This window comes from Lepidothrix coronata, unplaced genomic scaffold (assembly GCF_001604755.1).
Source record: "Lepidothrix coronata isolate B3197 unplaced genomic scaffold, Lepidothrix_coronata-1.0 Scaffold33, whole genome shotgun sequence".
Lineage (NCBI taxonomy): Eukaryota > Metazoa > Chordata > Aves > Passeriformes > Pipridae > Lepidothrix > Lepidothrix coronata.
The window spans coordinates 153,643-225,731 of NW_016690213.1; the positions used below are offsets into that span (position 1 = coordinate 153,643).

The window sequence follows — 72,089 nt, forward strand, 5'->3', positions numbered from 1 at the left end:
TATCCTGTTGCAATTGCTCCATATGGAAAACACATTTTCCTCACTAGTAAAGTACCCTTCTTTGATTATTTTACAAAGGAAAAAAGTTTACACATGCAGATGACTGTAATATTCCCATATGTAATTGTGTGGAACATGTTACATGAAATAACATGTTTAAGTTTTATATCACTGGATTTTCCTGTCCTGTTTTGCTTCAGTATTTTGATGCTTCCTGTTTCATTTGTTCTGTAATTCTGTTCATAACAGTTTAGCACAAAACAGTGATCTGGATCTCACCACCTCATTGTACGTACACATTTTGTAGAGAAATGAGACATCAGTTATATGCCCTCCCTGCCCCCTGCTCCCTCCTGTTAGGGCTGAATGGCAGAGCTATTCTATGCTATTGAAAGCCTTTAAAAAAAATCTATGCATGCTATTTTTTAATATTCTAATGTATTATTCATATCAGTACATAAGCTTATGCTTGTCAGTTTTATCTTCTGTATAGAACTGATTACTTTTGACAGTATTTTTGCACTGTTTCTTTTCTTTCTTTCTCTTTTTATAATAAAAAGTTCTATTCAGCATTAATTGACTGCAATAATTTTTTACCCCTTTCACTGCCTTTGTGTAAATAGTTTCTTATATGTTTTTCCAAATATGAGAATGTCTTCAGTCACTGAGGTTTTTTGGTAAGGCTGTTCTTCATATTCACAGTAAACAATAAACCATTTTTTTTCAAGGAAAACTATGCTTGTGTTCTTTTTCTGTCCCAGCTTAAGGTTTTGTATTTGCACCTACCGTACTTGAGTTGGTTTCCCATGTTAAACTGATAGGCACAGCCAGAGCCACAGTGAGCTTTGAATAACCTTCTGTAAAAAGTAATCCAGGTTTCATAGGGGCTCATGCTCAGCTCATCAGATTCTTTGGTGTTGAAGCATAGTCTGGGCTCTGGATAGACTTTCCGAAGTAAAGGTGCTATTTCCCTGGACAAGGGTTTACTTGGCAAGATAAAGTTAGGATAAAAATAGTCAGCTAGTGCCCTCTTCCTAGGTTTGGCTGTAGTTAAATGGTCTTGGCTTTCTTGAATTTTAAGATCTGGTGCAGTTTTATGTACTCCAGCAACAACTGCTGGCTGGAGAGCAATGAAAACCTTCAGCAAAATGAGCTGACAAACCCTTGTTCTAGCAGTTTTATTTTCAGAGCAGTGCTTACAAGAAAGAAAATACAGTAAAGTTCTCAAGGGTGATGTGTTCTCTTTCTCATCATACTTTATAAGCCGTGAAAGCAGCAAGGAATGGGCAGGTACTTTTACTGGGCACCATATTTAAATGTTGGTGCTGCAAGTGCACAGCCACGCTCTTTTTTTTTTTCCCTCCATCCTTAAAAGCAATCTCCTACCACTGATCTAAATAGAGGAAAAAAAAACCCAACACCCTCTTGTTTTATATATGGGTAGATAAAGCTAAGTCGTGGACTTTTTCCTCGGAAAATGTTCTTGCTCCTCTTTTAAAAGTAATTGCTAACATATTAACAGAATAGTTGTAATACACTGGAGGTGAAGGTATGGCTGTAAGGAAATATGAGCAATAAATTCACTTCAACTTGTGAAGGGGACTAAAAAGCCAGAAATTGCATAGTTCATGTCTTGTGCAAGCCTTTGAGCTCCGAGATAGGTGCCAGCATTCTCTGTACAAGATGTGCTGAGCTCTAGGTCCTTACTGTGATGAATCCCCATCTGCAGAATAACTGGCTGAGGGAACAGTGGTGGCTTTCCTGTAAAATGCGCAGAATTCATCACCCACTTCCCCTTTCTCTCAGCTAAGCCACTGCAAACAAAAATGATTCATGAAAAAAGGAAATGGATGCCAAACCACGACAGAAAAAAGTACAGCTTTTGCTAATTTGTCAGATTAAACAAAACCATTTAGGCAAAAGTAGATGTCACAAAACTATTGCACCCATTTAAGTGTATAAGTGGAATCAAGAGGGGTCAAGACTACTTTATTGACTTTACACAAATAAGATCCACATTGAAATCCCTAAAGAAAAAAATGGCCACTTTTGCACATGATCTGTCAGAAGGCATAACCTTCAAGAAACCATGGATGCTTCCTTAAAAGAAAAAAAAAAAGGGAATTGTAGATGGGTGGAAGCTAGGAAGCTAGGCCTAAGTGTGTTTGTCATTCCAATTATAGGACAGAACTGTGTTCACTCTACCGCTTTTCAAAGCGCTCCTGAAGGTTTCCATAACAAGGCTTTTTAAATAAAGGTTTGAAGGATTGCATAGATTCAAAGGCTCAGTGGTCCTCTAATTCCTTTTTGATCTCTGAAATGTATGGATGATCTTTCCCATGTGCTACTTCCATGATAGCAATTGCCTATGAAAAGAAAAAAAAAATATTCACACAATTGATTCATATATAACACCAGGCTATAAATATTCTCTTTAGAGGTTTGAAGCAGTCTGACACCTCTAGCTACTTTTTGTCCCCTTGTACTCATAAACCCAGTAGGAAATAAAATGAAATTCAAAACTAAGTAATAAAGGTTTTACATTCAGAGAATACATCTTTGATCTTAAAGGAGCCCAAAGCAACTTTCAAAATGATATTCCTGACAAAACTACTTTGAATGCAACCAGCTCCAGGACAGAAAACTGCAAGTGCGGTGGGTAATATTCTGGCAGAGGACTTAGCCAGTCCTCAGAGTGAGCTGTGTTCCTACCAATTTATCCTTCGGCTGTCACACGTGCAGGCCTGCTGCAGAAGTTACATTAAGGCATTTCAGACTTGATTCTGTAAACCCTCCACTGGTTCCAGGGGCTACTAATGCTTTAGGAAGGAAGCAATGTCTTAGGCAAAAAGTGAAATCCTGTCAGGTTCAGACAGACACTGCTCGACTCCCTGCCATTTCATCTACAGCCTGCTCCAGTCCTAAGAGTGAACACTGCAGGCAGCCAAACCCCTGACTTGCACTTTTCCTGCCATTACTCACATTCATGGCAGTGTGTGTGCAGGGGCAAGGTTTCCACTTGAGAAAAGGACAGCAGCACCCCCAAGCAGATGTGATAAAAGGCAGCAGTAGACAGAACTAGAAGCAAGTTCAGTGTAAGTCTGAAAATACTTAAAGACAGAACAAGGAATAGCCCTCTGAGCATTTAGTCATTTTCTCCTTGGGAAACTTTTATGCAATTATGCTCTTGTATTTGTTAAGTCAATACAGCAAAGGCTTTTGGTTCCACCTCAGCAGCAGCAAGAAATAACTCCACTCCTCCTCCTGCCCGAAAGAAGAAAGGAGGGCCTTCTGGATGAGCTGCTCACAAACTGACAGAGAACAATGGGTTTGTTTTTCCACTAAATCCCAAACATAAGGGGCTGGGATAACTTTGGGCAGTTCCTGTAGACAGCTTTTGGAAGTGAGTCATTAGAAAATGTTTGTGTTAGGAAACTAACTCTGCCAACAAATCTACCTAACAGTTCCCTACCCCCCATCCCGTGCTCTTACTGGCACAGTTCCCATTTCTATTCCAAGGTTTAACACCACAGGGAAGGAAAACCTATGTTAATTTCAAACCAGGTAACAGTTAAATTTTAGAGCATATATTCTTGTAGCATCTTGCCACCATGGCTGGATGCCTCTGTTATTGCTGGCTAAAAACTTGCCAGCATCTAAAAAGATGAAAAAATAAATACATTGTGACATTCCACGAGCCATTATATGCTACAGTAGTCACTGATGCTTAAGAAACTAAAATAAACTTCTGTCCAACAACAGGAGGGGGGAAAATGTCAAGAAACATAGTACAGTCTAATAAAAAAATAAAAGAATAAAAAGCTAAGGAATAAGGAACAGACTAATAAAAAGGGGTGAAGAAAAATGTAAAACCAAATGCTGTATTTGCCAATTTCAGCATTACCAGATGCATTGAATTCCCTTCAGCTATGCAAAAATCAATTAGTTCCAGAACAAATAACCACCAAAAGCATGCCTAGTTTAAGTTGGATATAGAAATCACAGACTTCAATGAAACACTATGTGCCTTTTATAAGAGCCAAGCATTTTTTCTGTCCTTACACAGCAAATGAGGAGAAGCTATAGTTCTGCTTCATTTACACTAGTGCAGCTCTAGCTCAGTGAACAACTTGGAGCAAATATTTAAGCATAATTCTCACTCCAGCTGCTGCAGTATCAGCCCACTGCGAAAAGGTAAAACTCCCTGTCTGCTAGAGCAGACCTATACTACATCTCTAGAAAAATCAAATCTGAGCCAAAAATCCAGTAACCAAATATATTAACAAATGGTGCATTTCCCACCAAGCCAGGCTTACTGACAGAGAAGCACAGAGTGTTTCAATGACCCCATGTCTGAACCAGTATTAATGAAAAAAACAGGAAATAAATACCCTCTTCAGGGCTTTAACTCCAGCCGTTCTGTTATTCAACGCCATATACAGTCTCCCTAATTTCAGCCACATGGAGGCAACGTTCAGCGAGTAGGAGGGATAATGTTTACTGCAGGAGAGAAAGAAAACCAGCTTTATCAAACTTGGCAGTTTCATTGCATTTTCCCAGCCCGTCTCCCTCTCAGGGGGCAAGAAGCTGCCTCTCGTTGCCCCTGCCCATTCACTGCTCATCCCCTCTGCCATGACTGCCAAGAGTCAGTGCCAATTGTGTCTAGGATGGGGACGCCTGTCAATTGGGAATTGAACTGAAACTACCATATGCCTCTGAACAGCTGTCAGATGGCAATGACTTTCTGCCACTAGTTTTAATCTAGCCAGCTACAGAAAGAGACTGCATTGTTATGAGTTTTTGGAGCCACCCTGCACTCGCAGAAGTAGCTCTGTGAATTGTACAATAGTAGGTGGAATGGAAAGCGAGGGGCCCTCCGCAGTGTGTACGGCACACATGCCACTCTGTACTCGCACACACTGAGCTAGCAGAGTCCAGTTCAGCAGAGCTGACCTGGAATGCCAGGCTCAGAGCCAGAGGAGCTGGGCAAGTCCCAGGGAAGATAAATAGTACTGAGCCCCCAGACGGAGAATGTTGGCTCCTTCTTTGTATCACTGCTCTCTGCCAAGTGATCTGTGACTTTACGTTGGCATCTGCTCCAAAGGGAGAGCTTTTCTTGTGCTCCCCCCAGCTGGCAAGAAAGTCATGTCTCAAGACGAGAATCTGTTTGGGAGATTCATGGCAGGATCAGACACAGTGCATAACTGGCTGGCTCTAATGAAAGAGATCACTACAGTAAAAACACAGACAATTTTATCAGAAAGAGTATTAATTTTTTCTGCAGAGGCAGTGTGTGCTGCCTTGCCCTACACAGGGCTTCAGCCTGTGCATTCTCCCACGCCCCCAGCTCTAGGGCAGCAGAGATCAGGGACATTGGGGCACTCCCCGGAGCACAGGAGCTGAGCTCGGCTTCAGCTCCCTCTGCCGCTCGGCCCCAGCCCTGGGACAGGGCTCTGCTCTCCTGTGGCCGTGCTCACTGTGCTACTGCAGAGAGAAAGGACTGGGACACTGCGGGAGGCTGACGACAACACAGGCTTTGCCTCCATGACCTTATACAAAATACTGACTGCAGATCCAATTTGAAGCTCTGCTTTAGTAAAAGATTAGGATATTTAAGAAAATCAGGATTTTTCTAGCTAAGAGGAACTACCACAGCACCCAAGGTGGCACAAAATCACTTTAAGAACTCAAAGCAAGGATTTCAAAGTCAGTCCTTCTACACTGAAGACCACATTTTAATAGTAACTAAAGACTGTCCTAGCATTTTAATGTTCCCTTTTTAGTAGTGATATCATAGGCAGCATGTTTATACAACACATACTGAGAGAAGTGATCTCTGCCCAAACTTGTCTTAATTCTTCAGACTACTGAATTAAAGCACTAAAAAAAAAAAAACAAAACAAAACAAAACTTTCTCATATTTACCTGTATGGTCTGATAATTTTTTGCCCGTAACGCAGTGCACCTTCCCAGTCCTGCACGTAGAGACAGACACCCATGGCCTGGTACATCATATGTAACATATAAACATTACTGTCTTCAAACACTGCACCCATCTTGTCCAGGCTGAGCTCACAGATCTCCAGTAATTCACCGGGGGGTAGGAAGAAGTCAAGGAACCCAATAAATAGATGGCCTCTCATTATATAACTACCTGGTAATGCCTTCAGACACAAAGAGGACAGAGGTAAGCTTAATTTCTACTGGTCAGTGTATTTCTCCTGCAAGTACTTCTGAAGTCCAGCAGGTGAGATTTTTATGTCACATACCAAGCCAGAGGAGTCAGGGTGAGACAAAGGATATATTTGTAGTGTTTGGCTCGCCTGAATTCCTCAATCACGTTCCTGGCATATTTGATCATGTCTTGTACCGTCTCTGCCGATGGAGGATCATTCAGCTTGCAGATTTCCAGTTTCTCTTTATCCTGAAGGAAACACAATGGACCTTACAAAGGCAAGTTCCAAGCCCTAAAAATAAAGGTGCACCTGCTACACAAAATTACTCTAATAAAAAGACACAGATGGGAACTTAAGCCCTTCAAAGAATATAAAAACAAAAGTAGAATGTGCACCTGCAATTTTTCTCTAAAGCCTTGGCTAGGAATCCTAGAATCCTCTGGCCTTCCAGTTCATCTGCCGTTCTCTACTTCCCTGAAGTCCCTTTCTTTTGAAAGATCGAAGAGCTTTTTGATTTTGTGATGAAAGCAGGTTTACATAAGAAATTTCACTGCTTCTGAGAGATTAGGGATTAAAACAAATTAAATTTTAAGGCTATAAAAGCTCAAATACCTTAGGTCTACCATCTAGCTCTGTAGAAAATAACATGATCTTAAATGCAGAAAAGGATCCTTCATATCTGCAGAAAAAAAACACATTTCCACATATTTTGTTATTTCTGCTGGACAGCTCCACTTACTCTTATCTTTCTATCTACCTTACTGCTTCATGAAGAATCAGCTGCAATCTAGAGACAATCTTTTGCTGTTTAAGCTTCACACTGTTGCTCGATTTCCTTTTCTTTTATTATTTCATCTGCCAGCCAAGAGGGCTACAGGGGACTCTTTCCAGAGCTGAAGGAGACTGAGGGACAGGTGACTCGAAGAGTAGCACATTGTTGAAAATCACAGATGAAATCTTGGCTTCGTTAAACTCAGTGGCAAAACTATCAAGGTAACTCTGGGGAAAAACACAACTAACATGGTATCAACAGAATGACCTGAAGCAACAACATTAGGTACTATTTTGGAAAAAAAAATTACAAAGGATGACACCATTTAGGAAAATGAGATGGTTGTCTGGTCAGCTTGGGAACCAGCTCTTAAAAGGACACCTTGTGAAAATGGGAGGTAAAATGATGTAGAACTTAAGGATCAGATTCTGCCAGCCACACTAATCTTGTCTGGAATGACAGATGGTCCACACAAAGCTCTGATCTTGTAGGGCCTCCAGGGAAGGAGGTCCAAATGGTTGCAGAGGCCTCTTCTTCCCAAGTGCTTTTCTTCAAAATACCTAACACCTTGTTTTAAGGAACACTGTCTGGATGTCTGCCATTGTCCTTTGAGGGGCACAAGCTTATGTCTAATGAACATAATTCTGCCCTGCGCATTCACAAGGGACTGTGACCCAGGACCACCCTGTCCGTGAGCAGACTGATATGATGGCATTCCAGGAAAGGCCATTTCTCAGATTCTGCTGGGTCTCCAAACCATCCAGCAATGTCATACAGTGTTCACCTGGAATTGACTGAAATGCCCCAGCCAGGAACTGCAGCAGTATTCTACCCCAGAACAGGACCCCAGAAGCTCCCCAGGCAAGATTTACTTGCTGAGAGTTGGTAGAAAGCGTACACTTAAAAAAAAAAAAAAAAAGAGTTCTGAGCTAAATTCTTTTGGTCAGGTGACCTAGACACAGTGTAATTATCTACTTTTAACAATGCTTTCATCTTTGCTTTGTAGTTCAACTTTAGATAGGCCTCTACCAGAAAACTTCCTGATGTGTCATGATGACAGTGGAAAGAGTGAGTATCAGAAAGCCTTCCAGAGAGAAAAACAAACCCATCACCCCCATCCCCCTATTATTCCACTTTCCAAAATGTAATTAAACCAGATAGGAAATTACATCTAAGGACACGGGTAGGTGCCTTGACAGTCAAAAGCATATTTCACGCCAATTGTATTACCTTTTCTTTTGTAATGCACTCCCTGCAATCACAATTAAAGAAATACGAATCTCTTAACCGGTCATTTCTGTCTTCTGTGGGATACAGCAGGTCAATATAGCTGCTAAAAATCTACACAGTAAAAAACAAAGCAGTTAGTGAGAAGTAGTGTCACTAAACATATTTATTACTACTAGTTCTGGTGTCTGTAGTATGAGTGCTACATATTCATGCAACTTGTGGACCCCTGCAGCCGCATCACCTGCTTGCTCCCTCACATTCCAAGCCTCTTGGCAGCATTGGGAGTTGTCATTTGTGAATGCAGTCTGACAGAGAAGTGTTCCTTTCCTGTTAGTTATGGAATTTCCCTCAAATATTACCCTGGCTTATACCCAGGACAGCAAGATTCAGGTGTGGATAAGGAAACTATCACAGCATAAATCTCAGGCTCCTGTCAGACTACAAAGATACATCTACTTTTCAGAAGTAAAATAATGATTTCAGGTATCCAGCCTAGGATAAATTACAGTGGCCTGGTTTTTTGGAGGCTGGAATCTCAATTTTTTCTTTCTGAAAATCTACAAAAAATGGGGCAACAGCAGTCACTAGTAGCTTTAGAAACTTAGGACAAGACCTTTAGATCTCTGAAAAGAAAAGAGGCCCAGTGCTCCAGTTCAAGGAGAATGAATATCAGATTTACTTCAGCAGCAATATTTTAAAGCAAAGAAAACCTGCTTTTGAACATTTTAAAGGCCCTTCATATACACTATTCTTAAGTTTTCCTCTATTTCAATGGTCTTCAGAAAAGAACCCCTGCAACTAGCTTTAATGCTCTGCCTTTAAAACGAGATCTCCCCCAAGAAACACATCCTATGCACAGTACAGTTGATCATTCTGCAGACAAGGAACAGCTTTAGCTCCATTTCCTCATTTATAGTATTTGAAATGCTTTGTTCAGTCTTTATGCTTAAGGTTTCTCTCTTTAAAAATAAAATTACATGTAATTTCATATAGTACACCTTCTTCTTAAGTGAAAGTGTGAGTGTGTCATCTCACACTTTCTCCCACATTCCTATCCTCCCTTCCATATTTTCAAAGCATGTCAAATGCAGGAACCGCATTTACAGAAAAAAAACTTTAAAATGTTGCACTGCAATGGCTACACGGCGCCTGAAGATGGAGACACAGGCTGTGAGACTGCACAGCACCCATGCACAACCACGAGCTCACGTTTGGAAAATTCTGAAGTGTCAGAAAAGCGAATGTGCAAAAGCCATGAGGTCCTGGAGAGCTGATGCAGCTTCTAAGACAGAACTCAACCCGAAGAACACGCCAAGAAAAGAGAATACTCCACATCTCTACCTCTCACCATACGCCCTCCCCGGATACGCTCTGTGCATCCACGGTAAAATTCTTAAACCAGAATCAGTTCTTGTCCATTACCACAATGCATTTGCAGTGGCTGCCAATATCACAGACAAATAATTGTTAGTAAATGGCATCAAAAGAAGTTGCTCACCTGAGTAATTTCACCCTTGGCCACAGCAACTAAACTCACTTTGTTCACAATGGTGAACAGCTATAATTCAAAAAAATAACCTCCCTCCCCTTCTTCTAGGCTGCTACCACACAGTTCAGAAATGAGAAGTTTTCAAAAATCAAATCTGAGGTTATTTTGACCAGCATTAACTTTGTCCACTAAATTAACACTTACAAATGAGCCATTGAAACTCTATGCAAACTCCATCCCCACAGAGAATGTTCTGTATCTTCATTCTCTCAAGGTATTTGAACATCCTCCTTGTGTCTGTTTAACATCATTTTTCTTTTTCTTAAAGCAAAATGCTGCTCTGCTGCTTTAGACTCCCTGCCAAGTTCGTTATTTGACTGAAAAAGTTTCAAGGTACATCCAGAGCCTTACTCCATTTCACAGAATTTTAACCATCACTGTTCAGTTTCACTCTGCCTAAAAACACGCTTTTGCTCATCTGTGACTTCCCAGCAAATGCCACTGAAGTGATATGACCAAATCCCATGTTTTGTGGATGCTCTGTCCAAACAGAAGTCAGAGGACTTATCTGTACCCATTTACCTTGTTTATTCTGGCTTCAATTTCAATACATTACTATTATACTGGGAACTATTATAGCAGTAATAATTTGCTTTGATCTTGGAATTTCAAAGCACCAGCCAAACATCAGTAAACTCAGCCTCATTTTACAGATGGGTAAACTGAGAGAGAGGCTGGCAGATACACAGTGACTGCTGCAGGTGCCCTTCCCTTGTTTTAGCACAAAATTGGATACTGCCTCCAACAATGACTACAGTCCTCCAGAGCCACCCTAACTTTTCCAAAGCACCATCTTACACTCCTCTGAGAAACAAGGAGATCCTTACTCCCTATTATTAAATTGTCATCTAATTGAAATGAACCCTGAAAAACAGAATGGATTCTACTTTTAGAATGCATGAGTACAGAGTACATTCAAACACTGTGCATTTACCTCCTCTCCAGGCTCAATCTCTTTAACAGCTCTGACTTCAGCCAAGGTTCCCTTGTAAGTCACAATCACATTTGGGCAACAGCTATGGTTCATCAATGCAACACTGCAAAAGAGGAAAAGTAAATGTTTTCCCCAACCACCACCACAAGTAAAAGGTAAAAAGTCAAGCACCACTTCACAAAACAAGTAAGTCTGAAAGAGTCAGTCTCTGTAAGCTGTTTTTATTCTGAGGCTTAATATGAAGGTAACCTTGGAAAAATATGTTGTACTGTTATTTATTCTAACGATATGGAGAATGGCTGTGCTAATGAAACATTACAATTTTTAAATCCTATTCTTGCAGTACTAGGCAAGTTATTCTTTTCCCATTCTTACATCGCTATAGGACAGATGACAAGGATGTTCACATAGCTTTACTACCAGCATGACACACAGACTGTTTTCCTCAGAGGAGAAAGAAAAAGAAACACGTTTAACCTAAAAGGAAACAAGCAAATATAGGAAAACAAAAGTTTTTGCTGCATCATGACTTAAGATGGGTGTTAAAATTTTAACTGGCTTCTATGCAAATGTAAACATCTTTCATGTTTGAAGTGGGAGGGAAGAGATCTTGACCTGTTACACAAGCATATGACTTAGACAAAAACCTGGACAGCAAAGAATCCACTTTATTACCAAGCCTGGAGAAAGCCTTATTTCAGATGAAATGTGTAATTTTAGTTCTTTCTCTTCCAATCTAGCAAAATAACAATTGCCTCTTCAGTCTTTTTAGCTCACAGGCATAACTGCTACATACAAAATATCTGACTCTTGTATACTGAGCATTTACAAAGGATGGTGTTGGACATGTTTCAAGAACACCCTGGTTTAATACTCTGCTCTCCCCACAATGACTTTGATCCTGCGAATTTCAAGGCATTAATTTCCAATCTGTAGATCAGGATATGAACTTCAAACAGGCTTGCTTAGAGAAGGAGAATCTGTGAAGCAAGGACTAGCTACTACTCTCTGTGTGCAGCACTTGGCAAAATCACATCCTGCTTTAACTGGGCATCTGTAGGTTTCAGGTTACTTTGACATAGATAAGCTACGAGTAATCTAAGTCCCACCAGGAAGCCAAAGTAAGCACACAGTGCTAATACCTTCATACAGGCTGTGCAAAGATCAGGAGCAGAAAATACCCTCCTTTGCTACAACATTAAGTAGGAAGGACAGACTTAAAAATGGAAGAAATGTTCCTTGGCCTTAAAGAGAGCTGTGCTCCCCTGTCCACAAACCACAGCTAATACTTAACACCTGCAGTATATTTGTAAAGCTAAGAAGCTCATACTTTTTTTTTGCACTGTCGTAGCAAGGAAGCTCAAAGAAGTTATGAAAGGGATTTACTGTTTGTGAGGGAACAAAGGAAGAAGGGATACTATTCAGAAAGCATCAGGTGAAGGATTTATACCCAGCCAAAACAGAAAGCTGGGAATACAGCAAGTCACCTGCAATCCTTTTCATTTGGCTTTGATGTCCCTGTCCAGAACCTGCTAGCCAAGTAAGTCAGTTTCCTGTCAGCCTGAATACAGTTCACAATCTAAGTTACAAAACAAATGACAAGTCAATTTTACCAAAATTACCACATTTTTAAGAAAAACTGCTGCAAATAATTTGCCACATTTTATTGGCCAAATAAAGATATTTAAAACAAGACAAATTGAGTGGTTAATTAATTTCTTTTGGTAGGCATCTACTTCCTTTATTTGTTTTTAAATTAGTTAATTTTATTTTTTAAAATATTAAAATCAACCTACTCAGGAAATATGGCTGATCCCAAATGAGACAGTTCTTCATCTTCAATTGTGAAGCCATTACAGTTAACCTAAGCAAAAAGAGAAAGATGCTGGATCAGCTCCTGGTCAGCTGAGTGCTCCATGCTCCACACTCACACGTCACACTCTCACACGTCAAACACGATTGCAGCAATTTGCTTACAATTTTCTATCCACCTTCCCAGTACTCACAGGGAGCTACCTGAAGTGAAAACAAAGTCCCTATCCAAAAGAATGCACAGGATATTAAAAAATTGACAGTCCAACACTCACACCTGCTCAGGACACAGCATCTAGTGGATTGCTCCTTGGAAGGTCAACCAAGAGAAGCGGAGCTTGAAAAGAGCACTAAAAAGCGTCAGACAAATCAAGACCATTGCAAACATGAAACAAAGCCTCACCCTGACACAGGGCAAAGAGACTTCATCTGGCCTTGACAAGTAAAGGGCCAAAGCAGAACTACATATGCCAGGAGCAGTGTGGGAATAAACGGTGGCAAACTCAGCCGGGTTGGGGCAGTACAGAGCTTTGGTGGAACATGTTGCAGGGACCTGCCACAACGACATCTTTCATCAAAGACTGCACATATCAGCTACAGCTAAAGCACATACTAAAACAACAAAAGCAGTGAGAAAGACTTAAACCTAACAAAGACACAGAATAGGAGGGGACAGAAAAAGGACAGAGTATGAGAGGAAGTACATTCCTAATTTAAACAGACACAGGATCAAAAGAGCTTGTTCACAAAACTCTCTTACAGAAGAGATTCAAGCAGGTTTTAAAACCTTCTTACTTTTATTCTCACACAACTCAAAGGAATCTTACAGGACTTTCAGCTTTGTTTCATGTGGTTTGTATCACTTTAAGTGGTCAAAATGCACCTCAGTCAAGTACTTTTTTCCACTTCCACTTCAAGTCACATACATACCAACATGAAGAAAACCTTCTCCACATTCACCATCATCTGCCTACAAACATCAACATTTTTATGAAAGCACCAGTAAAACACTAAAACAACTGCTATCACATGGTCAAGTTCAGCTGAAGCTACAATGGACATAGGAACAGTCAATCAAGTACAGTGCAAGTATTTGTTCTGGAAGGGTTGATAATCACAATAATCACAGAACCATAGAATGGTTTAGCTCAGAAGAGACCTTACAGAGCATCAAGTTCCAATCCCATTTTTTTCTCCTAATCCCCAGAGGCAGAGACACCTTCCACTAGACCAGGTTGCTCACCATGCAAAGTGATATGTCCCACAAGCTGAAATGTATCTTGGATTGGATTTTAGAAATACACAAATACTTCCCAAAGCCACTCCTCAGGTATGAACTGTTCAGGATGAGTTCACAATTAAGGAAACTACCCTGTTTCTCTGATTCACTCACCAGTATCTTTGCTTGATCTTTATCCTGATATTTTTAGCAATATAGCATCCAAAGGTTCCCTGTCTCTCAAGACCAGCATGCTACTGCACTAGCCAAAACCAAAATGCAATTGCTCAATACAAAAACAATACAAAGGAAAGATAATATCAACAGCAAGTAAGAACATAAGGCTACAAAGGCTGACATGCTGAACAACTTGATGGTTCTGAATCACATGGAAATATTTAAAAATATGCAGTGAGTTATCAACTTCCCTCCACTAAGCCAGAGACAACACACTTCATGAAGGCATCATAACAGAAATGACACAAGAGGAGGGATTAGAAGGGATGAGATATCACTGGTTTCACCAGATCAATGCATGACTAAAAAAGGCAAAGCAAAGGGAATAAAGACACATCAGCAAAATATTGGAGCTCAATGCTGTTCCCAATAGTGGAAAAGTGAACACACAAAGGGAGGCACAAAATGCAAGATCTTCAAGGAAAGGATGAGATGCTGGAACTTGAGACAAGAGAGAAACTGTTTGAAGAGTATGGCAAGATGAGACTGAGGAGGAAGAGCTGTGTTCCACAGGGGCAAAAGAGAGCAGAATGATGCCAACACCTGCGGAAGAGAGCAGTGAAACACAAGGATTTCGGACAAAAAAAACTTTACTACACTCAAAAGGACCAATTACACTGTGTAAGGAAGAACATCAGGCAAAGCCCATTAAACGCAATGAGCAAGGAGTTAGAGATATTCAAGTCCCAAATGACTGCCTTGAGCCACAGGGACAAACATTGCCAAATGCAGGAGGCAAAGAAGACCACATGAGGCCAGAGTAAGTGTTGAAGCTAAACAAAGGAGCAGCAACATAGCCATACTACTGGTTTTAGGTCAAGTTAACTAATTATTAGAAAACTTATTTGTACCTACCAAGTACAAACATGCCTCCCTTTGTTCTAGAAAGATTTATGCCTCAAAAGGTTTTATCCTTTTAAAACACTTCTGAGAAACATCCAGATAACTTCTGGAGACTTTAGTTCAAAAAATTTTAATGTCCACAGTGGTAGATAGTTACCTGATGATCAGGATGAGCTTAGGGTTACACCTAAGGTTGACATACATCTATAGAGAAGACTGGATGGAATATCAGATCTAGGAGTCAGCAGTTCAGAGAAGTCAGTTTAAGTACCATGACCTGGTAAAGCTAGTCCAGGACATGAAGCAAAAATAATGTTATCTTTGAGGATTCTGGCTACATTCTAACAGAAATATTCAGAAGCACCACAAGGAACTGTTTGTACTGATGTCTTTAAAGTATCCCTCTGACAAATAAATTGTAAAGTCTTCAGAAGATAAAAAAACCTTGCCATTTAAAGGAAATTAAAAACAACATAATGGATGATAAGCAGACACTAAACATATTAAAGAACCACTACCCTACAGAATAAGAGTACCTCTGTTTTAAGGAAATAGTAACTGTGCCTCCTTGTTGGTAGATGCCCAGCTCAGCTCTACCAACCAGGGTATTGCCATCTCAGCTTTCATCACAATAGTCAGCATTTGCCCCCACCTCAAAATATTAAACTTTTTACTCAGACACTTAAGTTTAAAACTAGCAGTGAAGACGGAAAAAGAAGAAAATGGATCTTTCAGTATTCCACCGGTGTATTATTCCATGCACTACAATACATTCAATTTAGATGCATATGAAAAGTAGGCGAGAAAAAAAGAAGTGACATATCAGAAGTTACCTGACAAGATATCCTGTCTTTCCTTCATGTCTCCAGATGGGCAAACCACCTGACTACACTTAAAAGCCACACGCCAGATAAAAGTTGTAGGCTGCTCTTTCTACTTCTCTGAAGTTTACTCCCTGTGAAGGTCAAACACAATGATGACCTGACCAGCAAGGATTTCCACAAATCTGAAGCCTGAATGAAGCATTTGCCTCTGCAGGGTCTCAGGCCAGCAGCCTTCCATGTTAGTTCAACAACAGCTTGGCCCACAAAAGCCTAACTTTGATAGGGTTTAATAAAGGCTGTTTCTCTTCTTCTTTAGTGTTTGAAAAGCATCTCACAGAAAGTCTGCAGACAAGAGTTTCTCCCCTCGCTATGGAAATGGGGCACATCCAGCCACTTCTGCTCAACGAAGCTGATCTTCTCCACCAAGCACACTAAGATAACTAAAGAGCTACCATTTCTGTTGCCGTTAACATTCCCCCTTTCACAAAAGCTAAACTCCTACAGCACCATCCACCTAAGCAGGCTATGCTCTAGCCAACTTACTTGTGCAAAGAGAACTACAAGGGCAGCATTGTCAGGGTACTCCAAGTGCTTTGAGTAAAAGTGATGAAGAGCAGCAATGTCGTTCTGAATCAGCTCTCTCTTTTCATTGTCTAGTTTGTCAATGTCTGTGGACAAAGAACACATTCCATTTCAGTAACAGAAAAACTCCCCCATGCACTGCAGCTAGACTTAGGTTAGAACAGGCCCAGACTTAAACACCACACCCCCCCGCCAAGGACAGGCTACTTGGAATTAATGCAAAGAGCCTGTTCTTCCATAAATACTACACTGCTTCTGCCAAAGCCACATGTGCACTACAAGAACATGAAGGATTAAAAAGCATTTTCTAACATCTCTAAATTAGCAGGCCATTGGACATAAATTTCCCTTTCTTGGGAGAAGGGTTATAGTCTTCAAAGTGCATTTGTTAACTCTAGCAAACAGCCCAGCCAGCCCTGGCCCTCTAGAAGCCTATCAACTGTGGGTAGCTATCCCCAGCTGCCTAAAACAACCTTATGAGCTATGTGGTATCTATGGTGGTATCAAGTCATACTTAAGGTCACTTGTCTTAAAGTACACTTATAAAGCAAAACTTTCTCATACAGACCTATTCTTATCAGCACCAACAAGCCCAAACTCCTGCTAAGAGCATGTGCTTTTAAAAGACATGGTCTTTCCTAGCAGAGAGGGTCCAACTATTCGTGGCCACATGTGACAGGGATCTAGCAACAACACTGGGGCTAGTCACAGGGGTTCTCTCTGCAGCAAGAGGAGGATAACACAAGGGTGCCCAGGAATGCAATATACCTGACCTGTTGCAGGCACCTGCTTTAGGAGGTAACAGTGACTGAGAATACCCATAGCTCCATGGGCTGGGGGTTCACCATCAACGAAGGTGTGTTTAACCTGCAGATATCTAAGGCTAATAGGAGACAGCAGGAATATCAGTGGAAATGTCCTTGCATACCTTCCAACTGTATTCCATTATAGGCTTCTTTAGAGATTTACCCTCATACAAAGTTGTGGCCACTGAATCTTTTCCTGCCTGGTCCATACAGAGCAAGCTAAATGATCAGGTATACTCCTGGTCCCCTCTCTCTCTCCTCAAGAGCAAAGTGTTGGGAAGTTTGTTCCTAATCCTCTCTCTCGCAGTGACAGTGTTATAAGCTCTCTCCTGCACTGAGAGCCAGCAACTCAACCATTTCCTCTCTCCAACTCAAAATAATAGTGGAGAGCAAAATGTGTAGGAAGAGTGAAGGATTCACAACAGTGGAAGAAGGAGGAAATTATTTGTAAAGCAGATGTGAATGATAGGTGAGTCACGAAAAACACGGAGGAAAATGAAATGGGATGATTTGATGAGAATAAGAACAAATCAGAAATAAGAAATTTTGAGCTTCCAGCTGACAGCCAGATGCATTTTCCTCTCCTTTGTAGGGTGTTGCAAAGTGTAAGGCAGTTCCTGACCATGGTAAAGGTGTGCTAAGAGATGAGATGAGTCAAAAAGGCAGAAGGAACAGGGATGCTTATTAACAAAACAAAGGCTTCTAGAGGACAAGTGGGACACTGCAACAGAAAAAAAACATTTCAGCCTTTTAGCACCCAAATAATAAGTTACTAAAGACAAGCTGCAATGCAGAAGCATATACTAACCCATATTCTCCTCAGCCTCAATCCTATCAACTTACCTGTAAAAATTATCCTTGCCTTAGACAAAGTTAAATGTTGGCATTTTCCCCCCTTGTTCCCCAATTGTCCCAACGGCAGTGACAGGAGCTTTTGTTCAGGAAGCAAGATTGTAATCTTGCTGCGCTTGGTTACTCTGCTACCTTGAGTGCTAGCAATGACTACATTTATTCAGCATTTTTTAAAAGGCTTTGGAAGCCATCAGCGTGAGAAATGTGAATATATAACCTATTGTCTCTGTGTACCAAGCACCAAGAAAGAGAAACAATAGACCAGTGAAAACTGTGCCCAGGATGGTCACTGGGCCCCTAGTTGGTCAACTCGTAACTCTGCCTTACCAGACATAAACAGCAGTTTTCCAGTTAAAAGCAAGTCGTTGTCTCATCTCCTTCCTTGGATTATTTTAGAGCATTTAGGACATGGAATTTCAACACAATCATATATAACATGTCAGATTTGACTGGCAGTGACAGATACTGAAGCACAGTCCAGAGGGTTCTGCAATTAGCCCCTTAGTCACTGTCACCATCAAGCAACTGTGCTGTCTCTGATTTTATGCCTCCTGGTAACAAATACCAGCTATTTTAATTTTACAACATTACAATTCTCAAAAGACACTAGAGTACCAGAGAAGCAAGATGTATGCATGCTACATAATTAATTCTGTCTAGGTTTTCACCTTTGTTTCACAGCCCCCACAAGCAACCAAGAAAAAAAAAAGAAATAAGAGTACTGCACTTTCAAAAAAATGAGGAACCACAATTCTCTTTGTTTGCTCCTTTCTTACAACAGGGGTGGGATGCTCTGAAAGGTTTCCATGGAGTGGGGCCAGGGGAAACAAATCATTAATACAGTTAAGTCTAAGCTTACCTGCAAGCCTTTTTTACTTACGTGATTCAAACTCTTTTACAGCAAGTAGCTTCTCTGAGTGTGTTCTTTCAGGGTGAGTTCTCTAACAATAAGGGGAGGAAAAAACAGTAAGAAAATGTTTTAATTTGGCAGTTTTGTGTACTCATTCATTCATAAGTTGGGAACTCCTAAGTGTAAGACAAACCCAAATCCACACTGCATGGAATTTATAAAAGTTGATGAACAGCAATGAGTTAAATTGACTGCTCTCAGTAAAGGTATAGAAATATTCTCTCCACCCCAAATTAGGCAGCCAAAGATTAACTCCTATCAAATTTATATACATAAACTGAACAGTATTTTAAATATGTCATTTGCTTTGTTCTAGACACCCAGAAAGCTGCTAACAATAGCAAGCAGGCAGAAGACAGGCTTTGCTTTGAGGAAAGTGAATAAACTGACTGTTGACAGAGTTCAAAAGCAACGCTCCACTGTTGGCCTAAGGCCACTGCTTTGTAATCTTGTCCATTAAATATGGCTTTGCAGGTGGCCCAGCAGCTGAGGTTCAGGGACTGTGGTTTGCATATTTAGCTTTTATATGACATGTAGGGTTCTCCCCCCCGTAAGCGATAAAAGCACAAATTTACTCCAGTGACTTTTTGTCATTAACGTTCGATTTTGTTTGTGGATCATCACTAAACTATGCTTTAATTAAGTCACACACACGTATATTCACACACACATATACACACACAGCAAGTATGCAGGTACCTTCCCAGCAGGCCACCAAAATCCTCCCTATGTACAGTATCCAGATTGCCCTTGTCACATAAGCAGACCTCAATCACACAAATATGCTCCAAAGAGGATTTGTTTTTGCAGAGAGTTTAGACCTCTACAAAGATACACAGCATAACCTTGAAACTCATGAATCCCATTCCCTCCCTGTAAGCACTTGTGTTATCCTCATAGTTAGGGAACAGTGAAATGGAGCGTTCCCAATGCAATCTTCTTTTGTTACTCATAATATTCTTTTTCTTCAAAGACCAAGGGTCTGAGATTTCTCACCTAAACTCTGGCTTTCACCAGTCAACTCAATGATAAATGTTTATACCTGAATACCTCAGAGGTGTTATTGACTCACAAATGTACTGGGAGTTGTATGCTACATAAAACTATGCAACTATAGCTGAAAAATACTACAACAGGCAACTGCTTCATAAACATGTCAGTGCCTGCAGCCAGATAACACTAGAAGCATTCCTCCGAATTTAGCCATATATACCAAGTTTCACTATTCCTTCTTGTCATCCATGTGGCCTTGGTGCCAGCTCACAAATGTAACCCGGAGCTCAAATCTATTGGAACAGAGGCTGAAACACTATCAGTAAACATCTCCAGACTCTGTTCAACAGTACCTTAAGACATAAGTTATAGCTACACACCTTAAGACCTCACTAGCCTTTTGTTAGCTTCCCTCAAAAGTCTCCAGCTGGGCTACGGTGGCCCTGACGCTGCTGCAGTGCTCTGATGGTCAGTTTGTTCAGCTGCTCATGCTCTGTACACAGGAAACTTGAACGTATGTGCTTTGCAGGGACAGTTACTGTCGGTCAATTTTCATTTTCCTGCCTTCTCTGGCACCCAGAGTAGGAGCATACCTCCCAAGTCAAGCCTCTTGCTCACCTGTTTGGCAAGGATCCTCGCCGTTAGTCTCACGGTCTCTGAGGGACTCCAGTTCTGCCCGAAAGTGCACATGGAAGCACACTCAAGCTTGTGCATTGGCCAGTCTTCCTTCTGAAAACATAGAAAAATACAACTAAAAAGAAAAAAAGCCATGGAGATAAAGTGATGAAAAAGGGAATGAAGCAAGTCCTGCCAGATCCTAGAGGTCAAGTCAAATGTGTTTCCTTTAAAAAAAATAAGATGACGCTCACTAAATCTGAACAAAAGCTTAAGTCATATTTAAGGGGTACAGCTATCCTGCTTTTTTCAAACAAATTCACATGGGATGAGCCAAGGTCAGAACATCTTCATTTACTCAATGGAAAAAAAAGAATTAAATGACAAAGAAGCAAACAGACAACAGGATTTATAAATCACCAGTTCTTATTGTTCAGATCAAGCACGTGAGGACAGAGTAGGTCTGAGCTTGATGGCTTTATTGGGTTCATTTCCATTTAATACCTTGGCCCCTCATACTGAGACAACCCTGGTGTAATCAGGAGTAATGCCTCTGAAGTCAATGGATTCACAGTCACTGCAAGAATCGGTGTATATAGGGTCAAACCCAAATCTTCTGAATAAAAATATCAGATTTTTTCCTTAATGTTGAAGAATAAGAGTACAGCTCGACAATGAAGACACACCAATATGGGCAAACACATTTTAGTTAAGAATGTATAGCATAGTCCTAGCTGAACATACAGTAACACTTGGACTGATGGCACAAAGCACCGGCTTTTGGCACTCTACAAGTTTCATCCAAAGCCACAGAATCTTTCAAAGGATAGCACAGAATCACATATTAAGAATCTGCACTGGCACAGGCCATCCTCAGACTGCATCAAATTTCATTTTATTCATTCACTCGAATAGTCAAGCAAAGCACAGTTATTAATTGCTATATCTCATCCCAAACACACATTTATAGCACTGTTAGAACAGACCTATAGTGTTCTGTCTGCACAGAGAGCACCATGTTTTGTTTTCATACCAGACTCAAGTGAAAACTTGAAAACCTTTTTGCAGCTTCCAAAATGCTCTTGAGTTCCCTTACTGTAATTCACCCAGTATCACACACCTTGTGTTGGCCCACTCCCCTAAAATTTTTAAAAATAATTAAAAAAACTTGAATAATATGCCCCACCACAGTGACTGAGTGGCAGGAACAGGAGGAACACAGTTTCCCCCAGCTGCCTAACCACTAAAGGCAAGAGGCATTTGAGACACTGGAGAGACACATTTGAGGCTATCTAAAACATCTACACAGGACCAGTAAATATGATACATGTTTACTGGGAAATGGATTTCCTGTGGAAACTACAGCTGTAGGCTACATAGAACAACCCAAGGCTCTTAAACAGTCAGCAGAATCAGAACCCTCAGTGTCTTCTGCCTTGGCTGGTTAACTTATCACAGGTTTTGCAGATCAAAACAAAAGCTGAGAGCACTAATTTCAGAGTTACTACACCAAAAATTCTTCCACTGAAATCAGCTATTTTAACTCCCCTGGGCATGGACAGCTTTAGGAATTTATTTTATTAGGAAAAGAAAGGTAAGCACCTGCCCCAGCTTTGTGTAGGATTCGAAGCAGTGCAAAGGTATTCAACCCCTCACAATGTCAACTCCATTGTCCTTGACATCTCAGTAAGGTGCTTCCAAAAAAACCTACATACAGGCTGCTTGAAATAAGAAGCATAAGGATGTGGCAATACAGACCAGAACCAAAATAGTATATTACACTCTAATCATGTCATGTGAAATTACACTCTCAACTCTCCTACAGCTGTCACATTATAAAACGTATCCCCAGAGAGACCCATTTCCTATGTATGCCCCAAGACTTTTTTCTGGAAAATTCCTGATAGCCTTTGGTTAGGAATCCACAGGCTAAAGATTAAGAAGAGACAGAGGGAAATCTCATCTTTCACCTCTTCTTTGCACACACATGACACCAACTAACTTTAGGATGATAGTTGGGTGTTCAAAAAGTGAAGGCAGAGAACCTGAAGTTTTGCAGGATTCAAATCCATGCACGTTGGTTAAATAAACAGGAGAAGTTACAAACCAAAAATCAAAATGCAAAATCATGTGCCTGTCTTGAAGCAGTGTTTTTAAAAATCCTTTTGTCCCTTTATTCTTTACACATCGTTAATTAAAATCTTTCCCCAGGCAGAATCATACTGAGTTATATGAACTAGTAGGGAGGTTAAAGGGACAAGATGCGGCCGAATTGTGTGAAATGAGATAAAAGCCTGAAACACCACAAAAAGAGAAAGTACTGATGACTGAGTAATACCTGGGATGGAAACACTATGACAGCAGCTTTCCTTGCAATCACAGCAGGACTGCATTTTGCATTCTTTTCCACATTTTCCTCCACGTAGTTTGAATTATAACAAGTAGCATTGTTCTAGCTGAATCCCTAACGCTATATTAATGGTATTTTCTTCCTATTTTCATTACCTCCACAGTATTTCTCCTTTCATTTAGGAGTGACAACATTTTTGGAAGGGAAGTTCTTTAAAGCTTATGCTTTCCACATCAAAGCATGGAAACACTCTTCTTCACCAAGTTCTTCAAAAAGATTCCACAGTCCAGGACTACTGGATTAATTGCCAGAACACTGTCTTTTATAGCTCAACACAGAAAAAAAACAACAAAACCCAAAATGTAATACTCAAAAAAAAAAAAAAGACTCAAGTCCAAACAAATGTCCTTGCACCTCCTTTCTCACATAGACTTTTCAATACAATATAAAAACTCTGTTGTATTTCACTCAATCGAAAAGAAACAGACACAAATACCAGACAGAAATTATGGGCAAGCCAGTGCAGGGGTTAAGCCCAATTCTTCAAAATCTTAAGCCCCAGTGGTGATCAAAGGGCATCCAATTCTTTAACTGAATTTCAGTGAGGCAACTTCGGTAAAGTTCTCCGATACAGCCCTTCAACAAGCAGTAAAGGTAGAAGTTTCACTCATCTTCACAGCCATCCTTTCCTACTATCATTTATCAAATGCTCGGCCATAGAGAGTATTTGACTTCCATGGGTTAATGTTCAGCAGGTTCACAGGAGACATTTATCAAACAAAAATACATGGAGAAAGTTTTTGGATTAGGGGGACAGACAATTCCCCAAGGCAATCTTAAGCAGGGTCTTGCAGTGTCAGAACACTTTTTTGCAGAATCATTACAGCAAAAATTTCTTATTTTTTTCTACAGCTCACCAAAGAGGAGCATACAATTTCTATAAGGTCCCATTTAAAACACACCTGCTTAATGGTATTCCCAGGTCTCCACCTAAATTTTGAGGCTTTCTAACTGGTTAAAATAACTATTTCCCTTACTCCAGAAATACCAACTACAGCAGCCTTTAACACGACACATTAAGAAAAAGCCATTTGAACATTTTGTTCAAAATATATTTCAAATACTGAAAGTCATGACAAAAACATCTCTTTCTGCACTCTGGCTAGCTGATCTCCATTCTGTCTGGAATAAATAATAGCTATGTGTAATAAAAGCAAGAGGAGTTCCAGTAGCTGGTTCAAGTTCACCAGTTCCACAATTGCAACCACATAACCCTCTTAAAACATTTCTCTTCAGAGTGTTTGAGCAGCTAATTTATGAGGAGAAAAAATGAACACAGGTCTCCTGCTGTTTGCCTAAAATTATTATAATTTAAGAAGTCAAGACCCGAACAGCTGCAGATGGGGGCTGAAAGCCACTATTATAATAACAGGCCTGTGCTCCAAGGAGGCTATAGTGGAGAGCAGAATGGTATGAATCAGCTGGAAATCACAATCCCTTTTAAAAGAACTGGATTAGGGGTTGGGAAAAGAAAGATGGAGAAAACCCAGGACAGATCCAGCCCACAAAACACTGAAGGCAGCAAGGACAGGTAGTGAAGGCAAATTCCATTCTCATGTGTCCTGTATCAGAGACTGAATCCACACCTATGCAAGCATCCAGCTCAATACAGGTCAAACATGCAGTTATCTATCTTAAAAACAAAATAGATCAAAACAGGCAAAAGATACATGTTAGGGAGCTGTGCCAAGCCAGTGTGCATGCAAATGGGTGTGTATAGACAGAGCCTTACACAAATCAGTCACTACATCACTGCAAGACTTAGTCTCCTGGGTTCAGTCTCTCACAAAGCATGACACCACCTTTCCTGGTGACCAGGGCAAATGGATTATACTGCAAAGCAGAACCAGGTCAATCCATCAAACACCTGGCCATACAACAGGAGATGGACTTTTACCACCTGGGGGATCTTCAGCAAGGCAATTTCTCTTTGCATACCTATACCCACCTCATTTTCAAAATCAGAAATGCCACAGAGGCTGCTGTGAGGCTTCATTCATTAAATACTAGGAAAGTATTTTAAGAGCCTCAAAACAAGGATACGATATTGCTCAAAAGAGCGGGAAATACATGTAGTGTCAGTAACTTTATTTTCAATGACCTTGGTATTCCAAAAGAAATAAAACTCACTGAACAGAAACGTTCTAGATGCCTGCAATTATTAAATCTGTAATTCAGAAAAAGACATAAAAAAAAATTTGCTTCCTGCTGCACACTTTGGCACCTTTCTCCTTCTGATCCACCTCTCCCCACAATGAACAAAAATTCCTATGAATTGTGGTATAGCAGGTATTTAAGTAAGAAAAAAGTAAGCCCAAAAGCTTTGGGGTTTTATCCCAGACAGCGTACTTCATGCAGTAAACAGTTGTCAAACTGAATTATATTGAGTAACAAGGTATTAACCAACACAGGAAATCATACCATGTCTTTGTTGGGTATGTCTAATTTTTACCTGAACCAAGCAAAGAAAACATGAATTTAGAGAGGAAACTTAACTTCAAACAAATAAAATTTAAATGAACAATGCCATCACAATTCTCAAGTAAAGCCCTGCCCTTTTATCACTGTTGCATGAAGTCTCACATCCATGGAGGCAAAAGGGACACATTTGCTGTACATTCCAGTGTTACAAGTTCAGTATCAAGGCACAGATAAGCCTTTTTGGCTTTGACAAAGAATTGCTGAACTGCTGAAAAATGCCTTTGAACAAGACAGGGATGAAGATGCAGTGTAGATTGGCTGTGTAGCACGTACAGTCAGTAGAGACCAGCTTTTTAGAGAATATTATGCTTGAAGGTAACTTTGAAAGAATGTCAAGGAATTCAATCTTAGCAATATTCATAAATTTCATCAGACTGACTCAGAATGGCCCAAAAGACAGAAGATAGTGTTATATCAACTAGAGAGTCAACAGCCACATGTATATCACCAGTAAGAATGAAGTGCTAGTACCTGGGTTTGTCATACTATTGTCTAGGCACCAACAAAATCTAAAAAAGGTCTTTATATTTTAAGAATCATACCACACACCAACAGGTAGAGAAGATTTTAATTCAACAACTTATCAGACAGATAGGCTTTTACTGAGCATCATCTTCAACAGATTAAGGATACTCAATTTGAGCAGTTCAGGTTTTTATTCTAGGAACATGTACCTTTAGAGAGGGAGAATTCCAAACACCCAAAAATAAAAAATAACAGTAAAAAATTCAATCTAAAAAAAGGCAATACATGTACAAGACTTTACCCAGAGGAAAAAAGAGAAAATCCCTTCTTGTTTGTAAATATAAAAGTATAAACTTCGTCAAGGCTAGAAGTCAGGACATTGAGGGAGGAACACTTGGAGGTAAAAGCAAAGGACTGTGTATGAGAAGGAATAAGTTCTTCTACTTCCACCATATCTACTTGTTATTTTTCCCAGCACAAATTACTGGGATTTCCTACTTCAGAAAATCTTGCTTACCTGCTTCCTAAACGATGGTGAATTTTATGTGGCAAGAGAAGAAACTCACAGTCAGATAAAAACTGCTAAATAGCCAATAGTATTTCCTTCCCTTGTCTAGTTAAAAGCTTCCTAAAAAATAATGTCCTGTGGAAACATTTTTTAGAAATAAGCATTTTTCATGAATGAATCATGGGTTTTTAGGGTTTTTCTATACCGTCTTTAAAACTCATCCAAATTCCTCTCAAGACGCTTAAGGACGCTCATACAGTAATCTTCCACTCTGAGTATCGTATAAACTACTGCAAATTTTGTAAAAAACTTATTTCCATTAAGCATTTTGAGTCCTACTGGTGCCTCAAACCCAACAGGCTATTTGATTTGCCCACAATTCACTAAGATTCTACGGGAAAGCAGAAATCTGGGGAGGTAATAGAAAGAAAACTAAGGAGAGGCCAGGCTCACTTTAAAACTTGTGCAACAAGAGAATCTTTGAAATAGCAGTGGCCACGTCCAAAGCGCCTGCAAACAGAACAGCACAAACCACAACATCTCAGTCCAGATAACGACAACGAAGAATTCTTTGCATGTACCCACACATGCAACAGCACGCTACCATGTAGGAGAAGGTTTGAATTATTTATAGCTAACACGTGATTGCATGCCAAACCTTTGGTGACTCAAATCCTTCATGAGCATTGTTCCATACACTCTGTGCCCAGCGCCACAGACCTTACATAGCTTACTTTATTCAACTAGCAATCCATTTGAGTTATGCACACATAAACTGGATAATTCTTCCATATCAAGCTGACAGCCCCCAAAGGCTAAAAACTAGTTCTGGTACAAGTTTTTTGGTTTTTTTTGAAAGGTGCTTATTCTAACTTGAAGTAAAAATGGAGTTGAAACTGCATGCAAATGTTTTGGACATCTTCATATCACTTTACTTTAGTGCACGCTTATATTTAAAAAGCAAAGTATACAAAAAGAATAAAAGTTGCCAGAATGAGTAAATTAGGAAGAAAGCATGGTAGGTTTCAAATGGTTATGACTATGATCAGCTGTGGCAGTCCCAGTACTCAAAATATTTGCAAGGATTCTAAAAGAAAAAACCTTAACAAAACTCCCTTAAGATGGCTATTTAGTGATTTGATTTTTCCATTAGACACAGGCTCTTACCAGTTTAGTGAGCTAATGTTAAATTATCTGGTTTGTCCTTAAAGGAAGAAGTAATACAGACATAATTAGTGGGCTGACAGGCAGGTCTAATCAAAGTCTCAGTGGTACCAAGCCCTGAAGCCACTATCTTGAAAGACTCATGCAGACCGTATCCAAATCCTGTAACTGTGCAATGCACAACTCCATGGTCAGCATCTGTAGGATGCTGAAAACAACTGGACTGCTATTAACCATAACTACAATTAGAGACTGTAAATGCCACACAAACAAAAACTGGGAGTTAGCAACCCCTGCCCTCCTTCCCCCCCGCACCCTCTCAAATTGCATTACCGTACCTGGCATTCCACATTGCAGTAAAAGGCCTGTTTACATCTTCCACACTTGGACAATCCTTCTTTCCTTAAAAAGAAAACAGAAGTATTCTGTTCTGAAATAAAATTGTATGCTGGATCACTTTTTGCACATTGTTTTGCATTTCACAATGAATACTGTATCTTCTTCAGGGCACTACAACTACAGATTGAACTACATCTTTGAACAGCAGACACTATTTTTATTTGTTTAGAGTTCCAAAAGCAAGTTTTTCCTAACAACTGTTATTATGCAAAAGCAGCCCTCTGCTGCCCTGATAAATTGCTGGGTTTGTAAACATGTTATTCTATGCTATTTGACAGACAGCATCATTTTTTTTGCCACTATAAGATGCATAATGAGCTAATTTTTCTTGTTTTCCAAACTTTCCAACCCCTCTGTATACTTGCTCACCAATTTTAACCCTTTGCTTTTGCTTTGCCCATTTTATTGCTTCTCTGCCTGGTTACAGAAACCTTTGTTTCATAACTGTCTCCCAACACCAAGAAAACATATTGCATTATTAAATACACTGTTTGATCTCCTGTCACCTCATAGCCCCTTACTGTCCCACTAAAGTCTTCTCTGGTATCTGTGTATTCTGAGCCGACTTAAGGCTCACACCTTCCTTTTTTTATAGCTGTATGTATCCCAATAGAGGGAACTGCTGAAAAGAAGGTCCTTTTCTGCTTCAAGGTTCATGTGCTGTAGCAGATGCCACCAAAAATAGAACGTGTTACCCAACGAATGACATTTTGGTGTGACAGCAATAAGGATCTCTCAGCAGTATTGAAAACTTTAAAATGTCTGTACGCCCTCCCTGGTGTAAGTGGCAAAAAGAAATTGTCTTAAACTCAGTTCATTGGACTAAAACAAGGGTGAGTGTTCTTGTATGACATGATAATATACAACATTTCAGTGGTCACTGGCATCCAGAGCCCATAAAGCACGGCAAATCTGGCATCCCCTGATTGTTCCTGCAAAGCAGAAGGTGCAACATGAGTGAGCCAGGCTAACATCATGACTCCTCTTGCTGACAGTATGTACCTCAAGCACAACCGTGTATTTAAAGTAACAAACACTATCTCATGCAAATACAATGTTACAAACTCATTGTGCCATGTTACTACAATGGTTTTATTACCACATGTCAAAGTTTCTCTGCCCAAGGTTAGCGCTGAGCCCACAACCTTCCTCCTAACATCCTTTGCCATTTCAACAAGCAGAGTTCAGAATCTAGTACATGCTAGTTCAGTGCTAATGCAACAGTCACAGACAGAAAACACATGTCTCAGCACTGGCAGATCACATTACATCACTGAGGCATCATTCCTCTTTATGGCACCTCATCACCCTGGTGTGAAATAAGTTTCAGATTACCCCACTAACTGCTATGCTACCGCCTTCAACATATTCTTTGATTACTGTGCTCCTCCAGAGCTCCAAAGGAAAAGCTAGCAAGGATAACAAGCAGTTTATGTAGGATGATCCTGGAGATGATCTTTAAAATCTATTCCACGAGATAACTCTTATCTTTACAGCATTACTGCACATCAAGGGAGCATGGAAAGTATTCCTTGGTCCTTTGGTAGACAAATCTTCTGAATGTAAAAAACAAAACCAGCAGTTAGCCACAAGAGTAAGAAAAAAAAAAAAAAGAAAACCCAACAACACCTCCACCCAAAACTTAGGGGCTAGGAAAAGCCACAGGTGTGAAGGAGGAGAAGAAAACCACTTCAATTGTACCCTTCAACAAATTAAGGAACTTCACTAGGAACTACATTAGGTGCTCATATGCAAATAGAGGGGTGAATAAAGTGAGTAAGTCATATATGTAGACAATGTAATGAGGAAAGAAAAAGGACATATTGATAAAAATAGCAAAATTACAAAAGTTGCTTTCCTTTACTGATGCAAACACTAACATATGCTCTGAGTTATAACCAGGCAAGCACTGTGATTCTTCAGTGAGCTGCCAGAAGCCATGAAAGTACTACAACTTCTAAAAATGTGGCGCAGTGTGACATGTGACTGACGTGTCACAGTGTCATGTGCATGCCTGATTTTCTAACGGTAACCCTAATCTGCTTTTTTTGTTGTTGTTGTCTTCCTGCAGCAGCTGGCATTGAGAGGCTTGTAGCAAACGCTGGAATACCTGCCGCAGGTCAAACGGCCTCTCCACACAGGCGAGGAGAGCAGCTGCAGAGGCCGCAGAAAGCTCGAAAACTCGAGCACCCCGCAGCCCGCCAGCGCCGGGAATCACGAAGCACGCAGCAGCCGGCAGCGCTCCAGCCCGAATGCTCCCAGTCATGAGACAACGAACCTCTTGTGCTGTCTGCACCCCAGCAAAAGCAGTTTGCCAGAAGACTAAGGGTTTGGACAGAGAAGAGAAAATATACAGACATTGCTGTATATTTCATTACAGTTATACATTCCGTTCGCACCGTGGAAATGCAAAGCTTGAATAAGGCGATTGCAGAGCCCTCCTCTCTTATCAAAAACTCCATTAAGACCATTGAACATTAAGTTATTACTAAACCAGATGGATCGATGAAACTTCCTGTGAGAGGATGGTTACGCACGTGCCTACGTAACCGCCAGCGCACGGGAAAAGCAGAACTTTTTTTTTTCCTTTCTTCCTTTTTTCCCTGAGCTGCTGAGCAGGGAAAACCAGCTCTGAAGCTAAAAGTTTCATCCTGCCACAAGGACCACGAGCCGAGGAGGAGGGAATTTCTGCTACCGAACCGCCAGCAGCTGTGCCGGCCCCGCCACCGCCCGCCGAGCGCTGCCCGGCGCCCCGGCCCTACCTGGCGAAGCAGCCGTCGCAGTGGCCGCCGCGCTCGCTGACGGTCAGCACGGCGGCGTAGGCCGGGCAGCTGAAGAGCAGCTCCCCCACGGCGAAGCGCCGCCGCGCCCGCAGCCCCCGGCCCTTGCCGGGGCTGGCGAACCGCTCCAGGCCGCCCGCCTGCGGCGCCGCCTCCGGGCGCATCCCGGCGGCGAGGAGGGGAAGGGAAGAGGCAGGGGGCGCCGGGGCTCCGAGCGCTGCCCTCCCGCACCGCGTCCGCCGGCACACGGGGGCCCGGGGAGGCCGGCGCGGCGCTGCTGCCGCCCGCGCCCGCCGCGGGAGCGCCTCCTGCGGGCGGCGGGGGACTCGCCGGCGGCTGCGCACCCGGGGAGCCGCGGGGCCGCGCTGGAGCGGGCCGGGGCCGCTTCGGCCCGCTGGGTACCGAAATCCTGCCGGCCCTGCGGCCCCTCGGCCCGCCCGCCGCCCACCGGCATCGGGGAGCGGGCTGCCTGAGCACACCCGCCCTCACCGGCGCGGCGGGAGCATCCCCGAGACCCGGATCTCGAGCAGCGGGCGCCCCGAGAAAGGCGCTCTCCCGCTGACCTGGCAGCCCTCTCTTTGCACACGAGCACCGAATATAGTTCCTAGTAAAGCGAGTCCCATTAATTTGGAGAAGGGTACAGCTGAGATGATTCTCCTATCCTCCTTCACACCAGTGGCTTTTCTTAGCCACTAAGTTTTGGGTTGAGTTGTTGGGGTTTCTTTTAGCTCTTGCGCCTAACCACAAATTTTCTTGTGCCAAAGAAACTGGGTGGTTTTGTTTATCACACTCAGAAGATTTGTCTGCCAAAGGACCAAGGAATACTTTCCATGCTCCCGTGTTGTGCAGTAATGCTGTAAAGATAAGAGTTATCTCGTGGAGTAGATTTTAAAAATCATCTTCAGGACCACCCCACTTAAACACTGCATGTTATCTGTGCAAACTCCTCCTTTGGAGCTCTGGAGGAGCACAGTGATCAAGGAATATACTGAATGCAGTAGCATAGCAGTTGGTAGGGAAATATGAAACTTATTTCACGCTAGGGTGATGGAGTGCCACTAAGAGGAACAGCAAGGCCCCCCAGGGCAGAGCACCTCAGTTGTGAGCAGGTTTGCTGCTCAGGTCACAGGATGTTCATGTGTCACAGCCTGCTGGATAACCAGGGCAGGACTTGGCTCATGCAGGTGTGGTGCCATTCAGGTTTTCCTACCACCTGCCCTGGTTTACAGCACCTACCGTAATGGGGTGACAGCAGAAGGACCCTGTGTGACCTGGTTCTGCAGTGGAGCAAGGAAGCAAGGCCACTGGAGATGGTGGGGTGGACAGGAGATCACAAAGCAGGAAGTGAAGGGGCCTCTGGAGGTGGCAAGCCCAGCCTGCCCCTGCTGCACTTTGGCCAGCTTGAGAGTCAGTGGGCCAATGTTCTTGGCCAGCCAAGCACTGCCCTGCATGGCTTGTAGATGGTTACAGCTACAGAGGTTACAGCTCAGAGGCCGGAAAACCAGCTATCCTGTCCTAGTATTTTAGGATAATATGCTGTAGTTTGAGCCAAAAAAACCCCAAATACATGGAATTAATAAAAAATTGTCATAAGGAATGGACTTCTCTTTTATAACAAATCAGTCAACGAGCAAAAAAACCCCAAAGGTCAAGAAGTTTGAATATGCAACAACTGGCATATTTTGTTGTAAATACAACAAAACCTCCAACAGCAAGAAAATACTGAATTTACACAAAGTAAGAGTTTCTATCTTAGATTTTTTAAGAATAAATCTATTACTGAAATCCAAATACAACAAGGGAAATCAGTAAAGCTGTCTATATTAAGAAAAGTGGTACAGTTTTGTGCCCAAGTATTTTGTATATAATTATCAGTTGTACAATACCCCGATACAGCACTAAAAGAATATTCTTTTTGGAAATGCAAGTGAAGCACTAAAGCAAATGAAAACATTTCTGATGTCACTTGTAGTTCATAAGCGGTGTAGATTGATGTAAACATCCAAAGGTTATAATCTGTGCTGTTAGTATTTGTGTATTTAGTTTTGTGTTAAATTATTTGTACACTAAATCATTGGTAAGCTCCTTTTTGATTAAACACGTCATTTGAAACTTGAGGCTCAATATTTCCACAAGGAAGTAAATCAGTAAAGCGGAAAGAAAACAACTATGTTGAAGAAGCAACCTTGAAATAAGAAATTAGCTTGCAAAAAGGCTTTGAGAATGTTGCTAAAACAAAATGAAATAAAAATTGGTCCAGTAGAACCAGGATAAAAATAACTAGATTTTAATCTTATTAACAGTTCAGTATGTGACAGATATTCATTATGCTAAAGCTATTCTTGTGTTGCTCAGCTGAGAATCTAGTCTTAAATTAAAACAGAATCAGTAGTGTGTAGCTGTTCAATATCAATATTCCATCCCAGTCTGTTTCTCTGGATAATGCCAACAAAGTAGAAGTAGAAACACTAAAACAAGAGTAGAGAAAATAAGCATGCAAAATTCAATTTGCAAAATCGTGTAACTCATTCTGTACTGCCTCGTTGCAGACACGATAAAAGCAGCATCTAATCTACTAACCAAGTACTGCATCTTGTGCATCAGGACTGCCATTTACATCCCAGTTCAGTGTAGACTGTGGATGTCAAGCTCAAAGGTCTGGATTCCTAGTTATAGGCATCTCTATAACTAAGTGTATTTAAAAATAGTGATCGATAATGTATTCACTTTATGAATGAATTAACATTAAGTGGGAAACTGTCATTATGGTCAATCCAGTTTGATTAATTGATAGGTCCATTATAGATAGACAATATATGTATATATATAGAGAGAGACACAGCTCCTAAGCCAATCTACTCTGACTTCTTACACTGCACAAGCTATTGCATTCCTCAAACTAATTCCTGCTCAAAATAGAGCAAAATTTTTAGGAAATAACCAGTCTTGGTTTTAAAATGTTCTTAATAAGTGGTTTAACGGAAAAAAATCTAGTAAACATATATGCTTTATTTCTACCTTTAAAGTCCCAGTTGGCTTTTCAGCTGCTGGATCTTGTTATAACATTATATACTATTTTGAAACATTCTCAGCTTTTTTTCTCTCTACTTTAGTACATTGGTAAAATGAAATGCTTCAGCATTTGCTTCTGAAATCTGAAAACAACATGATATACTCCAGTAGTGAAATCCTGGTGACACTGAAGTAAATGACCAATTCCTATATTCTTTAATGAAATCGGCATTTAATTTGTGTTTCAAATAATGTGTCCAAATAAAAGAAGTCTAACAACTCAATGATCTTAGAGATCTTTTCTAACTTAATGATTCTATGATACGCATTATCAGATCAATTCTAAACAATCACAGACAATCACAGAATAGTCTGAGTTGGAAGGCACTCACAAGGATCCTGAGGTCCAGCTCTTAAGTGAATGGCCCATATGAGGATCAAACCCACAACCTTGGCATTATTAGCATCATGCTCCAACCAACTGAGCTAAGGAGTGTTTTAGTACAATACTTTGTGCTGCATCATAGGCTTCTCTAAGGTCTTGTGGGTTCAGCAACGAGAAGCTTGTGGGGACGTGTCTTTTGGGGGGAACCAGCTGGGATGATGGCAAATGTTATCACACTCCTGTTCCATATTATCACCCTTGTTAAACAGCTGACAATTTGATTATGCCTCAGGTAATGAGGAAAAATTTGAATTTCAGTAGGTCTCTTTTTTAATAAACAGTCATTTAGTTTTAAAAACAATAATAATAATTTACTAAATAGGCTTTATTCCACCCTGAAAAACACTGCTTTCCAAGAGATAATGCATGGATTTATTCACAAGAGTGAAATTCAGCACCGGCCGGCAGTCCCATTCAAACCCTGCAGGAGAAATTCAACCAGCTGCTTGCATAGGTTTTAGCTTACTTTGGATGTTTTCAAGAAATAAAACTGGTTTCTCAAGTTATTAATGAAAACACTTTGGTAACTACTTTGTTAGAGTATTTATCCCGTCCCCATTTCATGTATTTGTACAAAACCTGTAAATAAAACATACTCTTTTGGATCTCCCTATTTCATCTGTGTTTTCATACCACGTTCCTCAGATAATCTGAATTTGGGTTTTTATGAATCAGTTTGAATACCTAAATAAATAATGGTTTATTGCAAAACATAGACTTGTTAATCAAATTATGAAGATTCTCAAGGCTTTAGCCATATGAATATGCATGCAATGACTGAATGAATAGCCAACATCAGGGAGTTTCAAACAACCAGAAAAAGACTGGAGTGCTCTCACTGTTCACAAGATCAGTGGAGGAGTCTGTACCCTATAGAATGTGTTGGGGACCTGGCAGGATTGGGTGATAAAACGATACTTCTCTAAATTATACCTTACCTCTGCAGAGACTTGTACTTCTCATCTCTTCTGCCTTTTTTTAACTTCCGTTATGTCTGTTTTAAATATGAAAGATGATGGCTCATGAAAGGATGTGAAGTAGGGTATAGGTTTAAGAAAGTCACAGAACAAAGTGTCGTGCCTGCTCTTTGAATTTCTTAAAATTAAGGAGTCTTTAGAAGCCGAGCTGTTCACCTTCACTCACAACCTTGGAGCTGCTCTATGGAAAACCATGTGTGTTTGACAGGAAAAGATCCATCTCTGTTAGTCACTTTTAGTTAGGCTTAATCACTTAATCTTCCATAAACGGTACCGCCGAACCGCAGCCTGTACTCTCCAGGAGCGGCTGCATGCCCTGTGCCCAAAGCTGTCTTTTTGTGTTATGTGTCACCGCAGACTTTAGCCAGAAAGGTTCTGAACTTGGAAAGGGAGAGGGGAGTCACTCACTAAGACACAGGGCCCCGAGCAAACTGGAGGGTGAGCTAGGAATAAACAATAAAATCAGCTACAGGCTAGGTACAAGGAGCAATCATAGGCCAGCAGCCTATGGGGAAAGAAAGGACAAAGGAAACGGTATATAACCTTTTCTATATTTAATGCAATTATTTCCAGAGAGATCTGGTTTACTAACCTTGTCTTTTTGATCCCTTTTTTCTGTTTTTTCTTTCTGAAACTATTGGTACCACCAGCTGCTTTCAGCTAACCATTGCAGGTACTGACAAGATACTGATGCATGCTTACACTGTGGTGTAAGTAACGAAAAACTCAGCATAAGCTGGTTTAATAGGCTTTGTGGGCAGATTTCAAGGCTTATCCTAAACTCTGTCTTGCTGTAGCTAAGCAGCTGCTTTTGGTATCTTTGCAATTTATGGGTAGTTTGGGTTCAGATTTGCACCTTTTCAGCAGATGAGTGCAAGTCTATATCATTCTTTGTTAACCAGAGATTAAGTGTGAAGGTAAAAACTCAGCAGGAGCTGGGAAATGCTGCCTTTCAAAGAGCAAAAGTGCAGTTAATCACTTTTAGGAGATAACCTGTGAGGTGGGAGTTCAGGGATGACAGCAAGTTCAGAATTCAGTAGGGGCTGCAAGCATGGTGTGTCACCGGTGCATCTCTTAGGCGGGTGCACTCCCAGCTCCCAGCCCTGCAGGGCCCTGGGCTTGACATTCAAAATCTGTCCTCATGTTATCTTCTACATCTGTGCCACTGATTGTTGATGTGTTGACAGTATTGACATTGCCCAGTACTGAAACACAGACAAAAATACTCTAGAGATGCCAAGACTCTGTTGCTAGGCTGCTCCCAACCAAAAAGGACTGGTGGAAATGGAGAAGCTGGGTGACCCTATAGAGCTGTCTGACTCTTCTCTTTAGAGACATTGTGATAGTGAAAGACCCAGAGATCTAGAAAGAGGTTCCTAATTCTTTTTTTTTTTTTCCTGAAAGGAACAAACTCTTCAATGTCCTCCCCCATCAGGTACCTCCTACAACTTTATCAATACTAACATCCCTACTGCAAGTTTTACAGGGGAGAGTGCAGACTTAGAAGAAGTAGACTCAAGTTTCCACCTACTAAATAGAAGTGATTTGCCTGGGTTAAACATATTTTAATCTACTCATTTGAAGTTTACAAGCATTTTTAGCATGTCATTACAGAAAGCCTGTACACAAATTTCCAAAGACAAAAAGTGACAGCAGCACAAATGTGGTTTCAGAAACATATCATGATGACAGAACTGGATGACTGTGGGGAACAGGCAAGGGCAGCTGTTAGGTGTGAATGTGACACTCAACACTCAGATGCTTGCAGTTCACAATTTGCTTTTATCAGAATCAGCAACCTCAAAACTGCCATTCTGTGTTAACTCCAGCCTGCCCCTGGCAGACCTGCATTAACCTTTGCTTATGGAGCCACGGCAGGACTCAAGCAAATAAAAAAATATTATATGTCAAATTCTCCACTGGTGTAAATCAGCATCTCTCCTTTGAAGGAATGGCACCTGCTCACTCAAGCTGAGGATCTTACCCAGTGCTACTGTAGCATCATTAAGTTGTCACATTCTTCCCCTGCCTCTCCTTTTGTCCTGTAGCTGCAACTTTTCTGCGATGAAGACTAGAGAAGGGTCTTTGATCCTCTGATAACTCCTTGAGGCTCCCTAAGATAATTGGCCAGGACATTTCCTGAGTTATCCAGGGTCATTTTATCTGCCCTTTTACTTGGAGAGGGATTACAGGCAAGAGAAAAGTCTTGGAGCCTTCACAGATGCAGATGACCTACATGAATGTTGCTGTGTGTAGTAGGTCAGGCACCCCTCCTGACATGAGGGACACCCCATTGCCACCAGGCTGTGTTTAACCTATCCTGCTACTGATGTGGAAACAGAAACCCTTCAGGGTGACCTGGGCCCTAAGACTGCCTACTTCTTTTGTCCGAGCACACTGGGGGTGCTGGAAAAGGAAGTGGGTGAGCTGCTTTTCTGCTGATGGAAATATTTACACACTCTAATCTAGCAATCTCTTCATATTCTCTAAAGTTCTCATGGTAAGGCATTTTCTTGAGTTCTAACAATTATTTTTGCAGCTGTTTTTCAAACGTCTGATTTTTTTTCAGCTTCGTGAAACATATGATTGCTGAAACTGTGGCATTTCAGTAGCCACACCAGTGCTGTATAAAGATGTAACATCACATCTATATACATATTGGTTACATTTCTATTTGCATTTGCAAAGATTGCGTTAACAGTACAATCAACAGTAATTTATATATAACTCAGCAACAAAAATGCTCAAGTGCCATGCTTAACACTGACCCTCTTCCAGCTTTGCTAAAAATATCTATATTCGGTGATGACTTGCCAGTGATAACTCATTTTTGAGATTTGTTGCTTAATAAGAGCACTGTTCTGCTGGGGGGTATTTCAATGAGGCTGTACAATATTTTTTTTTAAATCAGAATGCTTTTCAAAATTAAATCAAATGCCATATGAATGTCTCAGTATATCACACTGAAGCAGTTACCTTTTCAGCCAAATTTGTAATCTAATCAGGTTTGTCTGACAAGACCTATTTTCCATAAAACCATGCTGACTGGCATTAATTACTTCCTGTCCTTTCATTCTTTATCAGTCGAATCCCATATTCTATTATTTTGCTCCCCCCTCACCTCCTCTCCAGCTTGATGTTAGGTTAGCTGGCTTATATTTACCAAGGTCATCGTGTTTGTCCTTGGTTAATACTGGCAAAACATCAGTCTTCCAGTCTTCTGGAATTTCTATGGTATTTCAAGATCCATTAAAAATTAACATGTGGAAGGAAGAATCTCCTCCACCAACTGTTTGAGACTCCTCAGGTGCAAGTTATCTGGGCCTGATGAATTACAGGTTTTTATCACAAGTAGATGTTTAACATCCTATTTGGTTACTAATGGATTGAAAAAGGCTTTGGCTGCCTGATATGATACTGCTGTCATCCTACTTTTTCCAAATTGAGGAGAGATGTATTTATTGAGTATGGCTTTCTTCATTATTAATGATTTTAGTGCTTTCGTCTGATTCCTGGCAAATTCCATTGCTGGGATTTCTTCTGTGTATAATGCACTTCACATAGTCCTGTATTTATTTTCCCCCCCTTGCTGGATATACAGATATCTTAAGTTTCAAATTCCTCTTTGTTGTAATTTCCTCTTTTCTTCCTTTTACCACAGATAGTTACTCCTCCTTCTAATTTCTGTCTCCTACAAAATGCAGTAATAGCAGGAAGGAGAGAGAATTATAAATAATATTATTCTTACCTTCTTCCCTTACTGTCCCAGTTTAACTTAATGAATGATTTGGCTGCACCCAGTACTCTAAAAAGCATTGAGTGGGTGGATTCTGGAAACCAAAGAGTCTTCTTTAAGTATACCAGCTTCCACTTACAGGGTGTGATTCCCTATTGACCAAGGAGCTCACCTTTCAGCAGACTAATTCATGTCCACATGGTTGGTGGTTTCTCTGTCAACCACCTTTTCCTTCTGTGACTGCTTTTTCACATGGACAGAAGCAGAGAATACACAGACTTTTGCTGAGAGAAGAGCCACTATCCATTATGAGATGACAAGACCTTCTACTCCTTGAAAGATGAATTCTGGTTCATCAGAGTACAAAATATTTGTAAGAGACTCCACACTGAGAAGCATCACACCAGCAGCAGCTGGAAGGCCTCCAGATGTGTTTATACAGAAATGTAGTGCTGTGCCATTTTTGCATTAAGTGCCAGAGTGCATTTGAAAATTCAGCCAAATTTAGAATATTATTATTGCAATCAATAACTTTGGGAATTCTCATTACTTGCAAGAATTTTTTTGGTCGTCATTTTGCTTGTTTGGGATCTTTCTTGCTTAGCAGATGGGAACAAAAAAAAAAGTAATCAAAGCCTGGGAGTTTTATTTTGAATGAAAGTAGGTTTGTGCCTCTTTTAGGTTGATAGAAAGATAGCTTCCAGGCCAGGTACTACTGTGTGACATTTACAGTTTGCAAAGTAGTTGTTTAAAAAGAAGTTGCACCTCAGCCACATGCTTGGGAGCTAAACTGTGTTTTGAAGCTGTGCCCTTAGCTGCTGGCTGAGTCTACACTGCTACTAGGAGAGGAGCTGAGGTGCAGCCCTGGCCCCAGGGCTAAGGGACTCAGTCCACCTCCCATCCATGCTGCCAGTAGCTAAGGTTCTGTGCAGTAGCCTGCCTGTGTCCCCTTGGCCATCATTTCACGTGGGCTCACCTTTGGGCCTGGGCTTGTAAGCCTTTGGCCCATGGACAGCATTCTATTTGTGGTTTGTTCAATGTATCTGAAATACCATGGCCCCTAAGCTGCAGGCCTTCTGGTGCTAGTTCCACTGAACAGAGCTCTCTGAGATCAGGGATATGAACAAGGGAATACTTGAAGGGCTGAATGTTGTCACAGAGATAGGGAAGGGAGATAACACAATTCAGTCTTGTCCACATTGCCTTTGGGAATGCTTTCTCGAGGAAACCATCTGTCATACTGCCAGGGCGCTGCTTTGGGGGTGCGCTTGGCATGGTCCAGAAAAGAGCCAGAGAATAAGCTATTAGCATGAACTGATCCAGAATTTCAGGTATTCAGCAGTGGAGATTTGCACTGTGAAAGTATTTTAAATGCAGACAACTACAGTTCAGATAAATATTCACTTCTTCCTGCCCATTATCAGTGCTTCCTAGCTTTCAGAGGTAAGAGAATGGTAATGGCAATAATAGTAGTGATAAAACTAAGGGAACTTTTGTCTCCCAAGTGTGATTATCTTTCAGGTTTATATCACTGAGAAGTCTCTCAATGGAATGAGAAAAGAAGCTGCATGGGACTGGTAGTTGTCAGACTCCATACATGCAGTTGTGGCACCTGGACTACAGAGGGTAGGTGAACTTCAGAGCCCAGGCATGTAGAGAGGCTAGTATAGTAGATATGATTGACCAGATAGAAAAGCAAATGATCTTTAAGACAACAATTTTGAAAGTCCCAATATAGAAGAGAAAAAACGAGGCCGTTCAGCAACAGATCTGGATAATACAGCTGAGTTTCGACCTACCCAATGATTTGTGTAAATATTAAATAAAAGTAAAAAAATATTGTTTTGATTTCATAGAATCATAGAATTGTTTGGGTTGGAAGAGACCTTAAAGATCATCTAGTTCCAAACCTCTGCCATTGGCAGGGACACCTTTCACTAGAATGGGTTGGTCAGAGCCCCATTCAACCCAGCCTTGAACACTTATGGGGATGGTACATCAATAACTTCTCTGGACAATGTGTTCCAGTGCCTCACCACCCTCACAGTGAAGAATTTCTTTCTAATATCTAATCTAAACCTGCCCTCTTTCATTGTAAAGCCATTCCCTCTTGTCCTATCTCCACCTGCCCTTGTATTAAGTCCCTCTCCTTCTGTCTTGTAGGTCCTTTTAGGTACCGTAAGGGTTCTGTAAGATCTCCTTGGAGCCTTCTGTTCTCCAGAATGAACAACACGAACTCTCTCAGCCTGTCTTCATAACAGAGGTGCTCCAGCCCTCTGATCATTGGATTCTCCCTTCATTGGACTCATTACTACTGGTCTGTGTCCTTCCTCTGTTGGGGGCCCCATAGCTGGATGCATTGCTCCAGGTGGGAGCAGAGAGCAGAGTAGAGCGGGACAATCACCTTCCTCGAACTGCTGGCCACACTGCTTTTGATGCAGCCCAATATACAGTTGTCTTTCTTGGCTGAAAGTGTGCGTTTTCCATGTTGAGCTTCTCACCCACCAAAATCCCTAAGTCCTTCTCCACAGAGCCGCTCTCAATCCTTTCATCCCTGAGCCTGTATTTGTGCTTGGGATTGCACTGACCCATGTGCAAGACCTTGCTCTTGGCCTCATTGAACTTCAGTGTATTTACATGTTATTAAAATAATAAAAATAAACCCAGGAATTCATGGACAAGTCTATCAAACTTAAGTTGTCCCAGATAATGACTGCATTAACAGAAAGTCAGGATTTCTTCAGACACTGGAAAACTAGGAACAGAAATCAGCTTTTCCAAAGATTATTATGGCATTTTTCCTGCAGTTTTAGAAGAGGGGTAGGGCTTGTCTATACTTCAAGAAATATTTCAAAGTATCAATGGAGAGACAGAGAACAGGAGGTGCATCAGGATTACAGTATTAACAGTTGAAAACTGTGTTCAGCTGGACCAGTAGTGCCAACTTCAGCACAGTCATAATGTGAATGAGACTCTGCTGCTCCATCAATCTGGCAAGCAGTGTTGAAATCACAGCTCATCAATTCCAAACATTTTCAGAGAAAATCCACAGAGACAAAACTTTCTTAAGGAGAGAAAAGAAGGAAAATGAGTCAATGCAAAGCTACTTCTCAAGGGACTTATGTAAAAAATGAAATGTATGCAGAAAGTAGATGAATTGAAACAATCATGAAAGCAGTAAGACGTAATATTGTAGTCTCAGGAATGAAATAAAGATTTGATAATAAAAATAAGTGGATACACAATCCATATAAACACTTTGGGAGTTTGAACTTATTCCTTTTTCAGACATCTGATGATGCTTTGAATGGTATTGAATTGTGATTCATATATTCAGAGATCTTTTTACACCATCAAAGGCACCCTTATGAACAAAATAAGCTCTTGATGAGTCAAAACCAACACAAAATAGTTGCTTAATAAATCAAGTTAGTTATCTCAAGGAGGATTGAGGTAACTTGTGTTTTTTCTGTGAGTCATTTTTAAAGATGTTTTCACTTTACCAAACCTTTCTGGGTCCCCTTCTCTTCAAGCTATAAAAGCTGGCATGGGTAATCCTTTTTTCAAGAATCACAGGTTAAAAATATTTTTCTCAAATTGAAAAGATAAAGCCTTGCTTTATGCTTCCACCTCCTGCCTCTTTAAGATTAAAACATGGTTGCTCTATGAAATTCATAGACGAGAGAAAAATAATAGACCACGTGACCTGCACTGGTTCAATTACTTTACCTTTTAGTCTTCTATACATTTCTCATTATACCCAGCATTTGCCTTCATAGATGTGGAATTACTAATTTTGATAACTAATTCTGTAAACTCAAAAAGTCAGTAAGGAAAGCTATTTCTTAGCATCTCTTTAGTCACTGTAATTTGTATTGCTCATCATAAGGTCATATGGAAATTCCTGTGTTCTTCTCCCCTCTGAACAACATATATGAAGACAATTTCGTGTTTGGAGCCGTGGCCATGACAAACAGGCACTAGGGAATCCTGTGTTGTTATAATATGGTTAACTAGGTGACCTTTAAAAGTGAAAAATTCTATTTACATTACTGTCATTTCTCCAGTCCTTTTTGAAATAATTTGGCCTCTTATTACTAGCTCAAACAATAGTCAACTATCTCTCCATAGCGGATTACCACCTTCAGGTTATAAAGGTATCAGATCATATTAATTTTCTGTTTCAGCTCTCTCCGTCAAGCCCTAGGATGAGGAAGTGACAGATGAAGGGTTGTGCAGAATTCTGCTCTGTGAGCTTCTGTTGAGTTAAATTAGATGTTCCTTTTTAACCTAACTTGCTCTGAGTTTGGGTCAGTTTCGATCAGGCTGTCACAGCCACCTGCCTGACAGCACCATCAACCTACTGCCACTACCACTGGGTCTTGGTAGAGTATAGGCAGCTTGTTCATGTCTCCAGTGCTAAATTCCCACCACAATCTACCCCTCTCTAGGTGGATCCAGAATCTGTTGGGGAGATTGTAGGGTGGGAACACAGAATCAGTATCTCTAATGGAGCTCGCTGGGTGCAGTCATAAGAGGATAAGAGGGTGGGTAAGAGCAAATCATGAAAATTTTGAATGATAGGAGAGGAGAAAAGGAAATACAATCAAAATAACTTAAAAGCCTTTACTAGTCATCCTTGAAGTACCTGCTGTCTTTGTGTTCATTGACAAATATTAAACAGCCCATTTTCATGAAACTGCTCAAATCAACACCTAAGACAACAGCCACTGTATTCCAGAAGCACAGATATGTAAGAATTACATCATGATTGTAGGACTATGATGTCCCAAACGCTTCCTGAGGACTTTTTCATTCATCTGAGGAGCTAAATTAACCCTGGCACAACTTACTTCAATCTTCACAACTTACTACAACCCTTGCCACATAAAGTCCCAAGAGGACATTCACAAATAAAGGTGTAAGTGTTTATAATTTGGGCTTTCCTTCAAAATTGTAGAAAAAAGTATGGAAAGCTCATTTTTTCCCCCTCTTCCACGCTAGTGTTGCTTCATTGGCCTGATCAAGATGAGAATGTAGTTGTAAATTAAATTTGTCCGTTTTGACAATTTGCTTACTACTTCACTTATCTTCCTAACCAAAAGACAGATAATGCTTTTGCCACATGTGGGAGTGTAGTACACCTAAAATCATGGAGTTGTAAGAAGTATACTTTGCAATATATTTTGTTAAAACTGAAAGAGAGGGAAAGGGCCTCTTATAAGATAGGTCTTTTATGAAAAATTCTAGATAACATAATTGGGATAGAAACAAGGGGGTCCTATAGAAATGAAACAGAACATTATAAAATTACTCTAAAACCTATGGAGCATTACATCTTTTATACGAACTTTTTTGAGCCATTGTAAAGAATTTAATAGAAGAGGTATCTGAGCTATAGGATGGTACAAAAAAAAAAGCAAGCTGTAAAAAGCATATGGTTTTGTGTTAAATTCCACAGGAGTTTTCCATAAGGGCTGGGCTGTTTCTGAGGTGTATCCTGTGTGTGTTTCTTCCTTCTCTATTCCTGTGGCGAGCTGAACTTTGGTTTTAGTCGGCAGCACATTCTGAATGTGCGAGTAGCCTTTTGTGGGGAAAAAAAAAAAGACAGTTCTCTGTCTCATTAATCTGCAGATTCATGTGGAAGTCTATGCTGTCTTAAACTTCATTGGCAGGTCACCATCCAGCTGCATGAGCCATTGTGTTTGAGTTCTAAATGGGGATGTACAATAGGCACTGTACCTTCTGGTGTAAAACGTACACAGGAAATCACATACCTCTACCATCCGCAACTGAGGTTTTGTATTATTTCAATGGACTGGGCCCTTTTTTATTGCACCAGGGAGCTAAGAAAGTGTACATAAAGGACTGCATAACAGCATCCTTTCCTGACTTGGTAGAAATGACAGAAACTACTCTTTTTTTTCTTTTTTTTTTTTTTCTGTTGATCATATCCGAGACAGATAGATTATATGTGAACCACAAACACAAGACTAGCTGCATGTTAAAAATACTACTTTTAGAAAGCCAGATAGTTCAGATGTTGAGAATTCTCAATTATTCCTACCACAAAATCAAAAACGGAGTTTGGGAAGATTGCTGCTGAAGCCAATAGAACAGGAATTATAAATTACAAAAGGGTCTAAGTTCCTCCAAATTTAGGAAGGAGAAAAAAGTGTCAAAACAGTAATAAACCACAACCAGGTCAACAGGTCCATCCATATGAGAAAACCAACATTTGACATAAAGGCCTCTGAAACTTCTGAAGAACAGAAGATTGGTAGGAAAGCATTTTTATGAGAAATAAAATGTGCCTTCCTGTCAGGGAGGAAGGGTGTTGCAGGGTGCTTGAGAAATGGAAAAAAAAAATGCCATTAAACCCCAATATGAATAAAGATCAGGTGAGAGAGGATGTCACCCTGTGGCCTTTGGAACTGTATTTCTGCTGCCTCCTGAAATTATGTTTTCCTGAAACAAAGGAACAGTGTTATGGAAAAGTGGGTGCCAGATACTTTAGGAAAATGAGACACAGTGAAGCGGATAAAAGAGACAAAGACAATAGCAATCATATGCAATAAAGTGAAGGCAGCTGAGGTCTGAGACAAAGGTGAATATTCTGAGCCAGCAAGATGACTGAAGCAAGGGAAGGAAGGAGGGAAAGGTGATTCACAATAACATTTGAAAGACATTGGCTTGAATATTTATCAATGTCATAGCAAACTTAGCTTGGCAGACTTGGTGGCTGACTTTGTTCTTTCAGTGATTTCCCACCCTTAAGATGACAAACAGGAATGTAACTCAAAGTACAGCTCTTAATGTGAGTCAAACACAACAGTGCTTAGGCCCACATGCCAGTTACATAGACAGTGTAATGCAGTTTTATAGTTTATTTATAGACATAGCTGAGGTATTTACTTGCATCAATAGCCAACAGTGTGGATTCAGTCTAGGCAGCATGGACTGTTGCATGTTATGGAGGTGTGAAGGCAACAGGACATACAGTCAATTCATCAAGTACCTCACTTGCTACAAATCTATTCAAATTACAGTGTAGGTCCTATGCTCTTGTCAATGACTCTGTTGCATCTTTATTGTAGAAATAACTAAAATAACTGAAGTGATTAATCCAGCTGATTGATGATGGATACAGAAGTACTCAAATAATTAATTTTTTTGGCTGATAGCAAAGATCTAATTTACAGTGCTTTTGCAAGAGTTACTTCTGCACATACAAGAGGAATTCTGAAGTGACAGGTTACTGAAGGGTAAGATGCAAGTACTATTAAGTATCTTAGAGAAGTGCCAAATCAATACATTTTGGAGCTATACTCAATGCCATATCCTAACTTTTTCAAAGTTAAAACTGCAGCCTAACTCTTATCTATAGGTAAGGACAGAAAAAATGTCACACTACAAAAAGACAGAAGAAGGACCGTGTCTACTCTTGGTGGCATTGTCAAAAGTGGGGTTAAGTCCAGATGTCATATGGCTGTAACCAAGAGCAGAATTTGGCTATTTGTTTTGAATCAGTGCTATCAATAGAAGACTGCCAAAAATAACCAACTGGTAAATATTAATTTAAACAGAAAAACTGGAAATCGGTTGCACACTGAGTTGTAACATGGGGCCATTCCATGCTGGCAGTAAGAGGATAATGACATGAACTGCCAAAAATTACCTGGAAAGCATTACTTCTCTGTGACATCCAATAAAGATGATGCACACACCCCTACATTTTTCAGCAATTAAATATTTGAAAATGAAAGTGCTCTCTTTCCCCAATTCCCCAACTGCAGTGGCCAAACTACAGCCCAGCAATGCTGTAATAGAAGTTTTTCGGGGTGGCCCCTCTGCAGAACAGCTGTTTCGCAGCCTGATAGTAGCGTCTCCAACCAGCTGCTTCAGTTTGCTCCTGGCTGTCACTGCTATAGGTTAATGGGAACAGAGGCAAGAGAAGGGCCTAGGCCAGCATAAAGCAGAAATAACAAAATTTTCTGCCAAAAGGGAGTGTGGGATAAGAACTTTAATGGGCAAACAAACAAAGAATCATGCTGAAGCCTGAGGCGCTTCAGTGTGTTGGCAATAGACAAGCAGTCCTGGAACAAGTGCAGCTCAGAGTCTCAATTTGAAATGACTGTGTGGCCTCTGTGCCAAAAAAGTTTGGCTCTGCGTATACATGTGTGCATGTATATCTATATCCCCACACCAAATATGTAGTTGTGATAATCATGTAGTAAATTACAGAGCCATATGATGAACTGCATGTGCCTTTGACCACCTCACCTGCCCCCTGCCAGCTAATCCATCTCTATTTGGATTTACTCTGTCATTCCAAACGGAGCTTTTAATCCTGCAAACACTTACGTGTATGCTTAACTTTAAGCACTTGAACAGTCCAGTTGAAAGCAAGTTTGGCTGGGTGTTATTTCCAGCCTCAGCTCTAGGTGCAACATAGTTCTGCCCTCTACATTCTGTGGAAGCAGTTTGGGCTTGTGATTTCTTTTAGCTGGTAGGACAACACCTCTAGCACTTACTGCTGTTTTGGTGTATGCTGTGGATAAATCCATATCACTCCACTGTCTTCAGTAGTATTAAACCAATTTACACCAACTGAGAATCTGTCCTGTTGAGAAAGAAAAGTCATAAGGATTAATAGACCTAACCTACAAACCTACACTAGGCAAGTATCAGTCCAAGTGTAAAATGAGTGCAGGGTGCAAGTACCAAATTTCTTATTCACCCAAGATGGGGTGCAGGCTGATGAGGTTGCTCTGCTGTGAGATCTACGCACTCACCCTTCGTTTCATGAATGTAAGGGAAGTCTTGCAGAGCTTTTGTCACCTGTTCTCTCATGGCTTCAGCTCCACATTTTTCTCTCTATCCTCTTCCATAAACTGTGCAGAAGATAAAGGCAGCAGAAGAGGAGTGTAATTTTACACTGCAAAATAGCATTCATAAGTCACACAAACACTAAACCCTACGAATAATGAATCTGTCCTTTAGGGACAGTCCTTTCCGTGTCATTGTCTGGTACTTATGTTGTTGTTCATCTAGCTAATTACTGCTTTGAAAGGTATAGTCCTGCTGTCATGGCTAGATTAGCAGCAAGTGTTTGGCCAGCTACTTTCTTGTCACAGTTGATAATTATTTAATGAGTTCTGTTCTTCCCTAGGAAAGCAAGATTGGGATAGAATTGGACTTATTTTATCACAGTAGCATTGCTGCTCCTGTTGGCAGGTTTGACAGCAACAGCACTGGATTTCAGTAAGACAGTAGAAGAAGAATTTCCATAAGTAGTTTCTGAATCAGTTGGAAGCAATGGGGAAATTAATAGTAATGAGCAAATCCCAATAGATACTGACTCATTACTATGTTAGCTGCCAGTCTTTTCCTGCAGCTGTAACCATGCTGGAAATTGGGTGATGCTCTTAGCTAAAAGAAAAAACATCATAAGTTAGTACAATATGTTGCTAAAATGGAAAACCTAACTTTAGATCTCCAAATTTCTCCATCTGCAGGGGGCCATTGAAGTCACATAATTTTTTTTTTCAGTATATATCTGTTGATAAACAAGAGCATCATCAACAGGACCACATGGACCCTTCCTTCAGATTACCTGTCTAAAAGAAGATTTGGAACAACAAAGGCAGGTAAAGAAACTTTGTGCTGAGATCAGGTTAGAAGAGCACTGGCAAAGCCTTACCAGTAGCTAGTAGCTACCTGCTGAAGTGGGGTATATTTTAAAAACTCTGTGATACCTTTATTTTCCCTACCTGTCCAGAAATTTTGAGAAATAAACAGAAAACTTTATATGGAAAATGTTAACTCCTTGAAATCTGATTACAAAAAAAAAAAGCTACATTTTTATTTTAATTTCAAAATATATTTTAATTCAAATGTTCTGAAATTTTCAAAGTCAAAGCAAAGCATTTGAGCAAATCTTAAATACTTTTTCTCTGTTAGCACTTTACTTCATGGAAAAATTGGGAAAAAATTTAATTCTGTTTCAGAATAGGGAAAATGTTTTCAAAAATGTAGAATTGCCCACAAAATGGAAACTGTAGTTTCTGCTTACCTATACTGTTTCCCCTCACACTGAGTTGTATTTTCCTTCCCAAAGCTGTACAAACTTTCCAATTCCTCAAGGCCATAAAGCATTGGGATCTTTTTCTTTAAGGTTACAGATTCATTTTAAGCTTGAGTGAAGTCCATTCCCTTATCCCTAACTCTGTCTCCAAAACATGATTCATCTGGGTATGTATATGATACAAAGGTGGGGTTTTCTGCCACTTGGTTTTCCTAGAAATGGCACTGAGTCATCAACTAACTACCAACAGACAATGCCATGATGTCCTACATTGAAGTGCCTTCTATATGGCCACGTCACTCTGGACAGCAGCAGTAGTCAGGGGGGGAAAGGTTGGTCTGTCTGAAATAAATGACCTGAGGACTGCTGGTCTCAGCAAACTGCTCCTATAAACAGCAGGAGCAAGTGAACTCTGAAAACATAAGAATTTCTTGTTAAGCAAGCATCCCCAGTAATGATAATAAGTAATAATAACTTATTCAAAGCATTCAAAATGGATGCCTGCCTTTAAAAAAATCTAATATTTTTAATACTATTAAATCCAATATTTTTCCAAGCAAGATGGTTTCTTAGCTGTCAAATTTTCAGAATTTTCCCAGTTTTTCTGTTTTCCACTGTCTTTTTTAAACACAGATCTTGTGTTTAAAATGGCCTAATTCTAAACTCACCAAACCAGTGAGGAATTCCTATATTGACTCCAGTGGCTTTTGCATCAGGTCAGAAGTATGGAAGGCACTTGCTTTCTCCTCATAGTTTTCATATTAAGTTTCGTAAAATGTATCATGAGATGGTAAAAAAAAAATTTCTCTAAGGAAGCAAAGCAAATGTATTAAGTGATAAATGCATATAGGCTGAAAGGGGCATTCAAATGTTTGCTTAAGTTACCTGCGGGAGAAATCAGTCTTGGTTTAAATCATACTCCTGTTTGGATATGTGGATTTCCTACCAAGAGCTGGATGATGTTCTGACTGTGGCACACTGGATCATTCTCTTAAAAACAATGACCAGAGAGCAGAACACATTCGTGGCTACAAACAACACCACTGCTGCAGTTCAGTAATTGGTGCTTTGACTTCTTTTCACAACAACATATCAACTAGTAGTGTAGAAGTAATGATTTATCAACAGTTCTATTACTACGTTTATCTCAAGTCTAAGATGTATATGTATTTTTTTTGGTCACGTTACTGGAGATGACACTGATATAGGCATTGTTATCTGTTAGCAAGCACATATACCAATGTCTTTGGAGGTGTTTTCACTATGCTAGTAGAATAATTAAGTTACATTCTGTGCTTATTTATTTGTAAGAGAACATACAAAGTTGCCGAGAAAAGATTCCATGTCAATGAGGTTGTTGCTTCTGCAGTTGAAAACTGAAATTTGTCTTTTTGTATACACACATTAGTATACAAAGCTGTGGTTTCATTCTGGATGCCATTTTCATTGCAGATAACCAGTTACTGAGTCACTCCTGAAATGTGGAGAAGTTTGTTTGTTTTACCTCCATAACTTGATATATTCTTTATTAAAATCACTATAATCCCAAATGAGGATTATGTGATGACAGAAAGAGGTTTAGCTGGTTAGCTTGATGTGTCCTAATGTTATAGCAAGGATTTGGATAACCTTGCTGAAGTAAGGAAGAAATGGTATCCCTATCTCTGATATATCCTTTACCCTTCCTTCCTGCCTTACTGGCTGAGCTATGGCATAACAGTTGCAGAAGGGATATAGCCCCTGAAAGGAGCCATTCATGCAAGATAAGGCACTGAAAAAAGTCTAAATCCAAATATCCCCTAGTCTGGAGAGAGTTTAGGGGCCAGGTTTGCATCTGATCTCTATTCCTATTTTCATATGTATGCATGTTTTCACTATAAGCTATTTTTGCCTACTTCTCCTACCAGAAACGTATATATCTGTCTGCCTGCTAAAAGGAATTCCAGAACTAGTGTTATAAATGGCTATTAATAATCTATATGTCAAACATACTAGTTTCTGATCTATCTCTACCCAACTCCCTATATACATGTATCCAGAGTGTTCTGGTGATGTTCAAAGTGGCATAAGAGCTTTGGGTTTTTTTTAACCCAGAGGCTGGTCTGGACCTGGAGTCTTGAAAAGATGTCTTGTATGCTCTGCTGGTTCTCCACAGACTTTGTGCGATCAGGTTGAAACAGGATTTACTTCTCACTAGCAAGATGTACAACTCCAACCTCAATGGGGAAGGACATCCCACAGCTGCTTAGTCACAAGCATATCCCATTATGTGAGTGCCCTTGTGTCCAGATGGTGTTAATGCAAGTCTCTATTGCCTCTTCCAGTAAATCTATCCTCTCGTTACCTTCTCACACTTTTGGCATTGTGAAGGAAGACATTAAACCTGTTAGGCAGGTCTTGTCAGGCAAAACCTGAAGGAACTTTACCCACTGTACATATCATAAAGTTAAGTGGCAACTGCAGTTTTACAGGGACATGGAAAACAAGAATTGTAAGTGGTTAGAATGGCATCCTTGTCTGCCCCACATCACTGCTGTATGACTCCTAAGAGTATGTTTTCCCTGTGTAAAAATCCAAAGTTTGAGTTCTGTCTGCAGAAGAAATACATGAGAAAAGGAAGAAACAACTAATTGCTCTGTGAATAAACTATTTAGCAGTGCAAAATGCAAGTGGCAATAATGCCCTTCCATTCAACCGAGCATGCATCTGGCGAGGTTTTAAAGCACTGCACATTTACTCATTTGACAGGGGTGAATGACACAGAAGTCAGCATCTTGTGATCAACAGGAAAGGAAAAGAAAAGAAGAACACGCGCTATTCTGATGTCATCTCCCATTGTTATTGTTGTTGTTCCTCCAAATAATGGAATTCTGGAAGCAAGACCATAAATCTCAAAGCTCAGCATTGTCTCACTTGGAGATCAAGGTCCTTGTTGCTGATTGATTCATGCATTTTTCATTTGGCTAGCTAATATCCTTTAAATGGAACAGACACTTAGGCAGTGAAACTGGAGCTATTCTCCCTTCCCCTCAGAGGATTTAATCTGTAAGTTAAGCAATTTCTCAGATGACTTTGGTAGAAATTTGTGGAAAAAAATGAACATTATTCACCTCAAAAGTCTAACATTAATTTTCTTGGCAATGAGCCTGGTGCTATTGTGCATTAAGAACACTCAGCTTTTAAGGTTACATTGTGATACCTTTTTCAGATTGAATAATACTTAATTCTTTGAGTTATCCCGTTGGAATGAAGTATTAAGGCATCACCTGACATAGGTAAGAGTATCACAACCTAACCCTTAATGAAATTTGTAGAAGCTGAGAGTGTCTTCTACAAGAATAAGTCCGTAATCTATGTTTTTATGGGTATGTTCTACCTTCATTTGTAATCTTTAGACAGATGTGTGGTCATGGCCTCATGTAGGTGCTTATATTTCACTACACCTTTGATAATTTTAAAGCTGTCTGAGATTGTACAAACAATATAATCACGGCAAAGTTGTATTTTCTTCTAAATTTTAAAGGTTTATATTTTATAAAACCATGAAGAAGAATTTATTTTTTTTTAAATGCAGGTAAAATAGCTGTTCAGGGATCACAGAACTCACTAGGTTAGACATGGGATGAAGAGAGAGTACAGACAGCTTTGCTCTAAGAGTTACTTGTTTTTTCTTCAGACCTTTAGGTAAATTCCAATTTATATCAGGCTCAATGTCTCAATGAGTGTTGACGTCTTTCCTTTTTGATCCTGCTTCAGTCTGGCCACATTGCCAGTTCTTTTGAAAACTCACCTTCCTGTTAAACATCAGGATTCCTCAAGCATTCCTTTGCAATGGGATCCCAAACATCTCAAGTTTTTCTTACCACTTTAGATTCAAAAGTATATGTTGAACCTGTACTACCTCCTCAAACATAACCCAAAAGATATTTGGATTGCTGCTTAGCGCCAGCAAAACCTAAGAGGAATGTGAAGTATCAGGATTGAAATAGCAACTGCAATATCTCCATCCATTCAGTGGCAACATATAGTGCCCGATGGAAGATATGACTGCATCCAAGGTAGCCCCTTGCCATTCATGGTTCTGTTGGATTCCCTCTAAAAGTTGCTTTCAATCATAAAATTTCATGCCTTTTGGCACACTGAGTTACTTGCCCTCAGCACACAAACAGTTCATTGGGATTCCTGAAGGACCTGTGCTCACCCTTCCTGAACTGGGGTTTGTGGTCAGGATGACTCCAGAGTCGTCAGAGGCAGGTGAGGACAGAAGTGATAATGGGCTTCTGACAATCCTTGGAAAAATTTGAAGAAACCCATGGGTTACTCCCTTTCCATGGGTGAAGGGACACTGACTAAATGCCTGCTTTCCTGGACATAACTGGCTGCTGGGAACTGTGCATCAGCAGCTAAGTATACCCTTGCTTTGTCTGGAAAAAAAAATAAAGCAGCAGTGAGGAAAACAGCTGAAAGAACTTTCCATTAGAGTTAATTGAGTCATCAAGAGAGAAATCTGACAACACAAAGAAAGGAACAGTGAGAGGCCTGAATAGCGTGGATAGGGAATAGTAAGTCAGAACTGTGTGAAGTGCTAAAGTGGTGCCTTTGGAGAACCACGTGGCTCTTCCTCCTGGTGTCAAACATCCCACTAAAAACATTAAAATATCTGGACTAGAGAAATAACTCATAGTTTAGTGTTATATCTGTCATTAAAGGAGGAAGAACACGACATTTAAGCCAAGAATTAAATATACAGAAAGAATATATTGAACATTCTGCATTACCATTCTGTTGGGCTATGAGCTTTTTTAGTTGAGACAGGTCCATCTCCACACGCCGAGAGAAGAACAGCCATGGGACAAGGAAAATTTTCACGCCTGAGCAGTGTTTTCTGAGGGTTTTCTGAGCAGAAAGAGGGACAAGAGAATCTGACCTTTTTCCTGCTGGTCTGCAAAGGTTGTTTCCTGCATTGTCAGAACATCGCATCTGACATTGCATCTGTGCTGGTGTTTTGAGAAAGATTGTTATTCTGGTGGATACTGGAAAATTTATTAAATTCTTCTGGAAACTCTGGACATTTTCTGTAAAAATGAAGTGCTAGAGAAGAGGAGAGTTTGTTTTTCTTTCTTACTTTTTTTTTTTTTAAACTTTCCTCCTCTCTAAATTTCCTTTCAGGGAGGGGAAGGTAATTCTCTGAACTCCATGACTAACTTCTCATGTCATTTGTTGATTCTTTCTTCAATCTGAGGAGGGGCAGGTTCCAGTTCCACAAATCATTTAAGTACCCATTTAAATGCTTCTCTGTTTAGCCACACAATTGAAACACCTGCTTTAATCCTGGAAGTACATATTTAAGTTTACACCAAATAAGCTGGATGGGTGAATAAGGACCTAAGGACTGGGTCTGAACCCTGTGGAAACCGTATGGAAAAACTCACACTGGCACCAGTAACCCCCTCAGATTACAGCTCCCCTTGCTAAGTTTTGCAATAAATAGTCCAACATCACAGAGGTACTTTCTTAGGAAGGTAAGGGCGGGGGGGTAAGGGGATGGAATGATGGGGGACTGTGTTGTGGGTGTCAAGCCCTGCCCTATTCCAGCACCTGTATTCACTCCTCTGTGCTGCAGCCCTCGGGAGAAACCCTGCAATAACGAATACAGCTGCACCTGTGCAAACATCCTTGGTTTCATGTTTTCTTGGGGTTACTGTAGCAATAATGTAGCATAAACAGAAAATACCAAGTCAAGTAACAGTCTCCATGGGAACCTGCTCTGCCTTGTTTCAGTGAGGTAAATATTAATGTTAGTGATACTTTTTGGCTTTGGGTGACTCTTTATTAGCACACCATGGGCATCTGGGAACGTGAAGAATTAGCTACTGCAATTAATAATAAGATGTAAAATACCAAAAGTTGGTCTTTTAACCTAATTTTCTTGATTTCCAACTTTAATTTTAGAAGTCTTATACAGCAATGTTCTTATGTCCCTTACTCCTGAAATTATAGATCCTTCTGATGCTTCTCTAACCTGTGTCTTAGACTTTCTTGTCCATCCAAATGGACTCAAAATCAGTGCAACAGATACTGCTAGATGATCTCCAGCCCGTTCAGCCACACTGCACATTTTCTCTGTATTCCTTCCATACATGGGTTTCCAGTAGGGAATTTCCTATGACTTCCTGACATCATCTAAAATTTACAGTGATGAATTTCAATTTTTTTTTCTCATCCACCTTCACCTTCTTCATTGGTTTAAGTATAGATGAAGTGCTCCCTAACTGGACAATTATCTGAGAGGACAAGGGCAGAAGGGTTTGGTCTTCCTTCACTTTAGCAGCCCATAATTATCAAGGTGCAATTCCTTTGGGGATAGTATTTTCTGTGCTTGGTGACAATTCATACAGCTGGGGCAGAACTGGCAAAGCCTTTGGCATACTCGTATTTTTCTGCATAAGTTCCGATCCATTTTCAGGCTCAGATAATTCCAAACCATCTGAAATGAGTTTCAAACCAGGGCCAAAAGATGTAAATTATCCAGCTCAGACAAACAGGTTCAGTGAAATCTGAGGATTGAACTATGTGGGAAAGATTTCTTTGTGGGTAGTTGAGACTTGAAAAGAAAGCACAACATAAAGAAAAAATTTAGGCAAAAGGTGCAAGGCCAGACCCTTAGATGATGCTACTTGAATGCCTTTAATTTCTATTAAAAAATTTTCTTAATTACTTTTTTATCAAATGCTTCTGTAATCTGTTTGCTTTAATCAGATGCCTTCCAGTCCTTCTGTAAAGGCTGGAAATCTGAGAAACAACTTGATGGGTGGCTGCAAGTGAGAAAAGTGTGTATTTTTTCAAAGAGTCACAAAGAAGGCTTGGACCCACCACTGTCTCTTGGTGTGTGCTGACCTGCCTGCCTCCAGGTTTCAGTGGTTCACTTGGATCTTCAGCTGCAGGATTTTATTCCACTTTTCTGAAGGCCTGTGGAGCTCAGTGCAAACAGAGATTACTCCAAGCTTAGTTATGAGGTTTTACTTCAAAATCCTAGCAAATGGACAGCAGTTTTCCACATGCCTTTTCAATGCTCACATAGCTTCAGTTTCCTTGATGAGGGGATGAGTTGTTCATCCAGAAGCGCAAAAAGAATAAGAATTTGCTGCTTCACCCTTATTTCTGAGGGTGAGTGAGGCCAGGACTGAATTAGTAGTCAGCAAATAACTTGAAGGATGTTGGTCTGGGATCCTGCTCGCATTTACTCCCTGGAACACTAAAACCACAGTAAGAACTAAACTCCTCTTATACCCAACAGCTGATACTAAAGTCCTGATATGAAATTTGGGGCTCACATTTAGTAGTGTTTCTGAAAAGTGTCAGCATATATATTCGATGTTATTAAGAAGTTCAATATATCATTCACTTGAATACATTCTCATTTCCACTTATGCCTGTGACTATATTGAATTCTAAACCTATACCTGTATAAAACCATGCTACAGTGATATAAGCACCGCTATATGGGAATTACTGTGATGCTATTTTGCCACTTGAGGTGATTCCTAAATCTGTGCAGTAAGAGTTTTGGGATAAAGCCTTACAATTTGGGCAGTTTGGGGCTTTTTTTTTTTTTTTTTGTCTGTTCTTAGTGGTGGTTTGTCAGCAGGTCCAGAGAAATACTGGCTATTTGTATACTGCAAAACAAGTGGTGCCAGTGAACGCTCCCCAGCACTGGTGCTTCGGGCACATTTCGTTTATTAGTGGAGCCATGCTGTCTTCACCTAGCCCTGTTCACCTGATGCTTCTGTGTCCTGTTGGACAGTACCCCCTTCCCCAGGTGGCCCCATTACTCAGCGTCACAGCAGCTCCCCTCGTTCCAGTCCGGTTTTAGGAGGGGATCAAGACAACAGAAAGCAGCTGGAAGGTGGCTCCAGGCAAACACGGCTCCTGATCTTCCTGGCGATGCCACGGGTCGTGGGATGCCTCGGATGCCCCGAGGCAGCAGCGCAGGCTGGGTGTAGGCAACCCCAAAATCACGCTCTGCTGTAAGGCTCGGAACTGCATTTTATTATCGCTTGCTGACATCTGCTGGCAGCGGCACGAACTATTTCGGAGGGACAGGAGCGTGTCATTTGGAGCAAACTCCTTGTTCCGAAGGGTCGTAAGCAGCTTCTCATACTGCCTTGGGAGAACTGGGAAAACAGGGCATTGAAGGCAGATTGTGGGACTCGCCTAGCCATGCTAGGTCCACTTAACGCTATCGCTTTCCTATGTTTGCAGAGGGGAAACTGTAATGGGCTGTCCATTGGAAGGAATCTGTGCTCTCACAATGTGCCTGTGGCCAGTGCATCCATCGGCAGCCTCTTGCCCATCTCACTGAGATACAAGGAATATAAATAGTATGCTCAAGGCCAAAGGATAAGTTAATGACAGAATAAAATTCCAGTTCTTCTTCCACCGTGTGCTTTTAAGGGCATCCATAAGCACCAGTAAACCAAGGCTAGGGTGATCCCTGGCTGTTGCAGCAGTTGCTATAGCTGTCCCCATTGTCTTGATGGAGCGAAAGACTGAAGAACTGCAAGTCATAGAATCATAGAAGGGCTCAAATGGAAGGGACTTTAAAGATCCTCTAGTTCCAACTCCCTGCCATGGACAGGGACTCCTTGCACGAGACCAGGTTGCTCAGGGCCCCACCCATCCTGGCCTTGAACACTCCCAGGGATGGGGTATCTACAACTGACTCTAAGCCACATTAGGAGAAAGTGCCAGGTGTATGATTTCTACAGAGGTGTTCAGGTTATTTTTGACCAGATCCCTGTTGTTTCAAATAGTGCTGCCTCAAAGTATTTACCTGGAAATGTTTCAAGCAGTTATTTGTCCTTAACATGCCACTTAGAAATAAAGCTGATTATGGTCTAAGGGAATAGAAATAAGCAGGCATTACTTTTAATGTGCACCTTGTAGCCGAGTCCTCAGAGCACTACATAGCACTGTATGCTTTCACTATGCCCTAGAAATCACATGGACACTGCTGGCAGAGTTTTGTGACCCTCCACTACCTTGGCATAAAAGCTGTTTTGGTGGCTCATGCTGTAAGGTGGTCTGGAATTAAGAGCTGCATTTAAAAAAATTAATCAACCCCAAAATTGTCTCAAGTGAAAAAAAAAAAAATGATGCAGAAGAAAATACTCATTGGGAATCCAGTGCCCTGTTTACCTTACCATTTTCTTTTTCACTGAGCTGGAAGAAAATAAAATTAATCACCTTCATGTACACTAATACACAGATAGTAATGGTGTCTTTTACTGTATCTTAAATGCTGGAACTGATTAGCTTTTATCAATCCTCTCAGCACTTTAAGAGGACAAGACATCTAGTAAACAAAGACTAAGTATTCTTCTCTAATAGAAGTGATGAAAGGAAAAACTATTTAAAATAATTAGGAGGGTATTTTTTGCTTTACAGTGCAAAATGAACAGTGAGCTTGCTGGCCATGAAAGCCTGTAAAAGCAACTTGAGTTTACTAGCTATCTCAAATCTTGTCTCCTCCCGTACATTAGGTTGTGTATGGGTACTGGAAATTATTTCTTTGTTTTTAATGTCTTGATGTACAGCTAAAAATACCTCTGTCTTATTCAGAGTTTATTCATTGCCAAGAAAATAGAAGTCAGCATTGCAAATCACCAAAGCAAAAATCCAAAGGTCTGCACCAAAGAGAGGTGTGGCCAAAATACTCCCTGAATAGCAGATGATGTGGATTTTTATATAAGCACTTCTGGCCATTCCAATCAGAAATGATGCACTGTGTGGGATTCACTGATCCAAGCCAAATGACAAACACAAAGAAGTCATATGAGTTGTGCAAAGGAAGCTTTCAGTGTTCTCGGAGCTCAGGGAGTCATCTTTTCGGCAGGCATATCTGAATTGTGTTCCCAGAAAGAATACACTAAAGCAGTAGCTCTCAACAGCTTCTGATTTGTAACCTGTGAAAACGTTTCTATTGAATGTTTAGATGCTTGCAAAAGAAAATATAACTCTTTTCAATATACTTGCTTTTCTTAGGCATTCCACAGAAATAGCTCACAGATCTCCTAGAGTTTATAGCTCATGTATTAGAAACCCTTGTACTGAAGGCCAATATCAGTAAAAAGAAATAAAATTTTTCTTATGTGTAGAGCATACAGATGATACAGGCCTGAAATTCCTGTTTTCATGAAGAATGTTGTAGGAATGTGTTCAAAACACTATCTTAAATACTTTAATAGGTATGAAATCAAGGAGAACAGGTGATTCATAATTAAGGGAAGGAATACGCTTCCTTTTGACACTTAATCCAGAGATGGCACACGTGTTTTGGACAAGGTAGATCTGTCGACAGCACATGTACATGGCAGGGAGAAGTCATAACACTGTATGCCACAGCTGGGGTCTCCCTGAAAGATAGTAATCCTAGAAATCCTTTGGGCCTGGGGTCATTGTGCCAAGTGGGCAGACTTAGAGCTGCCCTTGCATGCCAAATTTCAAGGATTGTTTCCCAGCTGATAGAGAATCGAGAAGAGCAAGACATTGTGGCTAGCACCAGCTAGCAGACCTTTTGGCAGTGATGGTGAAGAGATGCAGGTTTCTTGGTTTCTGCTAAAATTCTAGTTATTCAGACTTCTGCTAGCGCAAGCTATGAAAGGGTGAAATGCCAAGTACTAATCCAGAATTTTAAGACATAATTCAGGGATTTTTGTATCAAATGGTCACTGCATAATGAGAATTGCAGTTTTATTGTGTTCTAAAACAATTACACAATTGTGTGTTTTATTTTCCACATCAGATAACTACAGTGTTTGCAAAACCCTGGCTACAATGCAAAATGGGGACTTCACTTTCACTATAATAATCCAGAAATACACGACTGAAACTCCCAAAATAACTTTACCCTGCCATGTTACAGCTATATACCTGCTGCTAGACTTGCAAATGACCCATTTCCAGCAGGATAGAACACGGAGTGGAGATGATGCAGATTCTAACATCTGCAATGTTTTGTATTAGAATCAGCAATGCTGATGTTGGGTTATGTTTCCCCATTCACTTCTGTTTCTCAGTAGAATTTGCTTTGAAATTCAAAGTTCAGTGAAAAGTAAAAATAAATGGTGGAGAGACTGCTGAGGGAAGTTGACTCATTGTCTCTGTTGGAGAAATGATTTGTCATGGTTTTTTTGGCCTTGGTTAGTCTTTCTTTTCAGGCAACTAACTGTCTGGATAACACAGGAAAAAGCTTCTGTTGAAAGAACTGACATTGTTGCACGTTTCTTTAAATGCAGAGAACACATGCAGAAAGCCCACTTCTAGACCTGCTATCCCTTATCCATTCTTCTAGTACCGTTACATACTCTCAATATCTTTCTTAATCACTTCCCATACTTTAGACTCGAATGCTTTCCAGGAGTATTTCTCACAGCCTGCTGTCACAGTAACCCTCTCTCAGGCAGTGTTTTGACTGTGACGAGGAAGAGGAACCCTACAGGCAAGTCGAGAGTTAATGCCCCCCCTCAGACCAGCCAGGGGCCCTACAGCTGCTCTGAGCTGCCAAGCAATTAGGCTTGTCAACATCCCTCAAATAAACTCCGGCAGTATTATCAAACCCCATTGTTACCTGATCCCCCAGAGGCTGGGGAGGCTGTTATATCAGGACTGCAAACTGCAAAGAGCCATGTGTGTTTTCTCTTTTTTAATTCAGAATGACCCATCCTTTACTTCACTGGTTGGAACTGAGTCTCAAGAAAGATGTATCTTTTGGGAAAGGATTAAATCTTTACTGTGATACCAGTCTGGTGGGGAATCATGGTGTATTTTACCCAGGAACCACATATAGAGATGGCTTCCTTGTGGGTTTGCCTCAAAGCAATAGCCTGCTTCAGTGGACTACCTTAAAAATAATGGGATGCAAGCTGCCATCTTAAGGAGAAAAATGTTGCCAGAAAAGAGTATTTATTGTTCCATCTAGGGTTGCTACCTTGGAAATACAAAACCCAAGTCACTTCAGACAAAGGGCTGCTATGCAGGCACAGATCAGTCTATGTGTGGGCCAAACTGGGCCGTGTGATTAGAAAGCAGGCAGATAACAACCCTACCTGAAGCCAAGGATGTGTTTGGAGGACTGAGTTCCAGGTTCAGTAGTGGCACAATAAGCTCATGTATTTACAGAGACATGCAAAGATGGCAAACCTACAGTTTTTCATTGAATACATTATTTTTAGCTTTCATTTTTGTACAGAGACACTGAAAATTTGGTCTGAATTAAGCAACACAATTTTTTCCATCTAAGTCTACAACCCACCTAAAACAATTGCCCTAAATTAACTTTATGATTATCCCAGTTATTTTGCATTTTGCAGCCTGTTGCTCTGGGGACAACAGCAACTGGAACCAGGGGGACAGGGAGGTGGGACTACCATGCCACCACAGTTTTGTTGGAATGGATAAAGAGCAGTGATGTAGCAAGGACTTAGGAAAAGGCACGGCAGTACCAGACATCCCTGAGAGACAGACAGTACCCAGGGACAAACACTAGCAAACCCTGCGGCTGGATGAGTGCCAGGCATCTCTTCCAGGAAGAGACTTCGATTAGGAGCATTTATGGGGAAATATTTTTGGCTTTTAGTAAAGCATAGTATGTTTTGCTTAAAATGTTTTGTGTTTGGTGTCATTTTTTAGGAGCAAGTAACTATAAATTCTTTCTAGAGGGCGGAACAATTGCATGCAAATACGTACAAGCTGCCGCCCGCATGAAAAAGGCTTTCAGCTTCTGGAGTTTCTTTTCGTTCAAAATCCAGAATTGCTATGTAAATCTTCATTTGACTTCAAAAGCATAAGATTTTTACTGGCTGCAGGCAAAATATAAAGTGAGATGAAAAATGCCTGATACAAAAGAGAGACGATCTTTCAAGATGGAAAATACTCAGGACACAAAACTATTATCTTTCAATACACATATATATGCATTCAGGTGGATAAGACTTACATTAACATGAACACTGCTAGCATTTTTCCATGGGTAGGGAGAGGCTGACCCTTTAATACAGAAGCCATGATTTATTCACTTTTATTGTACCAGGATGACTCTCAGTGTTCAAATATGCTTTTTTCCACATATGAGAAATTATATTGTATCAAGGCCAAAGCTGAACTGCAAACTGATTTCCCTTCCTTACCCAAACCAGTTTGTGTTATTTGTAAATCTAACAATAACAAAGATTCAAAGGTCTATTACTCAGCGTCTCTTGATTTCCCTGTTTTATTTTGTGCCCCTTATCGATACTCTTCAGAGCTCAGAGCTGAAGCAACATAATGGGAGCCTGGAGACATTGTCTGCATCTCAACTAGGGTCTTGGCATTTGGTAACAACACCAGGTTGTCTTTTTTTTTCTTTTCAGAGCAAAACAGCTGGTGAGTATTTGAGTGTGCACTGGTGGCAGAGAACTTGTAGTAGAACTGGCCGTGATTCCTGCGGCAGAAGCAGTTATAACACACCAGCACCGAGCAGAGAGGCATGACAGACAAATAAGAAAAATGTAAAATATGCTTCTTTTCTGTTGGTCAGAAGTTACAGATTTTTCAAAAGGCTCGGGGTCTTTTCAGGTGCTTTCTTACACATTATATACATGTCTTGTATGACTGAACAAAGTCTTCCCCTTAACCTGCAGGCTTCTTTCATTTAAGTTTTCTGAAACACCTTGCTAATACAGTGATAGAAGTGAGAAATTATTTAATGATGAATTCACTGACATGGCAATAATGTTTATCTGATTACTTTGGATGGTGAAGAGGGACTATAAGAGCTTGAGGGAAAAGCCCTGTTTGTTTCTAATGCCTCAAGAGGCGTCATTTCTGAAAGAAGGAGTCTCTGTAGAAGAGATTTTTTTTTTACTGGGCCTGGCAGATACATATTCGTAAATGTGAACATCAAATGCACATTAATACATTATTCACTCAGTCATTCAGATGAACTGACACATTTATTTAATCCTAAAAGACATTATAGTCCAGATCGACAGTACTAATATTAATGGGAGACTGATAAAATTGAATATTTGCTTTTCTTACTGTACTTTATACTCGCCTCTAAAGTATTAACTCTTGGCTTTGTTATTCACAAATCTTATTCATGCATTACATAACAAATTGCCCATCCTGCAGCAATAGATATATCAGATAAATGCAGATTCTGACTTTAAAAAGGTAAAATATAGGCAGAACTCTCAAGCCTGTAACTTTGATTATGAAGTCCATGCACATCCACATCCACATGCAAACCCTAAATATTTAAGTTTCTAAATATGCTACCATTAAGTTTTATAAATAGCATGGGAAGTCCAGCTTGAAAGATTTCAATTCCTGTCTTTATGATAAAAAGGAATAATAATTTAAAAGGACTCTAGAGTTCAAAAAAAATTGATTTGAATTATACCCAATGACAGTTTTTACTGTTTGCTATTAATAGGTTTTTGTTGTTGTTTTTTTTTTTTAATTATACATTTTGTCCATAGCTACACTGGGATAATCTATAAAAGCTCAGCAAAAGAGTGCAGCAGCTCCAGGTGAATCCTAATGTTACCGACTGTCCAGTCAAGCCTCAACAGCTCCCCAGGACTGATCATTCCAAGGCAATTCTGGGATGCATAAATTTCTTTGTAACAGACAACATATTCCAAAGCATGTGCAAAACTACCTGCCCACACATTCATCAAAGTGCATGGTGAACTTTCATAAATCTCTTGTTACTTTTCCTCAGCTCTTTTTTTCTTGGCTGGTAAGAGTCACAGAGGATTTTTTTTTTCCTTTTAACATTTCGGTATTTGATATTACACCAAGGCAGGGTGCTGCCCACATATTGAGTTAGTTTATGCAATACACTATAAAGTACAAAAATGCCATGACAGAAAAGAAAAAAAAGAGTTTTCTAATGTCTGACCTGAAAAAGAAAATGTGAGTAGCAAATACCCGGCCACAATTTTTATTAGGCAATTAGCTGATTGCTTTTGTGAAGTAGCGACAAACTTGAGATACCTGCAGTCAGTTGGTGAGCATAGGGATTTGAATGCCCACCCATCTCAAGTGAAATAGATTCATATGCCTCAGCTTTGATATTTCCCATGGTTCAGCTTAAAAAAACCCACACAGGATAAACAACTGTTCTGTCTCAATCATTTATTCCTCAAACACCATTGTCAAGGGGTAGCAAAGCATCGCTGAGGAAAGGTCTATGTAAGAATATTGCCAGATGGATTTGTGCAGAAATGGATAATTAGGTAATGACCAATTAAAATACAATCTGTAAATCTAGTAACAGGAAAAATAAATTGTTAAGATAGGTGTTAATTAGTTTTGCATTTGAAATTGTTCACTCCTAATGAAAAACTAGTATATTTTAATCTCAAATTTCAGTTTACTCTTTATCTTTTCATCTCTGTTAAAAGCCATATGTCAATTGACATGCATTCACATATACATTCACATAACTACTTATTGAATAACACTGCAAAAAAAATGGGACTTTATTTCTGCACAAAAACCTATAGGAATTTGTGCTTTTCAAAAAGGTAAATCTGCAACAGAGAGATACTACTAATATAGAATAAAATGAGACACAAACTATCCTCAGCAAACATCACTGGCAAGGGTTCATTAGTATGTATTTTCACATAATTCAATTAGCCAAAATACATACAAATGCTGGCAGTGCTGTTCCCTGCTCAGGGAGCATCAGTGAAGCTTTAAACAGATCTGAAACAAAATTGCATAAATGGCATGTAAAGCCCTGTGCATACAAAGATACCTTCAGGGTTCTAATAAATTCATGAAACTTTTTAAAGTATGATTTCCTAGCAGGCAATCACTTTTAATTAACAGGATCACCTACAGCAACACATGTCCTTCAAAAACTTACATTATTTTTTCTTTTTGAATTTCAAAGTTTCTGTAGTAAAAGTTGAATAGCTGAGTAGCTTAACCTCAAAAGGATTGCAGGCTTTTATGACAGTTATAAACCACTGTGGTGCCTTCTTTATAAGAAGAAAAGATTCTTAACACAACAGAGAAAGAAGGAAATCTCTTTTTAGTCATAGCTAGAAGCAAGCATTTCCTCCAAAGGTCAGAAAACTTTTCCTCAGTTAAAGAATATTTTTAAGGACATTGCAGGCTACTTGTACAAGTAATCTCTGGTAATTCACTGTATGAATTAAAGGTATAATTTCCAATATTCATTATTTTATATATTTTGGCATTCTCTTTTATTTCTCTGAGCTCTCAGTACACAGTTTTGGTAAACACAGGGTTGAACTGGTGAAACTGGCCTCTATAATGAGCTTTACACAACAGAGAGCAATGGGAAGCTCATCTCTTTATCAAAAAAAATCGTACTAGTTTACTGAGCACATCTTTTAGGGCTGCATGTTTGAGGTAGTGCTTTCCACTTGCTTAGAAACACATTTCCGTGTTCCAAATCTGGCTGATCTTCTTCCCTGCAGATTTGAAGTGACAAAATATCTCATATTTTGAGTTTGAAAGAAAATAACAGGAAAAACATGGTAAAAAGGTTGACAGATTTTAAAGGGCCAATACCCTCTCCAGTCCTCATTTACATGAATCAAGCCGTTGATATTGGCACCTGAGAAACTTGAGCAGGATTTGTATAAACTAATTTAGGAAGAAGGACAATAAGGGTATGTTGTGCCTGGTTTGGTCCAGGAGGCTTTACAGGTTGTAGTGGCTTGGATACTATGTATCCTTTAACAGTGACCAATGACAAATTTATTTTCTTTCCTTGATTTTGCAGCTTTCTTCCAGGTGACCATCCATTTAGAACACAGGGAAAGCGGTAGAGGTTGAGTTTCTGTGTCTTGCCATAACAGTCAGCCTCATGTCAGTGATATGGATGATATCTTGTATGAAAACCTTGGCACATTTTTCTCAGATGCATTTTCTGACTTGGAGAAGAACAGATATGGTAAAACTCTGGGAGTGGAGAGGAGAACAAGCACCCTTGGAGAATTTGAAAGTCTTACTCAAGAATTAGTTCTAAGGCACAGATGGACTTCTAAGAGGACCAAAAGAGTAAAAAGCCTGTTTATGGATCAAACAGCCTTTCTGGCTAAAAGGAGCAAGGCACTTTCACTGCACTTGTATTTGAAATGAATATATAAGGACAAATTCATATGCCACATAGTACTGGTCGTGCTGTAAATGATTGTGCCGTCCACATACCAAGATGCTCATAATGCTAAGCCTCATTCGGGTGAATGTGCACCCTACAGAGATACCACACAGGGGTATCTCTGCCATGGGTGTGAGCTCCCTTTCATGGTACACCAGCCAAGGGCAGGTTCAGCACATCCTCCTGACTTGGCACACTGCCTTCCACAATCTGCAATGGAGTGTTTCAGCTCTTTATTGCTCCTCTTCAAATTCTCTCTCTTCAAGCAGCCCCTCTCAGCACTGATTATTCCTAAGGCTGCCTTCCCACCAGTGGCTGTCCCATTTCTTGTCTGGGGTTAGGCTCATCCTTCTTTCAAGCAGAAGCTTACAGGAGATGCCATGCCCCTGGGGCTTTGGGCAAGTCCTCTCTCTGTCTGTTTGCTTTCTACTTGTTGTCATCTCTTCTGTACATTAGACTGCCTTCGGAGCAGTGGTTCGTTCTTCTTCCCTTTGTACAGCACCCAATAAAGTGTGCTTTTGTCTTGGTGAAGGCCTCTAGTTTTTACAGAAGACCAAATACAAGAGATTTACTGTGAAGAATAAAGTAACATTTTTCTGTGTGGGGAATGTTAATGCTTTGTTGTTTGGAAATGAACATAAAACTTCACTGTGCAGTAATTACACACAAACAGTTAACTCTACTACAATATTTCTGATCAGTTCCATTTTTGTTTTATTTCTGTTGAAATTAATGAGGCCTTGTGTGTGTGTATGCTGTCTGTCTTTCTGTACCACAAAAATTGTAACCCATGTCTGGTATACAGTGTGTGTATGTAGTTTGTATGTAGTGTTGACATGGATTACTGTATATTTTACTGTAGCCATCAGCTGGATGATAAAGGACAACCACTGGACAATTAAAAAGCATTCAGAAGGACACAGCCACAGCAAAATCATCAAGATATGCCAAAATAAATTAGCATCATGCAAAGTTAGGCAATGTTTAATTCATAGATTGTGCCTATATTTAGCCATCTTATTATTTGCAATATAATCCACTCATTTATTGAAGGTTAATGCCAAGTTTTTCTTTAGTAGATGTGTCACAGGGCAGTGTAGCCCTTTTGATTTCCATCCACTAGTTGGACTGAATTTGCTATAAAATACATATGCTTGTTGGTGAGTGCACACATTCAAACCTACCTGTTGTAAGCAAAGTCAATAAAAACAGGGAGAATTCCCTAACCATTGTTGAGACACCTTCTGTTATCCCATTTTTCCTGGGAGAGACCATAGACAGAGAAGAAATACTAATATTGGTTTATGAAAGAACAGTTTCACTGCCTTCATAAAGAGAACGTTGTTGATTTTGCAAAGGTACACGTAAGGGATAATGACTGAAGAGAAGGCAAATCACCATTCACTTTGGGGGCACTCCACGAGATGGTGGAGGAAAGCCCCACAGGGCATCATAGAAAGAAATCCTTTGAAAATTATATGAAATGTGGGAAGATGATTGGGGAACAGAAAGAAAAGAATCAAAACAGCAGTTTTTGAGTGGAGACATGAAAAGGTGAATGTCCTGAGACTATATCTGGGAAATGATGCTTTTTCTGGTGCTGACATGATCAAAAATAGAGCTGACCTAATTGAATGGAGAATATGAATAGCTTAACCAGGTTGAACAGGATAAATGAAACTGTTCTTCTGCAGAGAAGCTGCACTGGATTATGTAGAAATTTAATATATTTTTGACAGTGCTTTGAAGGACTGCGATTTGGAATTAGCGGCAAGATTTTGAAGGAGAAGTGCTTTCATATAGATCACTGTCTGGGGACATGACTGGTGCCAACCATTTTGATAGCTAAGCACAAGAGAGCCTGATTTTGAAAGGTACTGAGTACATGCACACAGATCTTGTTCACTTCATGGGGAATTATTTTTTCATGATCCTTGACACTTGAGAATCAGGCCCTTGGTTTCTGACCATTAAGGAACTACAATGTTACTGCAAATGGGGAAGGACAAATCATAAAATCTTACATATGGAGAAAAACACAAAGTATTTTTGGAAAAAAAGATGAGATGTTTTATTCTGAAGATAAAGCTCAACATTGTGGAGTTATCTTGGTAGCTGCACAGCTTACAAATGCAGAGGAGGAAAGGTACATCCATAAAGCTGGTAAGTCAGTGTTGGTCTGACCAATAACCTGTGTTTCTACATAGTCTGCCAGCATTAGGGAAGGTCTCAGAAGGAAAGGCTTCACTGGCATGTCAGACTTTTGACTCAGGGAAAGTCTGCACCCACCTCCTTTGTATGTTTGATTTCTGCCTCTCCCTCCTCTTTGTTGGCCATGTCTTCTAGCCTGTCTAATCTTACTGGGGCAAGTCAGATTCCCGGCTCCTAGGTTGTTCTTTGTGACTTTTCCTTAAGATGTCAGAGAGCAGTGCATAGTAGGTGACATTACTGACAGAGTTAATGAATCTTGCAGATGATGGTCACAGTAGCAAAGGAGATCTCCTGCACACAGTGACTCTTCTTCGTGGTCACTCCATTTCCCTGATGATAACCTTCTGCAAGACAAAGTTTCTTCAACGGACAGAAGTGTGCAGAGCCAAGTGGGAGAGAGGATAGCTTTGGAAGAAGAGTATCTATTTCTAGATCAGGCTAGGAAATCACACGTGGGTTCTGGTACATGAAAGTTCCTTCTGGTCTGGAGCAAAAGTGTCAGAAAGGTAAGGAAAGGCTGGGAACAATCTTTCTGAGTTGGACTTAACTACGCTGGTCAGCTGGGCAATTTTAGAGAAAAAAGTGACTGGTACATCCAGAACAGGCAAAGCAGTTATTTGGTTTCCTTGGACAGAAAGAAAAGTGGGAGTGCTGGGAGACAGGTAGTTACTGGAACTGGGCCAGCGAGGACTGGATATCACCTTAACATCAGTCAACACCTACCCAGTGAATCTGTGATTGTCACTATCCCCTGGAGCTATGAGTGCTTCCCCCCTGCTTCTCAAAAATACTTGTTAATACATACATGTCATTTGTATGGCATTTGTTTGTTCACTCTTAGTCTTGCAGTCAGCATGACTTCAGCTCTTCCATGAGGTTTCAATAACTGGAGACATCCATATCTGTTGCAAGGTGAGTGAAGTTCTTCTTTCCTGTCAGTCTGAGAAGGTTTGAGGTGTTGCAGCTCTGGTTGGCTTCTCCACTGTTAGGAGGGAAAAGGATGAGAAGACTTTCATGGAATCTATCACTCTCAGATCATATTTCATTCTTATTTTCTTTTTGAGTAAAGAAAACAACACCAAAAAAGTCCTTCCTCCACAAACTGCTTGTGGCTGTCCCAGAGATTATCAACTATAGGTGCTATATTATCGTGTGGAAAAAGGTTGTTGCATAGATTTTAGGAGAAAGGTCAAACTCCACGTGTACTTATATTCCTATACAAACAACCACATAAATGTGCAAAATGGGTATAATAACCATATATATATATAACTGAGCTGAAACTTGCTTGTAGCTGTTTAAACTTGAAAACTATTGTGACAAAACTGTGAAAGTACAGACCAGGGACTCTTTTTTTCCCCGAAAGACCAAGTGAAGGCATCCAGTCAAGGATAACAAATACTGGGGATCTGACTGGAAACACTGAGGGATGTCTATGATCTCTTCTAGTGGATACTTGGAGAAGATATGAGTAGAGCTATATTCCACTCAGCTCTACCGTGTAACCTTGTTAATTCACTTCGCCTCTATGCTTCTCTTTCCAATGCCACTTTCTGCATATATTTTTTATTTTTATTGCTAGTCCTTTGAATGAGAGACCATCTATTACCTTGAGTTGCTACAGTAGCTAGAAAAACTGGGACATAACCCCACTTGCAGCTTCCTGTGTTGCTAGAAACTTTCATGTTAACAAATTTCCGAAGGCTGGAAAAAAACCAGCTTTTCTGACTGCAAGTGGAACTACCCTTAAAACTCAGAACGGCAAAACAAGTTTTGGGTACTTCTCTGCCCATATTTTTAAATAAACTTAAATTTAGATAAAAATAGGCTTCTTTTACTCCTGCTGATTTTCGTGAAGCTGGAACACAGTGGGTCATGTTTTTGCCAATTATATGGGTGCAATCCACATCCATTTAATCTCCATGGATTTTACTTGTTATGACTTTATGTCTGTAGGTTGCAAATCATTTATCCTTGAGCTTGGTACTTAGACATAGACAAAGCTGCAATTCCCTTTCCCTTGGGAATTAGTTGGTAAGAAGTAAGTTAGTGTCCATCCACCACGAGACAGAGCCTGACCCAGTGTGTTTAAAGTGAATAGATGAAGCAAGTAATTCTGGGCCACAACATGGAACATATTTATTGCTTTCTGTTGACTAATGACTTGACCGGCTGTCACAGGTTATGTTGTTTTGAAGTAGATGCTGAGTTTTGGCTGGCCCCAGATAGAGAACCTGAAAAAAAGTGTCTCTTTAAGGGAAAAACAATTTTCTTAGATTTTACTTTATCCTGCTTTAAGATGGATTGCGTGTTACCTACCTCAGAGCAGGGATACTGTAATTAGGAAAATAGATTTCGGTCTGACAGTTGATGCAGGTGGAGAAAAGTAATAGTGGAACGAAGGTGGGAACAAAGTTCCCTTTTACAAATTCCAACACAAAGAAAAAAAAGATACCAATAGCTTTAGGGCAGGATACATTTCTAATCAGGATTTAAATCCTGAATGAGTGAATACTAATGAATTATTACTCCTTTCCCATACTAATTAATAGAGTGTTTCACAACACCCTCTAGAGAGCCCAGCTAGAACACTGTTGTGCCGAACATGGTTTGTATGGTTTTCTGCTATCTTGGTTATCTCACTGTTTTGTAAGGACAACAGCTTTTTGATACTTGGACATCAAAGTGCTTGGAAACAGCTGAAATTTGTTGTTACCTCGGCAGACCAGCTGGTTCTGAGGAGAATGGTGCTCAGTCTTAACTTACAGTCATCTTATTGTTCTGGTTCATCTGAAAGTTACTTTAATGTTTAACTTACTTGATTTAATGCTCACAAGAAACAGAAATGGAAAAAATCTGGTAGAAGAGAACTAAGGAATTGAGGACAGGAATGATTCAGGAATGTTTTTAAGTAACAGGAGGCTGCCTCTTCTCTAAAGATGCCTCACTGCAGCAAGGAAAAATACTGTGAATTGTATTTTAATTTCTACTTGGTTTTGCATGGCTGAAAGCCTGGGTATTTAAACTGATGTAGGGAAAAAAGGCTGTGGCATGCATGCAAGTATCAACCACAATGTAGCTGAGCAGCAGTAAAGCTAGTGCATGAATTAAAGAACATATAAAAGGAAATAAAAGGATCTGCCTAGAGATCAAATGTGGCATTTCTACAGAACCTTATTCAAAATGGATACAAATGCATCAGTTCCTCAGAATTATAGGTGAATCAAAGGAAAATTACATCCAGAAAGATAAAGCAATCAACCAGCAGCCTTACCATGTGAGAGGCAGAGATGCAACTTTGAAGCTTCCCGTATGGCTTGCCAAAGAGCCAGATGTTGCAGGTGGAACAATGTCCTTTCTGGCTTAGCATCTGGTTCCTGTCGTTCTGATCCATAGAAAAAGGAGATGCGGAAGGATGTGGTAAAAATCGTTTTATAACTTCATTTAAGAAAAGAGTGCTTGCTATTGCTTTTGTAATAAAATCATATCTGAAATGAACATTTTCCTTCAGAAGTAGAGGCTATTACAGACAAATTAATATGGGATCTTCACCTTTCAATGCAATGTGCTTAATTTGTTTGGATCTTGAGCAATTAATTTTTTGGTCAATAAGAGGTTATGTAGCCCCAAAGGGTAACATAACCCAGAGAAATCATCCTGTTTCACATTTGAGGAGAAGTGTTAACTATTTGTCAGAGCAAGAATTTGGGATTTATATACCCTTGGTTCCATCCTTGACCCTGTCACTCTCACAGGCATTTTGCAGCCTGCATGTACTCTAGGTTATCCTCACCTCTTTAAACACATAATGGCGATCAGCTCTCCTAGACATGTGAATAAAATAATACCAATCTATAAAAGATCTTGAGATT

General features: G+C 40.3%; 1 protein-coding gene across 3 annotated transcripts; it reads right to left on the reverse strand.

Annotated features, from left to right (window-relative positions):
- Window positions 1-1,167: 1,167 nt before the first annotated feature.
- SMYD2 (SET and MYND domain containing 2) lies at window positions 1,168-30,762 on the reverse strand. 3 transcript variants are annotated; one of them, XM_017811704.1, is made up of 12 exons: window positions 30,544-30,762; window positions 27,721-27,784; window positions 20,358-20,468; window positions 18,717-18,777; window positions 16,140-16,264; window positions 12,458-12,525; window positions 10,662-10,764; window positions 8,179-8,289; window positions 6,304-6,424; window positions 5,926-6,100; window positions 4,392-4,500; window positions 1,168-2,366 (listed from the first exon to the last, which is right to left on the reverse strand). In XM_017811704.1, exons 1-12 carry the CDS (start codon window positions 30,723-30,725, stop codon window positions 2,286-2,288), a joined length of 1,311 nt encoding a protein of 436 aa, XP_017667193.1. In that variant the 5' UTR covers window positions 30,726-30,762; the 3' UTR covers window positions 1,168-2,285. The 3 variants fall into 3 exon arrangements, with proteins under 3 accessions (XP_017667193.1, XP_017667195.1, XP_017667194.1); XM_017811706.1 differs by lacking the exon at window positions 30,544-30,762 and adding an exon at window positions 30,160-30,253; XM_017811705.1 differs by lacking the exons at window positions 10,662-10,764; window positions 12,458-12,525.
- Window positions 30,763-72,089: the final 41,327 nt, after the last annotated feature.

Bases quoted from the DNA above. Each gene is read 5' to 3' on its own strand.
- SMYD2 (XM_017811704.1), bottom strand. From the start codon at position 30,725: ATGCGCCCGGAGGCGGCGCCGCAGGCGGGCGGCCTGGAGCGGTTCGCC. The intron at 6,101-6,303 runs ATATCCTTTGTC...ACTTCTTCCTAC, and splicing joins GCGAGCCAAACACTACAAAT to CCCCCGGTGAATTACTGGAG. The intron at 4,501-5,925 runs GTAAATATGAGA...TCTCTCCTGCAG, and splicing joins AAAATTATCAGACCATACAG to TAAACATTATCCCTCCTACT.